Source organism: Talpa europaea (genome assembly GCF_964194135.1).
Source record: "Talpa europaea genome assembly, chromosome: 3".
NCBI classification, from domain to species: Eukaryota; Metazoa; Chordata; class Mammalia; order Eulipotyphla; family Talpidae; genus Talpa; species Talpa europaea.
In genome coordinates this window covers 60,578,545-60,650,633 of record NC_140069.1, presented here as the reverse complement: position 1 = coordinate 60,650,633, position 72,089 = coordinate 60,578,545, and the positions used below count along the sequence as shown (strand labels likewise).

Here is a 72,089-nt window from a genome sequence, read left to right as displayed (position 1 = left end):
GCGCCCAGGAAGAGTGAAGATTCACCGGGGCCTCAGGGGCCCTGCCAGCCTCCTGGTCCCCCCGGACCCTGCCTGACGTGTACCTGGTCAAATGACAATAAAATCCTGAAAAGCCACTGAGGGCTCCAGGATTCTCCTTTACCCATCTGCTCAGGTCATAGAGATCCTGCTCTGTGCCTTTACTGCCGCTACGGAGGTTTTTGAAAGGCTTATTTTATTTGTTTTCAAGCTTCACATAGTGTAGGGGCAGGAATGACCACTGAGCAGGTTTTCTTTGATCCCATGCAGACCGGGTAAAGGAGGAGTCAGAGTCCTCAGTGGCTTTTTGCAGGCTTTTATTGGGATTTAGCAGGTACATGGCAGCAGGGGTGCTGGGGGGCCCGTAGGCTGGCAGGCCTCCCAGCCCCCAGCAGGTCTTCACTCTGGACTCTCCGGCCTTCTCTCGGCTTCTTTCTGCTTCTCCTCGGCTTCTACTGGTGTCCCCGTGATGCTGCCCTTAGAAAGCACAGTCTCAGCCCAGGTGAATCCCATCTACCTATGCCCACACCCTATTCCAGGTGCCCGCCATCAGGCATGCATTCAGGACCACAGGGTTCCGTCATCTAGCCTGATGGCGGGAGGGCAGAAAAGCCTGACATTTTTCCTTACCCTACACATAGACTTAAGTGTTCTGATAGAACATGGGGGAGCAGTTCATGGTGGGGGTTGCCATATGGGGTAGCGGACCTCAAAGAAATCTCTGGAGGACCCTGAGTGGAGTGTACAATTTACAGGATCTACCTGAGCAGGTTGCTGCTTCCTCAGAGGCTAAGGAAGCAAAGGAAATGGAAGCAGAAGGTCATGCTTTTGAAGACATTGCTTTGGAAGCTAAGGAAATGGATTCTTTTCAGCTTCTATTTTCTTGGTAAGGGAGGTGAGGGCATTACCCCTGGGAAAGAGTAGGTGTTGGGATTGTGATGGACTTGAGAACAGCTGAAAGACCACCATGGGGAAGAAGGAAAAAGGTCTGCAGTTCTATTTGGCGTCATACGGAGGGCTCGGGTGATTTCAATGCTTGCCTTTGTAAAATACAATGATAAAGATGAATATGAGGCAAACTATTGATGTACTAGACCTTGACGCAGTAACTAATGACCTTCAGCTGAGTTTTATTACCTGCTCATCAGTTTTTGAACTGCTCCACACTCAGGACTCAAGCTGCATGTGTTCCGCATGGACTCATAGAACATTTGTCATTATGTCCCCCAAGCACACTGCCCCCCGCCCCTGCCCCCGCCCACCCAACAGATGAGTATCACCAGCTGATGCACGTGTTACTGGTGTGTTACTGGTTTGTTTGCAATTTGAAATCTCAGAGCAAGCTTATGTATAAAGAAAATCGAATCCAGGTCACAGGCTCACCTCAGTGACCCAGCTGTGGCCTGTTCACTGACAGAAAGGGGAACCGTTAGGCAGCTCAGAAGCACAGCAAGCTGGGGCTGCTTGGATGAACCAAAACAGAACGTGAGTCTGGAAATGATGGTGCTTATGCGTCCATGGCTGTCTTCACAGAACTCTTCTGCATGGGATGTCTTGCCTCACATCAGTTTTTATTTAGTGGCCCAAATTCTTGATCATATTTCTCTCAAGTGCTGATTCTCACAGTTTTTGAAGAGGTTGGTTTTATTTCAAGCAACTCCAATCCACTGTCTCCAAGATTCTAAATGATTTAATTTGATAAACTATGGCTACCTCAGCATTAGGACGCTGAGGAGTATAAAGATCTGTGGTTTGGATTTTCTTGTTTATTTTGGCATCTCGTAGAGGCAGGAAGGCACAGCGCAGCTTCTTTATGATCTGAGCAGACGGGTAAAGGAGAGTGTAGGGCGGGAAGACCACAGTGCAGGTTTTCTAGGATCCCATGCAGACCGGGTGAAGGAGGAGTCAGAGTCCTCAGTGGTTTTATGCAGGTCTTTTATTGGGGTTCACCAGGCATATGACAGGCAGGGATTCTGGGGGGCCAGGAGGCTGGCAGGCCTCCCGGCCCCCAGCAAGTCTTCACTCTATCTGGGTTCTTCGGCGTTCTCTGTTTCTCTTTTGGCTTCTGTTCGTTCTTGGCTTCTACTGGCATCCCTGTGACACCGCCCTTAAAAGCACAGTCTTAGCTCAGGTGAATCCCATCTACCTATGCCCACACCCTACTCCAGGTGTCCGCCATCAGGCATGCACTCAGGACCGCAAGGATCCATCATCTATCCTGATGGCGGGAGGGCAGAAAAGCCTGACATTTTTCCTTACCCTACAGAGAGTCCTGGAGCCCTCGGTGGCTTTTTTAGGCCTTTATTGAGCTTTTTCCAGGTACACGCAGGCAAAGGTGCTGGGGTGCTGGGTGGCTGGCAGTCCTCCCAGCCTCCAGCAAGTCTTCACTTTATCTGGGCTCTCTGACCTTCTCTCTGCTTCTCTGCTCTTTCGTTCATTCTGCTGCTTCTCTGCTTCTGCTGGCATCCCCGTGACAGTACCCTTAAAAGCCCTGTCTTAGACCAGGTGAATCCCATCTACCTATGCCCACACCCTACTCCAGGTGCCCGCCATCAGGCATGCATTCAGGACCGCAAGGATCCATCATCTATCCTGATGGCGGGAGGGCAGAAAAGCCTGACATTTTTCCTTACCCTACAGTTCCCAAGGCCATAAGTGGCTGGCTACCTTACCCCAGTTAGTGTCCACAGTGTCCAAAAGTCCTAAACAAAAGCAGTTCACTCAAGATGGTGCTCTCCTGTCATTTACACTGTGGAGCTCGTGGCACCAGCAAGCAGTGGGACAGGGTCCAACTCCCTGGACCTGGAGGCGCTCACAGGCAGGGGCACTGACATGACGTCGCAGCAGCCACTGCCACAGTCTGAAGGTTGGAATGGATAGCACCAGACACTGGGCTAGATATCAGTGGAGGCAGCATCACCTAGAGGTGGTGCTCGATGATCAATAACTCTCAAAAGGTAACTGGACACAGAGTGCCAGTCACCCATCGACAGTGCTGGACAGCACTGTCCGGTATTGCCAGTCTCTACCTGACACTAATGTTATGGCTCTTTGTGAGTTGTTGGCCCACCCCAACAACAAACAGCTCTTTGAGGCACCAGGCCCAGGGCCTTTACCATCTGTAGGGTAAGGTAAAAAGCATCAGGCTTTTCTGCCCTCCCACCATTAGGATAGATGACCGAACCCTGTGGTCCCGAATGCATGCCTGATGGTGGGCACCTGGAGTAGGGTGTGGGCATATGTAGATGGGATTCACCTGGGCCAAGACTGGGCTTTTTAAGGGCGGTGTCATGGGGATGCCAGGAGGAGCAGAGAAGTCGAAAGAGAAGCAGAGCCATGAGAAGAGCAGAGAGAATGTGAGAAAGGGCTGGAGAGCCCCGAGTGAATACTTGCTGGGGGCTGGGAGGCCTGCCAGCCTCCCGGCCCCCCGCACCACTGCCTGCCATGTACCTGGTAAATCCCAATAAAATCCTGCAAAAGCCACTGAGGGCTCCAGGACTCCTCCTTTACCACAGTCTGCTGGATCATAAAACCTGCTCCATGGCCATTCCTGCCTCTACATTTGGCGTAAGTCAGCAAGATGATCCAATCAGACAGGTATGGAGCCCTCCAAAGACCTGGAGGACTGAGGAGTAGGAGATCAAAAGCCTATGACAACACTGGAGGCGCCATGGAGGCACAGGAGATGGACAAGTTCCGGGAGCTACAGGACGAGATCTCCTGTGAAGGAGGCGGCCCGAGAGGAACAGCCAAGGACCCCAGAGGCAGCAGAATCATTGGGGAAAGAAAGGACCATGATTGGGAGCTCGCCAGTGCTGATGCAGGGAGAGGCCTGATGGACTTGGACTAATGGAGTTGGATTGACAATCCCGCCAGAAGGCGGAGGAACTTGCAGGCTGATATGTTTTGGGACCCTGGGGGTGGAACAGTTTCGTTTGTACACCCCGGGAGATGGGAATCTGGGGGTGGCCAGTGGGCCTCGGTGGCCAAAAGCAGCCTGTGTATGCCCAGCAGCTAGGCAGAGGAGAAAAGCCAACTGAAAAGGCGAAAGCTGTTGCTGATGCTAAGTTTGGGAAGCCCTGAGTAACTGTTAAGCACTAAGTAAGCTGAGGAAGGCCAGTGAGTCTCGTAAAATCACCTGTGGGTGATGCCCTGCTCATTCTTGAGTGAGGGTGAGGATCTGAGGAACCCATCCTTGGGGGACAGATGGGGAACGTGACTTGGGGTGGAGTCCAAGCCCAAGAGGGGACCCAAGAGAGGCCACATGTGGAGTTTGGATCTCTGACCCATGTGCTTGTGCAGGGGTCTGGGTGTCGCATTGGTGGCTATGAAGGCCGAGTGTTGGAGTGACCACAGACAGAAACCCTGAGGGTTGGCGATTACCCCCAACAGTATAGAATCACCAATCCCAGAGTGAGTGCATCCTAGGGGTGGATGCTGTGTGTGGTTTGTAGCCGAGACTACAGCCAGAGAAGGGCAGGAAGCCTGGCGGCTCCTGATGTGTTATGACAGATGCTGTGAGTGGTTCCCCTCCCCCGAATGAGCAGTGCCTGCGGCAGCAGATTTGGTGGCTCATCTGCTGGTGCCAATAATTGTCTTTTGCCACTAGTTTGGGGCCCTGCCTGAACTTATTTGTGTTCTGTTGTATTTTGTTGTTATATTGTGATGTATTTGCTTTTGTGGGCCATGGCTGCATTGTTTGTTTGCTAAGAAAATTGTATATATGAAGACTATATGGCAGAAAACCCTGAGGGGGTGGACTGTGGGGTAAGGTAAAAAGTATCATATGGAACCCTGTGGTCCCGAATGCATGCCTGATGGCAGGCACCTGGAGTAGGGTGTTGGCATATGTAGATGGGATTCACCTGGGCCAAGACTGGGCTTTTAAGGGCGGTTTCACGGGGATGCCAGGAGGAGCAGAGAAGACGAAAGAGAAGCAGAGCCGTGAAAAGAGCAGAGAGAACGTGAGAGGGCTGGAGAGCCCCGAGTGAATACTTGCTGGGGGCTGGGAGGTCTGCTAGCCTCCCGGCCCCCCAGGACCCCTGACTGCTGTGTGCCTGGTAAATCCCAATAAAAGCCTGCAAAAGCCCCTGAGGGCTCCAGGACTCCTCCTTTACCCGATCTGCTGGATCATAGAAAACTTGCTCTGTGGCCATTCCTGCCCCTACACCATCCAAACCTCTGCAAAGCTCTTTGGCTTCTCTGAAGCTTTTCATCTTCTCCCTTTGGAGGTCAGCTGCTGGAAGTGTTTGAGAATATCCAGTCTCAGTGAGCAAGTGTCCAGTCCAAGTGAGTGAGTCCAGTGAGCCCGAGTGAGCAAGTGTAGGGGCAGGACTGGACACGGGGCAGGTTTTCTGATCCCATGCAGACCGGGTAAAGGAGGAGTCAGAGTCCTCAGTGGTTTTTTGCAGGTCTTTTATTGGGGTTCACCAGACATATGGCAGGCAGGGGTGCTGGGAGGCTGGCAGTCCTCCCAGCCCCCAGCAAATCTTCACTCTATCTGGGCTCTCTGACGTTCTCTGCTTCTGCTTCGGGCTTCTTCTCTTTTGGCTTCTACTGCTTCTGCTGGCGTCCCCATGACGCCGCCCTTAAAAGGCACAGTCTTAGCGCAGGTGTACCCACTTCAGGGGCCCGCCATCAGGCATGCATTCAGGACCACAGGGTTCCTTCATCTATCCTGATGGCGGGAGGGCAGAAAAGCCTGATTTTTTACCTTACCCTACAGCAAGTCAGAGCAAGTCCAGAGCATCCCAGTGTCTAAGCTGGCCCTGTCCAAGCAATTCTCAGAACGTGCAGGAGACCAGGTGTCTCACTCTGGCTGCTGCCCCACTTTATCTTCTCCATCAGGGTCCTCTACCTACTAGTCTGATTGGACCATTTACCAACCAGTTCATAGCTCACACCTGATGGTCCATTCTACGATCCAGGCACCAAATCCATGGGCCTGCAGCTGGAGGGAGCCACAGCGCTGGAGCTGGTCCTGTGGGGCCCCATGTTCCTCCCTGAAGCCCCGAACCAGGGGCTGCATGGCCTGCATCACGTGGTAGGGGCAGCACTGTCATCTGCCATCACTGCTGGCCTCTGCCTACAGCCAGGGGCCACTGGTGCCTGGCAGTAAAATGCCCACCACCCACTGATGCTTGCAGTGCCCACAAGCAGCACTCTGGGGCCAAGTTCCAGAGCCCCAAGGGTGTCTCCACCCTCCCTTGGGATTTGGAGATGGAGTTTTGGAGGTAGTGAAGGTTATATTAGGTCAGGAGGTAGGCTCTTTATGTGGAATTAATAGATTTATAGAAGAAAAAGATCTCTCAATGGCCATATGCTGAGGAAAGGTCATGTGAGGATAAAGAGAGAAGGTTGTCATTGGCAAGGCAGGGAGAAAGCCCTCACCAAAATTTGAATCTTCTGACACTTTTTTAGGACTCCAGAACTATGAGAAATGCATTTCTGTTGTTTAAGCTATGCAGTATTTACTGACTAATACAACATCAAAATATGAAAATTAAAAAGAAAAACCCAACAAACAAAAAGAATGGTCACACATTTTTACCCAGTCACACTTCTTTTCATGTAATTCTCGATTTTTGAGCAACACAATGAGTCCAGGGTGCCAGGTGATCACATCCTGGAAGGCAGAGTGCCTAATCCTGGGGGAACAGTGGCTGTCCATTAGTTTTCATCTCTTAAAGCTGCCTGGGTGTTGGGCTCTTGATCATCATTTCATTAGAATTTAATTTCAGATGGATACTGGTATGAAACACATGCCGAGAACACTTGCTCCCCAGTGGTATTAAATCAATCACCTTATTTATTACCCTCTAGAATCCTCTCATTTACATGTGGTCTCTTCTCATAAGAGCACTTCCAAGTAAATCTAAATTTGTTTAGACAATTTTATGGGTATTGTAAAACCACAATTGAATTTCAGGTTTTTGTAGCGGCCCAGCCAAGATTCACTCCAATTAGAAATAATTGCTGTTAATGCTGTTATGATGTGGTGGACGCCCACTATGCGTTGGACCTTTGTTCTACTAAATCCCCTAAGAGACTCTTCTTTATTCTTCAACTAAATAGACAGGCCCCTCGAATATATGCTTTTGGATTTGTAATATAGGAGCAATATTGTGCCTCTCTCTTAATTAACCTTGTTAACCAAGGATTTGGAACATCAGTTGGTTAGTCTAAGTGGGTCTTTTGATCCTCTGAGTACACATCTACTGTTGAGTAAGATGTCACTCTTGTGAAATAAATTGCCTTTTATTCTTTGGCATGTACTCAATACTTTTATTGTTCTTTGAGTAATGGTGTGATATTTTGATTTGATGAAATAATGTGTGTGAAGTGCTTAGCTTCATGCCAGGAACAATAACTACTAGCTATCATATTTATTATCAGAAAACAAACTTTTTTTTAATTAAAGATTTTCTGAATGGAAAGGAGATATAGAGCAGAGTGGTCAGCATCAGGCAGTGCAAGACAAATCAGTCCATTGTGGATTCTAGAGTCCACATTCCCAAGACTTTTGCCCCTAAAAGCCCCTTACCCCCAAGATGTTCAAACTCTCATTTCTTTTGACTCTTACAGGGCTTTCCAAAGTAACTGTCATATTGTTTTGCTCCTCACACAAAAGAGGGTAAGAAACAAAGGCTGCCGTTTTTCTTGCAAGTGAGGTGCCCCCACCAGCCTGGGAAGGAGTTCCAGGGATATGGTAATTAACATATTTTTCTTAATCTTGCTTTTATAGTGAATCTCCAAAGCATGAAAGAAGTTGGCTAGTTGATTAAACTGTAAGAATTCAATAGATCTAAAATGAAGGCAGCACTGATGAATGCAAAAGCATAAAATTGTGCATTCTGTGGAAAAATAGCTGAACATGAACCTCAACTGGAAATACTAAATTCAACACTTGAAATGAACCACATAAATATATTTTTTGGATTAACAGGTAACGGTGCACCTAACTCAATAGAAAGTCATTTTCAGAGAAAAGAACAAGGAGAGATCATCTTTAATCTCTTCTAGGAAAAAAATGTGATCCTAATTAGAATTTGATCTTGGATCACTTGCTTGCTATGGTCATTTAGGCAATAAGGTACCATGTGTGCAGTAAGGCACCACGGCAATGGTACCTAATGTAATTCCAGCACTGGCATGTAGATATTAGTGTTTGTGTAGTGCTTTGGAAAGAAGGACATAAGGGGATGACATTTTGTAGAGCAGGTGGCACAATTTAAAAAAGCCAAGGTTGAGAGGAAGGTGATGGGAAAAACAGCTCTGTGTCCCCTAGAGGGGGCATTTCAGCTAGATCCTTGCCCATGCTCTTCATCCCTCACTCCTGTTCCCAATGTAGGCTCAGGTACAGTCACCATTTGATCCATTTTCCCAATGACCAAGTGAAGAACAGTTCACAAGAGGTTTATTTCGCTCTGTTATCCATTGCAAACAGAAATGACAGAAATGGGCCATTTTTAAAATTGAAAACCAATACTCAACAAAAAATCAGATTGGTGACATTATTTATAAAAACATAGGTTGAAAGTACTGGTCTAGATAATAGAATAAGAATGGTACTTGTATAAAAATACTTTTCTTCATTGAAATAAACATTTTGTGACATTAGGTATCAGATGACATCAGCCACAATGTTGGCCTTCATTGTTTTTTCTTTTTGCCGTGGAAGCCATCCATTGCATTGAGGACGCCAAAAATTTTAGCTAGAAGTGTTGCCAACTTGATGGGCAAGAAACTAGAGAAAACACAAGAGTAAATATTCCTGGTTATTATTTATGAAAGTATCTTTACCAGCTCAGCTGAAAAGATGACTGACTTATCACAGATGAAGCCATTTGTACTGGCGTATATTTAGTGTGCATACCTCAGGGTTATCTGGGTGGAAGGACACTGGTCTAGGGTCTCTGGATCTTTCCTTTCTTCATCTATGTTATTCAACTCACTTATCATGTCAGTTTCCAAAGCTTCACTGCACTATGCAATGTTTGATAGGAAGCAGTGAAACCTTGAGGAGTTGAGAGAAACTGGCTGGAATTTTAGATATATCATTTCCAATGATAGTTCAGGAAAATTACTAGTTCTCAAGTCTCAGTTCTTCCATGATAAATGAGAACATCAGTCTTTCTCTTTTGGGATATCTGTGAAAATGAGATGCAATAACTTTTCAGACCTTTGGCAAGATCCAGCTAAGATTATTCGTCTTCTCAATTCCCCACTGGTATCCTCTCAGGGGACCTTGATTCTGGTGACCTGATGTTCCTACTAGACCCTGAAAAGCACAATAAAGAGAGCAGGTAACCCTCTCCTAAGTATGAGATAAAGAAAGGGACTCTGGACTTGCTGTCCCTCCAGAAGCTCCCCAAAATATCCAGGTGGTTCCTGTCTTCCTCAGCTTTGGGCCTCTGGTGAAATGTTCCTCTTTGTTAGACCCTATCTCAGCACCAGACTAAAAATTAAATCTCAACTTGTACCCCTCTATCCTCTACACTGGGATTTCCCTTTCTTGTTTTCTATTTATTCAGTGCATTTGTGACCTCCCACCAAATCTTATTTTTTATATAATAACTTTATTGCTTGTTTGAATCTCAGCATTGCAATCTGATGAAGCACAGAGAAAGATGGAAAAAGATGATTTCTTGTGCTTTAAGAGGTGGAAATCTTTTCAGTCCAATCCCCTGCCCCAAGTTTTTTTAAACCATTTTACAGCTCAAATTTATGTACTTATTGCCAGTTTTACCATTGTCACAAATTCCTGAAGCATCTGGCTTACTGTCAGACCTTAACTTTGTGACCCTGTACTTGAGTAAGCATGGACCCAATATCTACTCAACATGATTATTCTATAATGAGTACAACAAAAGCATCTCTCCTGAAAGAAAAAAATCAAACTATCCACAGATCATTCAGTAAATCTATTTTTTTTTTTTTTTTATAAGAAAGCAGCACCAAGTTGACGGGAAAGTTCCAACTCCATTTCCGAGACTCATGGAGGTACAGCAACTATGCAAATTTGAGATTGTGGCAACAAATGGGCACAATGAAGGGATCAAAATCCATTCACTTAACAGGTTTGTTTTAAGTGGCTCCTCTTGGTGGGACTGGGAATAAATTTGTAATTAGCATATTTGAGATGCAATAGAAACTAGTAATTGTTACCTTTTTAAAAACATCAAGAAGTATAACACCTTTGGGACATATAAGTAGGTTCTTTCTTGCAGGATTGCATCTACTATCATCCTGACTGTATATTCTGGTTCCAGAATAGGTAACAGTAAAGGACACCTGGGAGGGTAAGAAAAAAAAAACAAACACACCAAATTAATAATGAATACCGACAATTCTTACAAATTAGACATAAAAGGTTATAGATTGTATCATTATTTTATCTATTTCTGTATCTACTTCCTTATTATCAACATGGTGAATAATAACACAAGCAAAAATTGAAATGGAAAATGATGATTCTTATTAATATACTGTTGTTTTGTGCATATAGGGGACCATATTAAAAATGGTTTAAATATTATAAAGTGAGTCTGTGGAAATCAGCTGCTTGTCATCTCCATTAAATGGCGGTTTGGATATTTGTGCTCGTTCAATGATTTCCAGCCCTTCTGTCAGTTTAGGGCAAAAGGTAGAATGGAGTTGGATGGTAGAAAGGGGATTTGCCCAGAAGTGTGGAGGGGAGTGATAAGCATATCCAGGCTCATGGGTGGCTACAAGTTGGAGGCAATCTTGAGAGCACATTTATATTAAACTCAACATTTTAAACACAAACACACTTCATGAAAGACAGAAATTCTGAGACTATTTATAAATCAGGTTGAACACTAAAAAAAAAGTCTTTTTAAACAAAGTTAGAAAACCAAAACAAAATAAGATAGATGGCAACACATTTTTAAAAATGTAGTTTCTTTGCAATAAAGGGACACACTTACCCAGTCGTACAACCATCAAACATTCCAGTTTTTATAAAAAATGGGCACACTATAGTGGTTTTGATCCCTTTTTGTTTCTTGGCAAATGTTTCCAAGAATACAGATTCAGCAAATCCAAAAGCTGCAAATTTACTTGCACAATAATCTGAAAAGACAAATATAGCTACTGTGTATTCTAACGTTTTTAAAGGGCATTGCAGTCAGGTTTCCTTGCAACAGTAACACCGGTAGAAAAGGGGCTAACAATTTCAGAGTTCTAATTTTGTATGATCTTGGCTAACTCCGGCTGGAAGAAATGAGGAGTGTATGGGAAGGTTTGCAGTCACAAAGAGTGGATTCCAGGAGAAGCCGGAGAGCAGGAGCAACCTGTGAATCCAACCGGAACCACCCACTAATGAATGGTCAAGCACTGTCCTCATTTTAGTTTTTATTGATTTATTGATTTTTATTTTATATGTATATATATATATACACATTACATCATTCTTCCTTTTTTGTACAATGTACGCTTTCTCCTCTCAGGTGTAGTCCACGTAAAATTCCCACCACCAATTCACCTGAACACCATCACCATAGTCCCTTGTGCTCTTTCCTCCCCTGTTTTGATTCCTCCCCCTCTCCTGCAGAATGTCTCTGATTTATAGTTGTCTGTTAATTTTGTTTCGTTTTTATTGTTATTATTTTTTCCCCTGATCCCTGATTTGCTTCCCCTATATTCCTCTTATGAGTGAAACCATCCGGTATTTTTCTTTTTATTTCTAGCTTATTTCACTGAGCATAATCCCTACCAGCTTCATCTATGTTGCTGCAAATGGCATGCATTTATCTTTTTTGATTGCTGAGTAATATTCCATTGTGTATATATACCACATCTTCTTGATCCAGTCATGTATTTTGGGGCATTTAAGTTGTTTCCTATTGCAAAAAGTGCTGCAATAAACACAGGGGTACAGGTATCCTTTTGAATTAATGTTTTTGTAACCTTTGGATAGATTCCTAGGAGTGGGATTGCTGGGTCATATGGAAGCTCCACTTTTAGTAGTTTGAGGAAACTCCAGGCAGCTTTCCATAGTGGTTGGACCAGTTTGTATTCCCAAGAGCAGTGTAGGAGAGTTCCTTTCTCACCACATCCTTGCCAATATTTCTTGTTGCTAGTTTTTTTTTTTTAATATGTGCCATTCTCACTGGTGTAAAGTGATATCTCATTGTGGTTTTGATTTGCATTTACCTGATTACTAGTGATCTTGAACATTTTTTCATATACCTGTTGGCCATTTGCATTTCCTCTTTGGGAAAGTGTCTTTTTAGCTCTTCTGCCCATTTTTTGACTGGGTTATTTACTTTGTTTTTGTTGAGTCCGCATCAGCTCTTTGTAGATCTTTGTGATCAGCCCTTTATCAGTAATATTGTGTGCAAAAATTTTCTCCTAATCAGTAGAGTGTCTCTTTGTTTTGGTTTATGTCTCTTTTGCTGTACAGGAGACTTTTAATTTGATAAAGTCCCAGGTGTTCATCTTTTCTTTTACTTTCTTTGCTTTGGGGGATGTGTTTTTAAAGACATTACTGAGATGCATGTCATGTAGTGTTTTGCCTATATTTTCTTCTAAATATTTTATACTTTCAGGTCTTATGTTCAATTCTTTTATCCATTTTGATTTGATTTTCATGCATGGTGTGAGGTAGTGGTCTAGCTTCATTATTTTGCATGTAGCAGTCCAGTTTCCCAGCACCATTTATTGAACAAACTGTCCTTGTTCTATTGCGTATTCTTTGCTCCTGCTCCTTACTCAAAGATTAGTTGTCCATAAATATGTGGGTTTATTTCTGGTTTTTCTATTTGATTCCATTGGTCTGTGTGTCTGTTTTTGGTCCAGTACCAGGCAGTTTTGATTATTATGGCTCTGTAGTATAGTTTGAAGTCTGGGCTTGTGATACCTCCATTCTCCTTTTTAGTCAGGAGAACTTTGACTATTTGAGGTTTTTTGTGGTTTCATATGGATTTCATCAGTATTTGTTTTATTTCTTTGAAAAATGTCATTGAAATTTTTATTGGAATAGTGTTGAATCTGTAAATTGCTTTTGGTGGGATGGCCATTTTGATAATGTTAATTCTTCTAATACATGAGCAGGAGATGTCTTTCCATTTCTTTGTGTCTTCTATTTCTTTTAACAATGTGTTCTTTGTATAGGTCCTTCATCTCTTTTGTTAGGTTTATTGCCAAGTATTTGATTTTTTTTTTGTTTCAGTTGTAAAAGGGATGGTTTTCATGATTTCTTCCTCATATTTATTGTTTACATATAGGAAGGCTACTGATTTTTGTGTGTTGACTTTGTATCCTGCTACTTTACTAAACTGGTTAATTATTTTGATTAGTTTTTCTGTGGAGTTTTTAGGGTTCTCCATGTATATTATCATATTGTCTGAAAATAGTGATAGTTTTACTTCTTTCCCTATTGAAATTCCTTGCATGTCTTTCTCTTGTCTTACTGCTCTTGCTAGGACTTCCAATATTATACTGAAAAGCAGTGGTGAGAGTGGAAATCCTTGTCTTTTCTAGACTTTAAGGGAAAGGCTTTCAGCTTTTCACCATTGAGAATGATATTAGCTATGTGTTTGTTGTATATGGCCTTTATTATATTAAGGCATGTTCCTTGTATCCCGGGAATTTTGAGGGTCTTCATCATAAAAAGATGTTGAACATTGTTAAATGTTTTCTGAGATCTATTGATATGATCATATGGTTTTTATTTTTCTTTTTGTTGATGTGTTGGATTACATTAATTGATTTTTGAATGTTGAACCATCCTTGTGCTCCTGGAATAAATCCCACTTGGTCATGGTGAATTATCTTATTGATGGTTGTTGGATCCATTGGCTACAATTTTGTTAAGGATTTTTGCATTGGTGTTTATTAGAGAGATTGGCCTGTAGTTTTCTTTTTTTGTGTTGTCCTTGTTCAGTTTTGGTATTTGTGTAATGTTGGCTTCATAAAATATATTTGGTAGTATTCCCTCCTCAATTTTTTGAGAGAGTTTGTGTAGGATAGGAATTAGTTCATTTCTGAACATTTGGTAAAATTCATTTGTGAAGCCATCTGGTTCTGGGCTTTTGTTTTTGGGGAGGGTTTTTTTTCATTTTTAATCATTGTTTTTAATTACATATATATGTATTTACATCATTCTTACTTTTTGTACAATGCATGATTTCTCCTCTCACATATAGTCCCTGTAAAATTCCCACCACCAATTCACCCATGCACCATCACCAAAGTCCTTTGTGCTCTTCCCTCCCCTGTTTTGTTCTTTTTTATTTTATTTTAACATTTATCATTTTAAAAATTTTTTTAGACAATATTTGCTTCCCCCCACCCCCTTAGGTTGAATCCCCATAGAATTTCCTTTTGGGGAGGGTTTTGATTACTATTCTAATTTCACTGCTTGCAATTGATCTATTTAGGTGTTCTATTTCTTATTTATCTAGTTTTGGATGATTGTATAGTTCTAGGAATTTGCCCATTTCTTCTAGATTTTTGAATCATTTAATGTAACTGCATGTCACTGAACTCAACCTCTCAGATTCTGATGATCTCAGGGAATCTTCATTCTAAGTAGTATCCCTTGTGATTGTGATGCAAAGGAGTTACATTAAATGATTCAGATGACTCTAGAAGCTTTCCAGGACTGCTCCTTCCCCCTTCTTGTTTTCTGTTGTCCCATCCACCAACTTGGGCAGCAAGGGGTCTAAAAACCCCACACTTGGCACTAGTAATTTGATTCCTGCTAGTAGTTGCAGCTGTCTGTCAAATGATGCAAGGGAGCCAAGACTCATACTGTGAGAATAACAAAAGACCGTTGTTTCTAAAGTGGGTTGGGGGGGGGGTTGTTCACATCTGAAGATAGAGGTATTATGTAAAAAACATGATTAGTAGCTGTAATGGACCTATGGGACCTGTGTTGTTTCAAAGACTGGGAATCTATTAGACATAAAAGAGAGGTAGCAATAAGACCTGATGAATTCTACAAAGAGTAGAGGAAGGGAAGCCATTGGTAATATTTTGGGTAAGCAGTGGTTTTGGAAAACCTATTCATGTAACTGAGATGAACCATACAAACATACATTGTATATTTTAAACTATGTTGCTTAGCTCCAAAGCTTTAGAAAGGGCCCAGTCGGCAATCTGTTATCCAAGTGTTATAACTAGGGCTCCTTATGGCTAAGTTACAGGAGTCTTTGTAAGCCAGTACTTAGGGCTTTGCTTACCCTGTTTGGTAAGAACAAGATTTGTGCTTTTCTTAGAGCCAGCTTCCTAGGTGAGCTCCTGAGTTGGCTCACCTTCACCCAAGATGAGGGTGAATCTCTTTGCCTCCTCCACAAGTCAGTTGCAAGGGAGAAGGAATAGCAACCATTTCTTGCAAGCCTTCAACCAGTGGAAAAACAAAGAGGCTATTTAGTTTTCTTGGGGAGGAGAAACTTCCTCCAAACTCACAACAAGGAGAAAACATTTAATGGAAACTTCAGAAGGTAGAGTATTCTCCTTATTATCCTGGTAACAGTGCAAGGTGAATTTTGGGGGAAGGTGACTATGTAATCACTAGGTTAGAAAATATATCAGTGAGACCATTTCTCTCTCTCTTTTTTTTTAAATAAGAGGATGGTATATGACCTAATGGTTCCAAAGTTTATAGTTCAACTTTATGTAAATATATGTATCATGGGAAGTTTTGCTATACATTAATTTCACAACCACTTACCTTATACCTCTTAATTTATTAGCACATCAAGGGAAGTTCAAGTTCTAAATAGTTTCGCAATTGTGAAATATTACATTTTTTCTTACCTGCCAGTCCATTTATGCCAACTAATCCAGCTGCACTTGAAATACAAACCAAATGCCCATGGTCATTAGCGATCATAGCAGGTAGAAAGGCTTTATAAGTCTAGGAGGGGTAAAAAAATACTATCAACATTTTATACTATATTTTATACCTTTTTCAGATGTTTATATAATCATTGAGATTAGGCTGATAAAAATACTTGAAAGACATAACATCTTAAATGTGGGAGTGGAAAGTAACTATCTTAAATTACTTAACCTGTTAAATCAGTATTTTCCTGATGGCAATTTCAAGGTTATTAAACATGACTTATTCAGACTTATTTTTTGCCCACATTAACTTTCATAAACATGATATTAAGACGATAATTGAAGTAGAATCGGAAAATCTTATTTGTGTCAGTCTCAAACCAAATGAATAAGAGTTGGATATAATTATTAAAATTTATATTGTCTTTCTGTCCCGTTGGTTTGTATCTTCCAAATTTTCCTCACTCTTAGTCACAGAATGTGACTACTGTTGACTTTGGTTTAAAGATAGTGCTTTGTTTTGAACTCATTTTTACTTCTCTGAATAATAGTTTCTGATTTTTTCCCCCATGACATAAAAGAGAATGTCTGTTCGGGAGAGAAGAACATATGCTGTGATTTGGCCCCTTCGGAGTTCCCACTTTTGATGTGGGACCTGGAAAAAGCAGGGAGGAATGAGCTTTGGGAGATATATTTTGCAACACAGAAATAGCTAATCAAACATGACAACTGAATATTTACATGAAATAAATTTATATTTCCCATTTATATTTTAAAATGAGTGATATAAATGTGACAAAAAGGACATCTTATAAAAGTAAAACAACCGGGCCTCCCCTGGTGGCGCAGCGGTTGAGCGCTGGGCTGTGAAGCTGCCTGCAGCCTCTGCAGCACTGGTTCGATCCCCGGCTGCCGGCAAGGGTCCCACATGGCACGACAGACCTCTCCTGCTGTGCCCACCACTCCCCTCAGCAGTGTATTTCATCAGTCTGCCTGTTCTGCTCCCCAGTCTGGCTCTGGTGAATTCTCTCACCATGCCGCGCTTCTGACTATACCTAGTACTTGTATAAATAAATAAATCTTTAAAAAAAAAAGGTAAAACAGCCTTTTTTGTGCATATCACATTAAGTTTCAAAGAAACTACACATAGAATTAGGGAAATCGAAACAAGTAAAGGGAAAGGAAACAGCAGAGAATTAGAAAAAAACCCTGAGTTCAGATGGTCTGCACAGAGTTGTTTCACTTGTCTGTGCAGACAACTTCTGTCAGGAGCATAGGAACTACAAATTCTGACTCTCTAGCCATTGAGTATCTATTCTGTGCAGGAGCTCAGCATATGTCTGTAAATGTGCCCAGAATGGGTGTATGTAGGGAGAGCATGTGAGTGTGATAGAAGCAAGGGAAATGCCAGCTTTTGGGGGAACAACTCGAAGAAGAGAGAGAAAGAAGAGAAAAATGAGACCATGAAGGAGGGGAACTCTGGGGGAAATGAGTGATGGTAAAACATTACAAAGAGCACAGGAGTGGTCATTTCATGGTTGATTATGGTCTTCACCTTCATTTTGAACCTATATTCTCACTTCATAGTAATGAAGGAGAAGAAAAAATTTTGGATAAGAAAACATAAGTCACTTGGAGTAGTTCCTGAAGGAACATGGTAGTCACTTAATTCTGAATTTTTCCATCTTTCTCTGGAAAACTATACAAAACACCAAGAATACCACCAGAACCATTACGTTTTTGGTGAGAACTAAGGGACAGAAAACATACAAACTTTCAAAAGCTGCCAAAGGAGGTAGGCAAGGGGTCCAAGTGGAAAGGTATGAGGAAATTGGAGGGGGATTTCAGACATTCCAGCAAATACCTCACCCACAAGGAGAGAATTATGGCAAGAGAGACAAAGTATGAGCAGGGATGGGTATGTGTGTGTTGTAGGGAGGTCTGAGATGACTGGTTTTAGCAAAAACCAGGAAAATGCAACTTCTGAAAGCTCACATATATATCACCTTGAAAGTCAGGGTCTGTGTCTTTTACTGTTCCTGGGAAGCAATCACCACATTTATTTTTTTTTCAGATTTATTTTTACTTATTTATGCAAACAAGAACATGGGTCTAGGCCAGACGTGGGGGTGGGGTGGGTGACAGGATTCACCAGAGACAGAGTGGGGAGCAGAACAGGCAGATTTACTGAAATACACTGCTGAGGGGAGCAGCGGGCGAGACAGGAGAAGTCTGCTGCACCATGTGGGTTAGCTCCTTGGCTTGGGATAGAACTCATGCCATAGTGGCTGGAGATAGCTTGATAGTGCTGAGACTTTAACCCATGTGCCACCAGGGAAACCCCACCACGGTTATTAATAAAAACTCTCTTTCCTTGGTTAGGTACTGAGTAAGGAGATCAAGTATCTTGGTTTTGAAAAAATTCTATCTTAGGTAAACACTAACGACATGTCTAGGTGCTGTCACCTGGTGTGCAGTCTTTTTTTTTTTTTTTTGCATAATTTTATTTTATTTTATTTATATATTTTTTACACCATTTTTCATTTTTGTACAATGCATGCATTTTCATCTTGGTTATTGTTCCCGTAAAATTTCCACCACCCTTGTTTTGATCCTACTCCCTTCTCCCCTGCTGTGGTGTGTCTCTGGTTTATAGTCGCCTGTTAATTTTGATTTTTATGTTATTATAATTAGCTTTTTCCTGATCCCTTATTTGGGTTTTCTAAATTCCTGCTGTGAGTGAGACCATCTGGTATTTTTCTTTTTCTTTCTGGTGTATTTCACTGAGCATGATCCCTTCCAGCTCCATTCATGTTGCTGCAAATGGCATGAGTTTATCTTTTTTGATTATTGAATAATATTCCATTGTGTATATGTACCACATCTTCTTGATCCTGTCATGTTTTTGGGCATTTGGGTTGTTTCTGTAGTTTACCTATTGTCAATAGTGTTGCAATAAACATAGGGGTGAAGGTGTCCTTTTGAATTAATGGTTTTGTGTCCCTTGGGTAGATACATAGGAGTGGAATTGCTGGATCATATGGTAGCTCCATTTTCAGCAGATTGAGGAACCTTCACACAGCTTTCCATAGTGGTTGGACCAGTTTGCACTCCCACCAGCAGTGTAGGAGAGTTCCTTTTTCTCCACATCCTCGCCAACAATTTGTTGTTGCTAGTTTTTTTAATATGCGCCATTCTTACTGGTGTAAGACGGTGTCTCATTGTAGTTTTGATTTGAATATCCATGGTCCTTTATCTCACTGAATTGTTTGAAGGATTATATATGATATGCCTAGTATGGTATTCAACATAGGTTAGCAATCAATAAATGATAGCATAACCAGGACATCCTGTTCTGACTTTGCAGGATTCCCTGTGCAGAGGCTCAGGGAAGTATGTTAAATTGTACCAAAAAATGAAGGCTGTGTAAGAAAGGATAAGCCTAAAATTTGGAAGTCTGTGATATATTTAGAGGCTAATTATAATGTAAGGTTGATGTAGTTCCATTTGTTTACACTTTTTTGTTCCTCTTGTGATTGAAAATGAATTCACAAAGACATCACTAAAGCCACTTTTGCATATATTTTCTCCTATGGTTTCAGGTCTTATATCTAAGTGTTTTATCCATTTTGTTAATTTTTCTATGTGGTATGAGGTAGTGGTCTAGTTTCATTCACTTGTAAGTGGCTGTCCAATTTTCTATATCACTTGTTGAAGAAACTTTCCTTCCTTCAATGTATACTCTTGGTTCCTATGTCATAGATAAACTGTCCATATAGTTGTGGGTTTATTTCTGGGCTTTCAATTGTATTCTATGAGTTTGGGTCTATTTTTAATTCCAGTGCAATACTGTTTTGAGTACATTAACTTATTAGTATCGTTTGAAGCCTATGAGCGTGATATCACTGTTTTTCCTCTTTCTTTGTCAGGATTGCTTTGGCTATGCAGGGTCTTTCATGTTTTCATATAAATTTCAGCAATATATGTTCTATTTAATTGAAAGAAACCTCTGAAGTTTTGATAGGGATTGTATTGAATCTATATATTGCTGTCTGTCATACAAATGGCAATTTTAACAAGGTTAATTCTTCTAATTCATGAACAGGGAATGTATTTCCACTTCTTAAAGTCTTCTGTTATTTTGACAATGTTTATTATTTTCATCGTATATGTTCTTTACTTCCTTTGTTAAATTTACTCCTAGGTATTTAAATATTTTTGATGTTATTATAAATGGATTGTCTTCTTGATTTCTTTCTTTTTCTTCTTTTTTTTTGCCTATAGTAATGCAACAAATTTTTATAAATTGATTTTGCAACCTGCCACTTTACTGTAATGATTTATTATTTCTAGTAATTTTTGAGTGGAGCCTTTTGACTATGCATGTTATTAGGCCATATAAAGACAGTGATAGTTTTACTTCTTTCCAATTTGAATACCTTTTATATATTTCTCTTGTCTAATTGATTTAGCTAGTCCCACCATTACTATGTTGAATTGTATGGTGAAATTGGACATCCTTATCTTGTACTCGACCTTAGTGAAAAGGTTTTAAGTTTTTCACCATTGAGTATGATGTTAGAGATGGGTTTGCCATATGTGGCCTTTTGTGTTGAGACATGTTCTACCTATCCCCGTTTTTTGGAGTGTATTGTTTGTTTCATCATAAATGAATATTAAAACTTATCAAATGCTTTCCCTGTACCTATTGACATGATCACTTTTTTTAAAGATTTATTTATTTATTTATACAAGCACTGGGTACTGTCAAAAGTGCGGGAGGGTGAGAGAATTCACCAGAGTCAAAGTGAAGAGCAGAACAGGCAGACTGACAAAGTACACTGCTGAGGGGAGCAGCGGGCGGCAGGAGAGGTCTGCGCGCTGTGTGGGACCCTCACCCGGTGGCTGGGGATCGAACCGGCGCTGCGGAGGCTGCAGGCAGCTTCGCAACCCAGCACTCAACCACTGCACCACTGGGGAGGCCCGACATGATCACTTTTTGCCTTTCCTTTTGTTGATGTAGTGAAATATGTTGGTTGATTTTCAGATGTTGCATCATTCTTGCATCTCTGGAATAAATCCCACTTGGTCATGATGTATGATCTTTTTAATGAATTGCTAAATGTGGTTTGCTAAGAATTTGTTGAGGATTTTTGCATCTATGTTTATCAGGAATATTTATCTATAGCTTTATTACTTATCAATCTTGTCTGCTTTTGGTATCAGAGCAACATTGGTCTCATAGAATGTGTCTGGAAACATTCCATTTTTCTCAATGTCTTGTAAGAGTTTGAGGATAGGTATTAGTTTGTTTTTGAAGGTTTGGTAGAACTCACAGGTAAATCATCTGGTCCTGGGCTTTTTTGTTTTGGGAATTACATTGAACTAAAAAGCTTCTGATAATGAGAGAAACTACCATTAAAACAAAAATATACCTACACAATGGGAGAAAATATTTGTACCCTATCACCTGCCAATAGGCTGATATTCCAGAAATATAAGGAGCTCATACAACTGAGCAAAAAGAAAGCAAATAACCCAATTAAAAAATGGGGAGGAGCTCTAACTAGATACTTCTTGAAAGAAGACAGGAAAATGGCCAACAGACATTTGAAGAAATGCCATCATTTCTCATCAAACTATAGTGAGATACCATGTCACATCTGTTAGAATAGCTCATATCAAAAAGATCAGAAACAACAAGAATTGGCAAAGATGTGGAGGAAGAGGATCCCTTGTGCAATGTTGGTGGTAGTATTGTCCCAGGCCATATGAAAATAGAATGGAGATTTTTCAAAATATTAAAAATAGATTTATCATGCGATTCAGAAATTCTATTCTTTGATATCTACCTGAAGAATGTGAAAACACTTATTTGAAGAAATATATACATTTCTCTGTTCACTGCAGCACTAGTATAATAGCCAACTTATGGAAACAATCTAAGCACCCAAAGAAAGATGAGTGGAGTAGGAAGATGGGGTTCATAGACACAATGGAGAACTACTAAGCTATAAAAAAGGGTGAACTCCTGCCGTTTGTGACATGATGGCATGGTAGAGGCAAAATAATTCAGAAAGCAAAATAAGTCAGAAAGAAAGGATAAATACTAGGTAGTTTCACTTATATGTAGAATAGAGAGCAGTGCAACAAAGGGTCAGACAGAATCAAACCAATAACAAACCTTACAAGTCCTGCTGTAGAACTGAAGCTACTTGAGGGAAAAGGGGAGATTTGAAAGCAGAGAGGCCCAATGGGCTATGGGAAGGACTATGGGTGCCTGTGGGTTGGTGGTGTGTGGTACATAAATCTGAAGGTTGTGATCCTATACATTGTAAAACAATGTTACTACAATAAAAAGGAAAAATAATAATGTAAGAGAACAAGCAAAAGGTACATCTAAATATCAGAGTAACTTTATATTTACCATAAGAAGAAAAAAATAATTACCCATATATGTGCTTTGAAATTCACATCAAAAGACTTTTCTATAAGCTCATCTGGGCAGTCAAGGAAACTTTTGCCTGTCACGATTCCAGCATTGTTGATTAGGATGGAAACATCTCCAACTTCTTTTTTAACCTAAAACAAGTAATAAAAGCAAGACCACCAATGTGGTAATTTCTCATATCAGCTAAGTTTAATTTCCCCAGAATTTTATATGCTCCTTAGTCTTGTTAACTCAGACTGAGTTTATGCATTGTAAAAACAAAGTATGTTTTACTTCTTTGACTAAATTTATAATGCATCAGAAATCCAAGTCTGAGGTTTTTCTTCTCATTTCTTCCCATTTGGACTTATGATGATCCAAAGCTGCATGGCTATTTCCTTCCATAGTTAGAGCTGTTTTTGTGTTCAAATTAGTAACTCTGTTTTATGTTCTGTATATATCAGTAGCATATCATTTTAATCAAATGATGACAGTATAGCCACATGTCATAAAATCAAGACCCAGGACACCTAGAGATGGGGTGGATTAGGGAGTGAATGGAGGAAGTATGATACTCATTGTCATGTTTTAAAAACCTGGCACCACTCAGAACCTGTCTGTCCTGTTTTCAACTGGCTGGTTTTCTTCTCCCTATCATAAACTTTTCAGCTTAAGGCATTCCTCCCTGTGGAGGGAGGATCATAGCAGGCCCTGCTTATTGCTGTAACACTGGCCAGAGTGGGTGATCAGTAAATTTTATGTAAAAAAAAAATAATAATGCTGAGTGCGACAATGGTGTCTTTCCTTTATCACAAGTCTTCAGGGTGTCACTATGGTTTTTATGTCAGAAAAGAGCACAAGATTTTCCAGAACTGATATGATTAGATTTGTCCTCTTTGTGTTTGAATTTTATTACTGTAACTTATATCATAAAACAGGGTCCCTACCCCCAAATCAGAGTAGCCATGCACTGCACACGAGGCTCACAGTAGTGCCACTTTATGTCTCTAGATGTATGTCTGTGTGTGTGTGTACATCTGCCTATATGGATTGCTCCCAGTGTTGTGATTTGGTATAGGGGAAGATGTATTGCTAAAGACCTGGGGAAGATGCTATTTTTTTCATATACTGTTGTGGAGGACTTGAGTCCCAGGAATGAGGACAGCAGGCCTGTGTCTAACTGTAACCTGTGTATCAGTGGTAGTGGACAACGGGGGAAGGTCTGCTTTGCCAATGACCATGTAGTTTAAAAGATAAAAAGATCCTGAAATTTGACCTTGAACATTAGCAGTCATTAATAAATTTAAGAAATTTTCAAAGATGTTACAAATAAAGTATTTTTTCTCTGTTGACCTAGAATAATAAATTAGAGCTATGCCATGCTTGACCATTTCTGACAGAATTAAATCACAGATATGGGGAAAAGGTAGTTAATTATTTATGGAGTATCTTATACTAGCTTGTGTAGCATCTGAAGATCTTTAGTGCTTGAATATGAACCAGTTATTAGTGACCGGAGAAATTATTTGTACTCAGCCAGGTGACTGGTGCTTCCAGTGCAAAAAGCTGCAACTGTACTTTGAGGGTGGACTCAGTAGATGCTAGATTGTCAGGTTTGGCTCTCTAGAGTCTACAGGGCAATGTTAGACTGGAGATGGTAGTAGTAGATGTGGAAAATGTGCAGACAGACTTAAAAGTTACAAAATCACTTGCAAATTTTTCCACTAGTCAGTGAGATAAAGTTTATCAAGAGGACAGATTCTAGATGCTATGAAAGAACCTTCCAACATGGTTGGGCTGCTCATTGTAAGTTAGTTCCCTTCTCACCAAACTGGGGAATTCTGGGAGCCACAAAGAACGTGGCACAGGAGAGTGAAGTGTAGAACATCTATGCCAATGTGAGGATAGAGAAATCCTTATGAGGGAAGGAATGGAGTCTGCTATCAGTCTGAGCTTATGTGAACTAAGAAAATCCTTAGCCTTCTCGAGATTTGTTTTCTTGAGAGTGCTCTTTATATGTGCATCTGTGCCATCACCAAAAGAGCAAGTGCGGGTAAGAGTGTTTAGGATGGATAAAATATTCAGATGTTTGTGATTACTTAAGAGAAGTACACATTTAAATAAAAGGTGTTTTGATGCAGTGGGTGTAGCTGGATTTCAAATCAGCCTAAATATTGTTTCAAAATCTTAGTCATGTGCTTGCTCTGTGACCCTGAGTGGTCTTAAGACTTCTCTGTGTTTCAGTTTCTTTCTCCTCAAAGGATACTACCACCTCCGTCTTTTATGTAATTGAACCAGCCCAATCAGTGTAGTGTGGTGGTTGGAGCTCTGATGCAAGTCCAAGTTGGAGCTTAGCTACTTTTATTAGTTGTGTTTCTTAGGTAAGTCCTAAGCCTCTCACTTCTTTACTTGTGAAATGGAGCTAATAATGGGCCTTGGGTTATATGACTATGATATAATACATACCTAGCACGCTGTATTGCACACAGTAGAACTCCAAATTTGTAACTCCCACTTCCCAATAGTTTTAAATTAAGGGGATGTTGGAATGGACCAGTAAGCATTGAGAAAAGCAAAGGGACAAAGAAACTGATGGATGTCCAGGCATTTATGCACAGTTCTTACTATCCATTTAAAACAATAAGCAGTCAAGGTTTACCTTATCAGCCACTCTGTATATTTCTTCCCTTTGACTGCAATCACAGGTATAGGCATAAACTCTTGTGGCTCCAGCTTCTTGGACCATCTTGAGTGTCTCCTCATTCCCTTCCTTGTTGATATCCCAGAGAACAAGCACAGATGCTAGACTGGCAAATTTCAAGGCTAAGAGCCTTCCGAGTCCACTCCCACTGCCTGTAATAAGCACAATTTCACCAGCAACGTTCTTAGGTTGTTTTGGAATTACAGCAAAAATTGTTGTCTCCAGAACATAAAACAAGGTTTTTCCCAAATAAAAAAGCACTTTCTTTGCTGGTTTCAGGTTGAGGGCCATATTCTCTGACACCTGTAAAGAAAAGTAAAATCATATAAACATTAAAATTTTCACTTCTTCTCAGTTTGATTACTAGATGGAGTTCATATTACCTGATGATAGTGAAAGAAATGATGTCTAGAAAGGGGAAAGAAACCACAGGGACTATATCTTGGCTAACTTTTATACACAGCACCAACCTTGGTATATATCTGCCAAGGCTGCTAAGCACTGTACATGACTGAAATGTTCATTAGCCAGTAACTGTAATGACGTACAAATCAAACTCAAAGGGATGTCCATTTTCTTTTATATTTATCTTTTACTCATAATAATCATAAGTCTTGTTGGCTGATTTTATGTTGTAATCTTGACTATATTACCATGTTTATGACACAACTGCTGGTTTTATCTTTTTTATCCTCATTTGCGCTGTTGCTTTATAATTTTGCATCACCATTTAAAATCTGAAGTTCAAGAGGAAATGTAAGACTCTATTTGTATAATATATTTGAAGAGGAATAGGCATTGTAAATCTTTATCAATGGGTGTGTCCTCAAGACCAGGTGGTCCCCACCCCCCCAACCTCTGAGAGCCAGTGCCACATCAATTACCACTAGACCCAGAGTAGGATATTGATGAGGTAGACCTGCAGGTGGTTTAGTAGATGAAATAAGAGGGTAGGTTATATGCTTGACCACAAAGATGACTCACAATAACTACTTTTATGAATGTCATCATGTCTCTCAGATGCGTAGTACTACTCAAAAAGAAGATACGTAATAGATTTGCTGAATGAATAAAAGACCTCCCCTTTACAAACTCATACAGGGCTCAATGCTTCCATACTGTTATCAGTCATTCACACTGTAGTGAGAATGAGTTTATAAGCTTCTTTAGTAATAGCTGAGAAAGAAGGAAAGATCTTATTTCTTCCAGAGTGAGAAGACATGTTTAGCAGGGACACACTCTGCAGGGCATGGGGGGCTTCCCTGAAAAGAGTATGTAAATGAGAGGCACAGATGAGGAAAGGAGATAGGAGGGGAGCATGACATCATGTCTTCACTTACTCTGCAGTTTGGTTGAGGGCAGACTATTTACTATGAATAACTCTGGGTGGATTGATTCATCTACAGAAGACCTTGGAGTTTTTTCAGAACCTTAGGTAATTTTGACTAAAACTTGTTTCTTCTGGCTCATTCTAAATATGAGCACACAAGTGTGCTTTATCTAAAGTCCCTGCACTAGTAGGGCAGGATCAGCTTTGTTCACTTATTTGTTTATTGAGCAGGTTTGTTGCTGGGCTCTGGTGGTGAGGGCATGGACAGCCTCCCATGACCTCTGTATTAGTGAACTAAGGATATAGTTGAAAATAAGACATTAAATTAGTAAATAGAATAAATGACTATAATACAAGTCATAGTATTACAAAGAAAAGTGCAGGATGTTATTGACAGCCAACAGGAGAGCTCTTTTAGACTTGGGTCAAAGGAAGAAGCAACAGGAGAGATTTGCTGGGAAAAAATGTAGGGCAGGTAACCAAATGGTGAATTGGGGGAGCAGGGAAATAGGGGGTAGCTTAAGAGCTTGCTCTCTGAGGTAGGTTTGTCTTGTGTATCCAGCACTGTCTAGGGAATAAGAATGCTGGTGGTAGTGGGCATTGGAGGGGGAAGTGGCATGGACATTTTATTCAAACAAAAAGTGTTTTCTGTTAAGTTCCACTAAGCTTTGGATTAAATGCCCCTCAAATTTTCTGCTATCATTTTAGGATTTATTTTCATAGAATAGTATTGAGATGGACCTGTTTGGGCCTCCCAGGCCTTGCAGAACTTGGAAAGAAGGTGCCCTGAACAGTGATACTGAGGTTCCTTTTAAACACAGAGTAAAATAAAATCATGGGCCATTTATCAGGTGCAAGGATGAGGATTAGACTTTACACAGTAATGTGACACCCTGGGTGCCCACCCGGGCAGTAGCCTGGATACTGCCAACACCATCTCTTTCCATGAGAAAACCCACACTAGACCATCTATGCCCTATAAAATACCTCTCTTTGGCAGTCTTTTCCAGAAGAATAGAGATTTACTCTCTCTTCAGTGGCCTTCCATACTATGCCATCGGCTAGAAATCTTACCACTGATCCACATGATATGACGTTTTTAATACAGTGGATCTAAACTTCAGGACAGCATTGTCTCAATGTAGGCTTCATGCAAGAACTAGAACAAGTTCATTGCCTTGGCAAATGCTTACTTATTTGTGATTTAGGGTAGCAGTTGGGTAACTGCGTCTGTAGTGAGATTTACAGATTAAAAATTGGGTTGAGCAATCAAAAAAGATAAACTCATGCCATTCTCAGCAATGGAGCTAGAAGGAATTATGCTCAGTGAAATAAGCCAGAAGGAAAAAGAAAAATATCGATGGTTTCACTTATAACAGGAATATAGGGGAACCAAATAAGACATCAGTGTAAAGAAAATAATAGTAGTACAAAACACAACAAAGCAAAAAAAGACAATTATGAATTAGAGACAGACTGCAGGGGAGGAGGAGGGAGAGGGATCAGAGGGAGGGAGGGAGGAGCACAGGGGACTGTGGTGATGGTGCACGGGAGCCTTGGGGAAGGAAATCCTATGGGGACTCAATCTGAGGGGACTCAATTAATTAATTAATTAATTAATAATTGGATTGAAATTTGGACCACTCACTATTTGTTTCATCTCTTGTGCCTCAATTTCCTCCTCTAAATGGGGAGATTCTACTTGTACTAATAATATTTATGGAATAAGGGATCTGTGGAAGTTAAATGAGTTAATATAGGTAAAATACTAAGGAGGAGAGATGTATGTACGGTTCCTACCAGGCTATATGAAGCTTTTGAGCTAAATGTGTGTGTGTGTGGGGGGGGGGCGGCAAGGCCATCACTGCCCAGCACATAGCCCTCTCCAGGATACTGGGAAGTAGTGGGAGGGACCATGAGGAGTTGGGCTGGATTTGTGCCCTCCAGGTTACACATCATCACGCTCTGCTCCTGGAAGCCTTGCCAGAAGAATTCCAGGCACATAGCAGTTGAATAATAAATATTCATTAGAGCTATGATTGCTATTCCTGCTACTACATGAATTATTCGTCCTTGGTTATACCAATTAAAGATTTTTTATGTTATGGTAGGTATACAGTTGACCTTTGAACAATATTGGTTTCAACCGATAGGGTCACATATAGGAGGATTTTATTCAATCTATACAGTTGACTCTCCATTTCCCATTATCTGTGGGGTTCTGAATTCAGGAATTTGACTATCTATGTGGGTTGGTTGACATGCAAATGCAGGAATCTCCAATTATAAGGGACTTAAACATGCTCAGATTTTGGTATGGGAGGAGGTGGGCCTAAAACCATTTCCCTGTGGATAACAAGGGATGCCTTTCTTCAGATTTGGGGAGTCAAAAGATAGATGCATATTTCCCACTGAGCTGGAGCTGTATTGGGTGGGGTAATCCCAGGTTGTTCAAAAGTCAACTGTACTTACAAAGACAAGCAAAGTTTAAGTTTCTTTTTATTGAAAGACCCTTCCTTAGGAAATCACAAGGCATATTAAATTTAATAAGTCTGAAGACTTCTCTGTGGTGTCTTCATCCCACAATCACTTAGTCCACAAGCTGCCCTATCTCTATGCAGGTAAAGAAGTGATGTCTGCTTCCCAGGTCAGGGCACAGCAGTAAGGTCCCCCTTTAGGGTGAATTGGGAAGGGCTGGGAGGTGCCAAAGACATAGGCACACTGAACAGCAGAGAGAAGTATAGCTGGGCAGAATGGTCCAAAGAACCGGGTATCAGGAAGGTATCCTGCCCTCTGCTCCAGAATGGGGAAGGGGCCAGCATCTCAGCCCTCCACATAGGGGCTTGGAGGTCCCTTTGGTGGGCTGGGGCTTGGGAACTGGTAATCTGGCGCTCGGCAGAGGTGCAGAGCTCGCTTGGGCTTATCAGGATGAGCTCCCTTCCTGCTTCCACCCAGTGTCCACACAGGTAGGCAGACTGATCTTGGCCACATCGCCCCTTGCAGCTGGTGGCTCACTGCATTACAGGCACCACGGAGCCAGCCAGCACCCCATCCTGTCTGAGGTCTGCCCAGTCCCAGGGCCCAGAACCCAACAACTCACCCAGTAGTATGATGCCCTCGCTGCTTGCAGAGAAACCACCACTCTCCTTCACCACACGTACTAGGTAACTGGTGTGCAGCTCCTTAAGTTTCAAGGGTGTATTCTGGAGTCCGCCCAAAATCAAAACCAAAGGTGGATTGGCAGTGCTAATCCCAGGGGTGGGGCCCTCCTTGCTTTTTTTTCCATCAGGTGGCCATATTTGGAAGCCAGAGATTTGGTAAGGAAGACTGGGCATTCCTGAGCAGCAATTTAAAACAAAATAATCACCCAGGAACTTTTAGAAATTCCAATACGGACCAATGCAATAGAATTGAGACCCAAGAAATAAAAACCGCACCTATATGGACAGTTAATCTACTACAAAGAAGCCAAAAACATATGCTGGGACAAGGGTAGCCTTTTAAATTAATGGTGTTGGGAAAACTGAACAGTTGCATGCAAACAAATCAAAGGGGACCAGGATCCCATGCCATACTCCAAAATCAACTCAAAGTGGATAAGACATAGATACAAGACTTGAGACCATAAAATACATGGAAAAAAACATAGGTAAAACATTTCTTGACATAAGCTTTAGTGATGCCTTAAGGGTTTGCCCCCAACAGCAAGGAAAACAAAAGGGAATAAATACCGGACTATACCAAACTAAAAAGCTTCTGCACAGTAAAATAAATCATAACTAAAAAAAAAAAAAAGACACCCTGCTGAATGGGAGAAAGTATTTGTACACCATACATCTTACAAGGGACTGATATCAAATTTACAGAAAGAACTCATAAAACTATGAAAACAAAACAAATAACCCAATCAAAAAACATACAGAAGAAGTAAACAAACACCTCTCCAAAGAAACCATACAGATTGTAGACAGGCACATGAAAAAATGCTCACCATCACTTATCATTAGGGAAATGTAAATCAACACTACAATGAGATACTATCTCATACTTGTGAAAACGGCCCTATCGAAAAAACCAGAAACAAGCAGTGCTGGTGAGGATGTAGAGAAAAGGGAACCTTCCTGCACTGCTGGTCCAGCCCTTATGGAAAGCAGTATGGAGGTGTCTCAAAACATTAAAAATGGATCTGCCATTCAACCCTATAGAACCACTCCTAGGCACTTATACAAAAAAAAGTCAAAAATACTAATTTGAAAGGAAACATGCACTTTCATGTTTACTGCAGCACTATTTACTATAGCTAAATTATGGAAACAACTTCAGTGCCCCCAAACAGATGAGTGGATCAAGAAGATGTGGTATATATACACAACGGAATACTACTCAGTGATGAGAAAAGATAAACTCATGCCATTTGCAACAATGTGGATGGAGCTTGAAGGCATAATGCTAAGTGAAGTAAGTCAGAAAGAGAAAGATAAATGCCAGATGGTGTCAATAATATGTGGAATATGGAGTAACTAAACTAAGAGTCAGATAAAGATAAGCTTAAAAACTAACTGTTGAAAAACTGACCATAGACGTGAAACAGCCAGAGGGGAGAGAGGGTGGAAGACGGGCAAGAACAAAGGGGGAAGGAGGCACAGTGGGCCCCGGTGGTGGGCTATGGGTGATTTTGTGATGGGTGCACTATGGTAGCAATACCTGGTGAGGGTAACCTAATATTAACTCAATTAAAAAGAAATAAATGAATGGATTAAAAGCAATTCAGACACCCAGGCTGCATCCTGGATTATTAATCAGACTTTCTGGGTTGGAAGTTGTTCAGGCATTTAACAGGTTCCCCCTCTATTGCCAAAGCACATTCTCAAGGTTGTTTACCCTTTTGTTGGAGAATAGAGAGGCGGCAGATGCCGTTTTCTCTCTCTGTGTGTGTGTGTGTGTGTGTGTGTGTGTGGTGTGTATGTGTCTGGGGAATGGGGTGAAGTGGCTGGGGAGGGGAGGGGTGACCAGATCTTGTTTTGGCAGCCTGAAGTACAGGATACAGATATGCAGTTTTCCAGCTGCTCTGATTCCTCCACATGAAGTCAAGGTCAACAGTTTCCCTGGCTGTTTGGCAGTAAAGAATGTGGGTGTGGGAGAACTGCTGGGAGGTGGGTGGGGAGCTGGTAAGAAGCCAGGGGATTTGGGTGTAGGAAACATCTACTCTAACAAGATGAGGTTGTGCAAAAAGAGAGAAAAGGGTAATAGTGCACTCTGATCCAGCAAGTATCTTTGTATAGATATCCAGAGGATCAGCAATGCCAGATCTTAAAAAGATAGAAGTCATTTCATAGCATTAGCCAATCATCTCATAAAAGCATGTCACCATTGCAATGCTTGTAATAAAGGGTGGAGTTTTATGTGTGCAGAAATGACAAAAATTATGGAATGTTGAAATAAAAGAGGGAGTTAGGGCAAGATTCCCTTTGGAATTCATGTGGAAGAATCAGGGTAGAGGAAGTCAGGTGTAAGTGGAGAGGCAGAGGAGAGTCAGGTTAATCAACCTGTATTTGGGACAGACCTGAGCATGTGAGGAAGAGCACACTTGTTCTTTACTTGACTGTGAGAAGGAACAAGTAAGTTGTATATGCCTGGAAATGTAGGTGCAGTGGACAGCCTTGAATTCATTTCAGTGCTTGGGAGGTTCCCTATGTGCGGCAGGCAGTGGTGAGCTGTGGAAAGGGTTTGAGTAGGTGTCCTGTCAGAAGGGGAATGGTGCAGGTGTGTGCACTTTGCTTTCACATGTGCTTGCTGCACAGGGCCCTGTGCATGACTCTGGGGAACCTCAGAGTTCTTGGAGGGATAGGGAGACACTTTCATGAGTGTCACATATGTAGGGACAGGCATGCTCCCCAGGTGCCCTGAGGTGCATAGAAGAGGGGCATCTAACCAGCCTGGATGAGAAAAAGCAGATTGGCTGGAAGGGATTTCAGAGACAGGCTGGAGGTGAACAATACCTGGGAGAGTCCTGGGCGGACTAAGGAACAGAGAAGGTGGTGATGGTTCTAGGACATACAGCTGCTTGCAAGAGTTCAGATGGCTGGGTGTTGGAAAATACCTTATGTTTTTGAAAACTTAGGTAACCATCATGGTTTCTCTGAGCAGAATCTGGGCTGTTACTCTTCTTTCTGAGCAGAAATTCTGAGTGGTCCTCAAGTAAGATATCTTAAGCATTATTAGAAATCTTACTATATACAAGATATTAAAAACAGTGGGTCTTCATAGATAATGTAATTAAAGGAGCTAGAGACCATGCAGTTTGAAGCAAGCCTCACTTTGACTTGATGTGAAAGAAATTCAGTGGATTGAACATAATTCAGAAAGTTAAGAATGTACTTCTGAAGGGGCCTTTTTGGCAAACTCTAGGAATAGACAGTTTATGATGGAAGATGTAGAAAGGGACAAATGAACATATGAAAAATTGGGTTAACATCATTATTAGGCAGAGAAATACACATTAAAACATTTATTGTCTTCCAAGTATGTATTAGGAGTTAGAAAGGTATATATGCCCTCATCCATTGCACATATAGGACTTTATCTACAGAACAATCAGGTATTGTTTAAGGACTCCAGCAAAACAACTAGGCCAGTGGGAATCACGGATTAGAGAAGACACTTTTTATTGTATCTAATCACAGGAGTCTATTACCTTCTGGAAATGAGTATGTTAATAAAAAATGAATTGATCTGTAGATAAATAAATATGGGCAGATGGAGGACTCTTCAGAAATTTTTTCATGAGATCACATTTTTCAAGGGTATAGGAAAATGCACTTCATTCACATGAGTTTCAAAGCCATACAAGACTGAATACGATATGATCCTGATTTTCTATAAAATTTTATTTCTTTGCATTAGAAACATTGGAGTGAATTTACAAACTTTTTTTTATTATTGAATAGTGGAATTTTGGCTCACTTTTCCCAGCACACATATACATAGACATTTCCATTCAAGAGTGCAGACTGAATTTATGCACTTTTATTTCCTTTTGAACTTTGAAATGAAAGGGAAGATATAAAAATGTGAATAAAAACGTAACAGTGCTATCAATAGAAAAAAAAAAAAAAGAGACTGCCAAAGAAGACTGAGTAGAATTTGTTAAGTAGATGGATCCCATTTCCAGAAACTGGAGCAAGAGACACCTTGAGCTAAAACACACCCAAAGGAAAACAACTACAGACATGAGTCATTCTTCTCAAGAGAAACCCTGAGTAACTCCAATTCAGTAAGCAAACACAGAGTGGCAACAGGAATTGGGACATCCAGATGGGTATATTGATATGAAAACAAAACTATAAAAGTATTAAAAAATAAAATAGGGCCTCCCTGGTGGCGCAGGCAGTTGAGCGCTGCACTGTGAAGCTGTCTGCAGCCTCTGCAGCGCAGTTTCGATGCCAGCCTGCCAGCGAGAATCCCACATGGCGAAGCAGATCTCTCCTGTCTCGCCCGCTGCTCCCCTCAGCAGTGTATTTCGTCAGTCTGTCTGTTCTGTTCCCTGCTCTGTCTCCAATGAATCCTCTCACCCTCCCAGGCATCTGGCCTGTGACCCGGTTCTTGTATAAAAATAAATATATCTTAAAAAAAATAAATTAAAATATAAGAAAATTATTTTGTGATTTGTGACTTGGTAAGTGAGGCCCTTCCTACCCCAGAAACTATCAGTTAGTCACCTGACTACATAAAAAAATGTAAACTTCTCTACAGAAAAAAGCATAAGTAAAGTGATGAGCAATAGGCAAGGAGAAAATATTTTCACTTGAAGAACTGATAATTAGACATAACTGAGAGTATTTCTATAACCAATTTGATTCAGGGCAATAGAAAAAATGGGTAAAGACCCAAAGGACACAGAAACATCAATTCCAAAGAGCACCTGCACCCCTATGTTTATAGCAGCACTGTTTACAATAGCTAAGCTTTGGAAACAACCCAAATGCCCAAAAATAGATGACTGGATCAAGAAGATGTGGTACATATACACCATGGAATATCACTCAGCATTCAAAAAAGATAAACACATGCAATTTGCAGCAACATGGATGGCACTGGAAGGGATCATGTTCAGCGAAATAAGCCAGAAAGAAAAAGAAAATACCGGATGGTCTCACTCATAGCAGGAATCTAGAAAACTTAAATAAGGGACCAGGAAAATGAATAACTATAAGAAAGAGAAAATCAAAATCAACAAAAAACTATGAACCAAAGACACTCTATGGAGGGTGGGGGGAGGGGAGGGGAGGAATTGGGGTCAAAATAAGGGTGTTGCAATTGTATGGGGAATATAAAAATAAAATTTATTTTAAAAAATGGGTGAAGAAACGCAACGGTAACTCATAGGCGAATAAATTCAAATAATGACACCATCTGAAAAGATGATAAATTTCACTGGTATTTAGGGAAATGCAAATTGAAAAGGAAATATTTTTAATCCATCCATATGGGCATATTAAAAAGTTAGATAAAAATCCAGTATTGGTGAGTGCATGGGATCACAGACTTTCTCATGCATTGTGTATGGGAGTATGAGTTGGTGTATCTTAGATGGAAGTTAATTGGGCAGTAGCTATCATGCCTTTCCTGTTTATTCACATATCACACATTCCTGTAGCTCCTAGATGTGAAAGTCAATCACATAGCAATATGTGATCTACCTATGCAGAAAGAATTCTCATGAAGCTTATTTACTATGGCAAAAAACTTAGAAACTACTTGTACACATCTATTCCATTAATCATGGTGTGGTCATAGAACAGACAGAATTCTACGAGTCTGACAAAAAAAATGAAGGTGTTAAGTTAAAGCCCCCCCAAAACAACAATGAAGAATTATTCCATTGAAGTTAAACCAAGATTACATTGTTTGTGAGTGTGTGCATGTTTGCATGTAATATAGATGGAAACACATAGAAGAATGGATGTGACAAACACACATCAAACTGTTCACAGTGATTCCCTCTAGAGGCAAAGAGGAATGACTGAGAGCCCTGAACAAATGCTTCCTGTGTTCATATATGTTTCTGTATGATTAGACTTTCTACAAATTTCACATACTATAATAATTTATAATATTAAAAACAAAAAAGTGATTAAAATATACATGCTTTATGTTTAGTAAAGATGCAATCTAAGAACATACTGGGATTACTTGCAAAATAGCAGAAGTATAGTCATTGGATGACCCATTCAAAATATCTCAGTATTACCAAAATGCATTATTTTGGGATACCATCTTGGTTTTAGTAGAAAGAGATTATAAAATCCTCAGAGAAGAGCTGGATTGCTTGAGAGGTAGATTTGTTAGTTCCATGACAAGAGGAAAGCAGTGTTAGCATGGCAGAAGTAGGAAACACCATATGACTCACGAGGAATACATATGAATAATTAATCCAAGAGTTGAAGGAGGCAGGGGCGTTTGTGTTAACACCTCACTGGGGAAGGTAACCACATGCCAAAGAAACACAAAAGTTTTCAGAAAGCTGAGTCAGAGAGACCATGTTAGGATAGGGCGCATGAGTGGAAATCCTCAGCATGACTCAGAAGTTTCTCACAGAGTCAGTTACACAGACTTTCACTGAAAAAAGACAAAAGGATTTATTATTTCAGTTAGTTTTTGCTCCTTTGGTTACTCCAAGACCATTATCACGCCCAACAAACATTCCCCAACCTTGCCCCTAAGAGTAATAGTCTGAGTGGCTTGGCAATGGATTTATGTGGATTTGACCTGGTTTGTTATGCCAAGGTTGCTTAAGTAACATTAGAAAACAATTTAGACACAGCCAATGCCTCATGACCCAGATAAGCTTTCTTCTTTTTTTGCTTTAGCTTTATAATCTTTGATTTCTCTTTGAATCAATCTACCTCCTGTCAGTAGAATTAATACTAGTGAGGGGCATTAACTTCCTGTATTACCTATAGAAAAAGTGGAAAGTGGCTATGTGGTCAGGATGAGGAGCAAGACAGGCAATATCTCCACTCTCTCTCTCCGACAGTTTTATTGAAATATAATTTACATGTTATACTCTTTACCCATATTAAGTTTACAGTTTGGGTTTAGTAAGTTTACATAGTTGTGCAGTAGTGCATTACCACATTTCAGTTTTAGAACATTTCCATCATCCCAATAAGTTCAGCTGTGAGCATTTTTAACCAACTATTTGGCTTAGATTTATTGGGGAGTGGAGGTAACACAGATGGTATAAATTCTCCCAAACACACTGTCTCTCTCTGCTCGATGCCTCCCTCCCCAGTTCAGTCCTCTGGCAATGTAACATTTCTGGGATTTTGGCTGCATATGAATGTTTCCAAGTTCACCATCTTTGCCTTTACAAGCCTCATGCTTTTGTCTATCCTCCAAAGCATATGAACTCCTAGGATAGCCAGATACCCGCCTCCCACAATACATGTACCTCCTGATAAACACCAGCACAAGATAAGCTTAACTCTTAGGATTTTTATTTTCTTATTTTCTATGATCAGGATCTTTTTCCTTTTCCCAGCAGTTTTGCCAATTATTTTAATTTTTTCTTTCTTTTTAATTCTAGTATTTTTAGGTCCATTCTGGAAGACTTTTTCTGGATTAGTCATTCATATAACCAGAAAAAGAAGAAGTCATCATATTCAACTTACAAGCTTGCTTTCTTTTTTCTTTTTTGCTTTTTTAAAATAATTAAAATATTCCTGGAGTCTTCAAGGTGGATGTATGTGAAAACTTTCAATGAGGCATGAAGAAGGGGATGATTTTAGGGGAATTCATTTCTAAATCTTAAATAAAAAAAAAATTAGAAATGACATCAGAGGCATTGGATCACAACTCCTCAGAGGCATGTCTCCACATCAGACCCACCATCAACACATCCATATTCCTCCACCATAGTCATTTGGGTTCCTTTCCCAATTTTCTCTCCCTACTCCCACTCCCCTTTTAGTAGCCTCAATTAAAGAGTCAGATTTCTAGGATTTTTTATTGGTTTGGTTTTGTCTGACTCCTTGTTTTGTTTCTCTGTATGCCACATATATGTGACACCACCCAGTATTTATCTTTCTTTTTCTGGCTTAATTTGCTTAGCATAATCCCTTCCAGCAACATCCTTATTGCTGTCAGTGGCACGAGTTTATTTATTTATTTTTGATTGAGAAGTAGTATTCCATTGTGTATATATACCGCAAATTGATGCATTCATCTGTTTTAGGTCCACAGTTTAGATATTGCAAATAGTGCTGCAATGAATACAGAAATGTATACATCCCTTAGAATTAATGCCTAATGAATGGATTTGCTGGATCATATGGTAGATCTATTTTTAATATTTTGAGAAACCGCCATACTGTTTTTAATAGGGCCTGGGTCAGTCTACCTTCCTACCAACAATGTAGGAGGATTCTTTTTTCTCCACGCCCTCGTCAGCATTTGTTGTTTCTGGTCATTTTGATATGGACCATTCTCATTGTGGCTTTGACTGGCATTTCCCTGACCATAAGTGATGGTAAACATTTTTTTTATGTGCCTGTCAGCCATCTGTCTGTCTTCTTTGGAGGAGTGTTTCTCTGTTTTCCCATTTTTTGATTAGGTCATTTGTTTTCTTTTGTTTAGTTGTATGAATTCTTTGTAGATCTTGGATCTATGCATGTACACTTTTTTGAAAGAGAGAGTTTATATTACATTCAAATATATCACTGTTAGTGTCATTTTATTAATTAGATATAAAAGTAAGTTTCTTTCTCAAACCACTGAGTTTAGAAGTCTTTATGGAGTAAAGAAGTTAGGTATTGCTCAACATATGAAGCTGTAAACAAACATGGTTAATTACATTTTTAGTTTTTGGAATAAGCAGATTCATTCTCACTAAGGTCATCCAACTTCAGCAGAAAATAGAAACACAAATATGCCTTCATTTTGTCAGATATACATTAATTTTCTTAATTAAAAAACTAACATGCATCTTTAAATTTGATGTTGAAAATAATCAGCCTAAAACACTGACATGCATTGTTTGTAATTAGCCTTTTTCTAAAAGTATCATAAACTATCTACTTAGAAATTAGAGTCATTTTCATCAATTAGTTCTTATAGATACATTGCATTTGCAGATTTCACTGGAAATGCTGTGATCTCCTTATTTACCAAACTAGAAAATGATAGGAAAAATTGTTCACAAAATTTGAATTCCTAGAAAAATAATCAGTTTTCAAACCATATTCTGGAAATGAGGTCAACATTTTTGAAAACCCGGTAATCCTTGGTAGACCAGAACACTGTAAGCAACAGGACTTCCAAAGAGTTTATCCTTATAACATTTTATTATTACATTTGGCTTCAGTTATAGGTGTTTCCTCTCAGATTCAGTTTGATCTTCTTTTGCTTTCTAGATTTCTCCCTTTGAAATTAGTCATAAAAATGTCCATTCCAAGGTATTTACCAAAGGCAAGACACATTTTTGGAGTCAGCATTCTAGAGAAAAGCAGAGAAAACAGTCATAAATTTTTAAGAGGGGTCAAAGATATCTTTTCATAGATTACTTTTGAATTACCCATAGTGAGAGATGTTGTAATTCATGCCATGCACCTGTCACTAAATGAGTTTTGATCAAATAAACAATACTGTCACATTTGCTGTGCACTGTGCATATGCAGGAAACTTTGAAATTCCTACTGACCAGTTTATTTATGTACTATCCTCACTCACTTCTATGGAATGGCTATGCTCCTTTAGACTGACAAATGGTAGCAAAAACTAGAAAGAAAATTGGAATAATTAAAGCAGAATTTCTTGAGGGTAAGTCCCGGGCATCATAGTTTTAAATGTTCCTCAGGTGATCCCAATGTATACCTAGGATAAGAACCATTGTTTTCATTTCTTGGAGGTAAAGGAACTGGACTTTCCTTCATCTTAATTCTGTGTAGATCAGATCAATTCAGCTCAATCAACACAACCCAGCAAATATTTCTCACATGCTTCTTCTGTGTTTGTACTGTACTAAACTCTGAACATGGAGCAGGAAACAATTAAAAAAATGTGTCTTTTTCTCACGAGGGGTGACTAATCTATTGTTTTTAAGCCTCAGATTCTGTAAATGTGAAAAAAAGCTGTCACACAGAGCCTGGTAAGCCTGGTAACATTCACTTAGTAAATGTTAAATGTTGTTCTGTAGAAGACAGGAGGCTTGGGCTACAGACACCTGCAAATACTCTGGAACTCATACTATGACCTCTTGTGAAGTTGTAGGTGCTCTTTCACAAAAAGAAATGAGGAACTTTTCAAATATCCTCCACGTATTTTCTGGCAACACACTCAGGTTTTGTGTCTCCTATTTTCAAAATAAAATTCTACATTAGTTGAACTCAGAGAATTCACCAAAAAAGTGGGGGAGAAGAGTACTATTTGCTTCTGTTGAAGCAAATTTTACTCTGTAAGCCCTAAGTCGGGGGCCTCCCTGGTGGCGCAAGGGGTTAGGCGTCAGCACTGTGAAGCTATCTGCAGCCACTGCAGCATGAGTTCGATCCCCGGCCAGGGCTGTGACCCATATGGCACAGCAGACCTCTCCTGACTCACCCGCTGCTCCCCTCAAGCAGGGTATTTCAGTCAATCTGCTTACTCTGTTCTTCACTCTGTCTCTGGTGAATCCTCTCACCCCTGCATCTCTGGCCTGCTCCCCAGCTCGTGTATGCATAAATAAATAAATCTTAAAAAAAGACCTAAATTGTTTCTAGATTTTCTCAGCGTCTGGAGTAACCAAGACACAACCAGCAAAAATGCAATAAATGGTACTTGCATGATTAAAGTTCTTCCTTTTGTCATTAAAACATATGAAGGTGTTTTATAGGCAAGAGGTAGCAGTTATGGGACACATAGCCAAAATGATGGAGAACTTATTAACTTACTCTTTAATGATCAATAGAAAAATAATAAATTTTGGCATTACTAAGAAAACTTCATCCTTCAAAATGGCATTTACAATAGATTGGGCCACGTAGTTCTGATCCAGTAGAGGCAACAGAAATGAATACCTGGAATAAAAATAATAAAAATTATATTCACAGGGTAGTATTTTTTGTTTTTATGAACACTAATTATTAAATTTTAGACAAGGAGTCATAACATACAGATGTAAATATTCAAACAAAATGTAAATATGCAGAAACACCTCATGTATTTCTTTCATGATCAATATTGGGGCCAGAGTTAATACATTTAATTTCCTAGAATAAACTCCCTGCCTATATGCATTTATTGATATGTGATGATCTAGACACATGGGAGGAATTACTTTTAGATTTCTTTGTATTTCTTTTTTTCTTTTTCACTCCAAACATCAAATAATTATATACTATTAAGAAACAAAAATGCATAAATTATTTTAACAACAACAAAAAAATCTCTTGAGCACGTGTAATGGGTCTTTATTTTAGCCAGATCATTTTTACAACATTAAACAGAATTAGGTGCTTGTGAAATTAATAGGAATTGAAACAGTATGAACTCACTAGTTCATAAAAGCATTATTTTGACAACTTAAATTTTTGTATCACATTTCACTGTTACTTGAACTATACTCCCTCAAAGCATTCTGTTTATCTCAGTTTATTCTAGGAATCTGATCAATTTTCTACAATTGAATGTTGATAATTAGTCTTTAGATTCTATTCTTCTAGAAGTTTCTTAGAACTATAGCTTAAATGATTCTGGCATTTATTAAAAGACAATTTTCCAAAGAAGATATACAAATGGTGCAATGGTTACATGAAAAGGTGTTAAACATCACTAATAATCAGGGAAATGCAAAATAAAACCACCTGTTAGAATGACGAACAAAAAGACAAGCGATAACAAATGCTGAGGAAGGCATGGTCCACCATTGACAGGAAGGTAATTTGTTATACCCAGTATGGAAGACCGTACAGTGGTTTCTTAGAAAATAAAAATGGAACTACCACATGATCCAGTAATCCCACTTGTGGGTATATATTAAAAAAAATTGAAATCACGATCTCACAGTACACTCCCTTGTCCATTGTAGTATTCATAACAGTCAAGATATGGAAACAGCCTAAGTGTTTTGTTAATTGATGAATGAAGAAAATGTGAAATATATTTCAAATAAGTAATATGTTAGATAAATTTCATATATTTAATCTATATTTACATATATAAATATAGATGCACATACAGAAACTGGAATACTAGTCAGTCATGAGAAAGAAGAAAATCTTGCCATTTGCAACAACTGTATGAACCTTGAAGGCATTATGTTAAATGAAATGTCTGAGAAAGAAAAGGCATCACTTATATGTGAAATATAAAAAGTGGACTCAGAGAAACAGAGAGCAGAGTGGTAGTTACCAGCGGACTAGGGTGAGGGGAAAATGGGAGCTATTGGTAAAAGGATACAAATTTCCAGTTCTACAGCTAACAAGTTCAGGGAATCTAATGTAACACCCTGGTGACTGTAGCCAGTAATATTGGATCATCCAGTTGAATGTTAAGAGACTAGATCTTAAATGTTAGTACCACAGAAATGGTAATTTTATGATGGGATGGAGATGTTAGTTAATGATATGGTGGGAATCATTTTGCAATATATAAACATCAAATCAACTTGTTGGCACATCTTAAATTTATACAATATGCACATTATCAATAGAACTGGACAAAATGCAGTCTTTGTATTGTATCATTGTTTCTTTCATACCCCGTTATTTTAGGATTACTAACCTTTCTTTTTCTGGACTTTATTTTTAGCTTTTGTGTATGCTGTGACTCCAGGTTTAAGGAAACCATATGTAATATCATTGCTTTCCTCAGCTATTGTGCCATCTCCTCTCATCTGGTCACATTCATTCTATGACCATGACAATATTGCTTTTATCCTTACCGTTCTGGAGAGGCTAGTTCCTTTGCAAAAACGAATGTATCATTTCTGTTTCTATCATTTAAGCATTTTCCTGCTATAACTGTTCCCTCCAACCAGATATACTAATTTTACTGCTTAACTTCAGATCTTTCTCACTCTCCTGTTAGAGATCTGAAATTCTTTCAAATTTTCTAAGTTAATTCCTAATAATGCCACATTATTCTTTATGATCATTTCTTCAGATCATATGATATTTATTTATCATTTATGTATTTATTTAAATATACTTTTAGTGAAGAATTAAAAAAAAACAAAAGTTGAGAATTATAATGAAACAGAATACAGGTAAATGGTTAGCAATGGTTTCTCCTGAAGAAAAATTGCTTCATAGTTTCTAACCTCATGTGGCTTACACTCTGTTTTGCTCATTGTACTCTAGACACAGAGATCTTTTTTCAGGTTCTTAGTATGCCTAGTTCCTTCTAATATCCATTCCTGCGATATTAGATATTCTTCTCATTTTCTTTTTGTTAATTTGCATCTATCCTTTGAGTCAGTTTCAATATACTTCCTCTGACAGCTGTCATTAACCACCCCATCCTGTTTTAAATCATATGCATTTTATTCTCTCATAGCACCTTTTTTAAAAAAACTAACAAGCACATATTATCATTGATTCTTATGAATATTGTTATTTTAATAATATTGTTAGAAATAAAGAAGAAAATAAGTCTTGGAGGAAACATACCTCACCATAATAAAGGCTATATATGGCAATCCCACAGCTAATATCATTTTCATTGTCAAGAGGTTAGAAGAGCTCACCAATGCATGTACAAATCAGCAAACAACAGTACCCAAAATTCATTACATCTTCACAGGAAATGATGTTGCTCTTACAACCCCATGGAAAAATGCCCTCCAGATGCTACATAAGGTTTTGTGGACCTTTGATTCAGGAAAGTGCATGTGGCTCTCCCATGAGAAATGTTCTTTCCAATCTATGCCTTTTTGCTGTCTTTTTCTAAGCAAACCATGTTTTAATCAGAATAATTGATTGCTTTGGTTTGAGACTCACATATTTGGTGTCTCACGTGGAGATCCAGAGATAGATTTTCCTAATAACTTCTGAGGTGGGTGTAAAATCAGGTGTGGTGCTCATGGGTCTGCTTGCGTTTATCACTTTTTCACTGACTTGGGTCTCAGGGTCAGTCTGCTCCTGGATTTGAGATCCCCAGGCTGGTGTGATTTCTCCAGTGCTTATTTGGAAATTTTGCTGCTTTTCCATCTGGGACTATCAACCCTGCTTTATAACTGTTCTTTCAAGGGTCTGGGTTATCACAGTGGACTTATGTCAACAATGGGCAGATTCTTTGAAATTAGGGAGCTCTTATTAGAGTGGAGCTGCCTTTCAATTCAATTCATTAGGGACAGATTCTCCAATCTGTGTTGTGCTGTGTGCATGTGTGCTTGAAAATTACACTTAGTCCGTTTGTTCTGAGAAAGCTCTTTCTGGGGAATTATACTGGTTTTCATTTGGAAACAGGCTATTTCATTAGAAATTATTGCATTTGGATGAATACTCAGATTAGCACTAACCTGATAGAGACAGGTTGTTTCTTTATTGGAAATTACACATTTTTTGTAAGAACACGAGTTGACTCAACGTCTGATTTCCTTTTGGGAACAGGGTCAACTATGAAGATGCAAGCCATGCAGGGAATTTCTGGGAGCAGCAGCAGCAGCAGCAATAACAATAACAATAATAATAAAATGGGACTTCAGTCATCGAAGTTCTTTGAGGGTGTTTCTCCTTTAGAAATTGAAACCAGCTTATTGTTTTAGTACCACTGTCCTTCTACATGCAGTTCCAAGTGGACTGAATCTACTGAAAGTAATTCAGGACTCCAGTGGTCACTAGATGGAACTTTTGAACACCCCAAACTTGGTTTTCTTTTTTTTTTTTTAAAGATTTGTTTATTTATTTATACAAGCACTGGGTACAGTCAGAAGTGCGGGAGGGTGAGAGAATTCACCAGAGTCAGAGCAGAGAGCAGAGCAGGCAGACTGACGAAGTACACTGCTGAGGGGAGCAGCAGGTGGCAGGAGAGGTCCATGTGCCATGTGGGACCATCGCCCGGCGGCTGGGGATGGAACCGGTGCTGCAGAGGCTGTGGGCAGCTTCACAAGCCAGTGCTCAACCGCTGTGCCACCGGGGAGGCCCCCAAACTTGGTTTTCTTAAAAATGTATTGGACAGCTATGGATCTCTAAGTACTACAACTGAATGGAAAACCTATTTCAGTTGGCATCTGGAGGCCTCAAAATGTTATCAAAAGTCAGTCTTTTGGTGAAGGAAAATTTTCAAATTACAGAGGCAAACAAAAAAGATTTAAAAGACTTCCTCAAGTCTTTTAGTCTCTCTCTCCTCCCCTATTCATCCTTCTCTGGACTTGCAGCAACAACAGACAGGTTTGCAGTCCCTGCTTCTCACACCAGCTTTGTCCTCCTTTGCTAGGACACCTACCTCCTTTCCAGAACCTCAGTCTACCCAGTCCACTTCTTTTTCTGAACTATCCCCTTTTACAGAGCTTTCTTTTGAGTCTCCCTCTCAGAATTCATTCTAATCTATCCATTTAAACTTAAGCTTTCTGATGATTAGACAAATCTCAGATCTTGTAAGTTCCTTGGACTGAAGAGCCAGTTTCCTAAGGAAACTGAAGACCCTCATAGGTTTGCTGAAGGATTTAACATAGCTAGGCTTTTCTGACTATACTCATCAGCTCAAACACCTGATCTCTCATGAGGACCTGAAAGAAACTTCTTTGGTTAATGATGAAATCTTATGGTACACTGATGATTAATATTTGAAAGGCAAAAAGGGCAAATATTGTACTGGGTATGCAATATCAATGCCCTTTGAGTTAATGGGAGGGGCATCTTTGCTTATGTTGTCTACAGTCTAGCAAGTCAAATTATGTGTGCATATGCATACAACACATAGGCCTGTCTCTAGCCAAAGACAAAACTAGTTTTGAATACATATATATGCTTCAATCATCTGCTTGCAAGAAGGTACTCATATTTTAGCAAATATCCTGTTAGACCTGGATAAATTTTACCTCTATAAAAGTAGAAATTTAGTTATGTGAAAATTGACAAATTGTGCATTAGTTAACAGCAAGTCACACCAAATGACTCTTGGTATTTTTCTCTATTTAACCAACTGTTTGATTTTGGTGTCTGGTTTACCACCATCATACAAATTGGACTGTTTTAATTATGCTTTGTTTAGTTATTGTTTACTTGTATACCTGTTGCTTATAAAAATTTTGTATAAACAATGTGCCCAATGAGAAAGATATAAAAGGAATCCAAATAGGGAAAGAAAAAGTTAAACTATCACTATTTGCAGGTGACATAATGATATACATAGAAAACTCTGAAGGCACCACTACAAAACTATTAAAAACAGTAGACCAGCATAGTTAAGTAATAGGCCATAAAATCAATATACAAAAATTCTGTTGCAATGACATATGAAAAATGCTTATCATCAGGAAAATGAAAATAAAGACCACAGTGAGATACCACCTCACACCTGGGAGAATGGCTCATATCAAAAATACCAGAACAAGGGTTGGAGAGGATATGTTGGTGAAACATGTACTGGTCCAGATCCTGTGGAAAATAGCATGGAAGTTTCTCAAAGATTAAAAATATCTACCATATGACCCAACAATTCTACTCCTAGGTGTCTGTCTGAAGAATGCCAAAAAATTAATTCAAAGGGATACATGCAACTCCCATGTTAACTGCAGTATTTTTGTTCTGATGTCTCCACACCCTGTTTTTTTTCTCTTTCCTTTATCTCTTTTCCTTTGGATGCTCATTTCTTTTTTTTTAAATTTAAATTTTTTTAAAAAGATTTATTTACTTATTTATACAAGAATTGGGGTACAGACCAGATGTGTGGGAGGGTGAGAGGATTCACCAGAGACAGAGCAGAGAATAGAACAGGCAGACTGACAAAATACATTGCTGAGTGGAGCAGCGGGTGTGACAGGAGAGGTCTGCCAGGCCATGTGGGACCCTTACTGGCAACCGGGGATCGAACCGGCACTGCAGAGGCTGCAGACAGCTTCACAGAGTGGTGCTCAACCGCCTGCGCCACTAGGAGAGGCCCTGGATGCTCATTTCTATGGTCAGCTTTCAAGGATTGGTTCTAAAGTTGGTCTTTGACCCTTTGTTTTGTTTCTCTAAATTCTTCATATAAATGGCATCATCCAGTATTTATCTTTCTCCTTCCAGCATATTTTGCTTGGCATAATCCCTTCCAGCTCCAAGTATATTGCCTCAAATGGCATGAAGTTGTCTTTTTTTTTTGATTGCTGAGCAGTATTCCATGTGTGTGTGTGTGTGTGTGTATAACACATCTTTCTGATTTGCTCATCTGTTTTGGGAACTAGGTTGTTTCCATTTCTTGGTTATTGAAAATAGTGCTGCTGTAAACATGAACATGCAAGTTTTCTTTCAAATTAGGAATTGTGTTATTTGGATAGATACCTGGAAGTGGAAATGTTGGGTCATATGACAGATTCAATTTTGAGAAACCTCATTGTTCATGTGTATTGATGTATTTTTTTTTTCTTTTTCTTTTCTTTTTTTTTTAAGATTTATTTTTTTTTTTATACACATACTGGGTACAATCAGAAGCGCGAGAGGGTGAGAGAATTCACCAGAGCCAGAGTGGGGAACAGAACAGGCAGACTAACGAAATACACTACTGAGGGGAGCAGTGGGTGCGGCAAGAGAGGTCTGTCGCACCATGTGGGACCCTCGCTTGCAGCTGGGGATCGAACCGGTGCTGCAGAGGCTGCGGGCAGCTTTGCAGCCTAGTGCTCAACTGCTGTGCCACCAGGGAAGGACCTGATGTATTTTTTTCATTTCTTTTTTGATTTCCTTGTTAAACCAGTAGTATTTTGGTAGTGTATTATTCAGTCTCAGTCTATTAGAGGACTTCTTTCTTTTTAAGTGTATTTCAAGTTTGATACCATTATGGGTCAGAAAAGACACCTGGTATGATTTCAGTCTTCATGAATTTGTTGATACTTGTTTCGTGGCTCAATACGTGGTCAGTCTTGGAGAACTATCCCATTGTAACCAGTGGCTGAAGCCATAGACTGTTAAAGGTGGTGCCCCCTGGAGGGGGTTGCTGGTGAGGATAGATAGTCTCAGGAAAAAAGCTAAAAATTATCGCATTGGGGTGGGGTGACCAATAAGAAATATAAATGACTGCAGAACGGGGTGTGAGATTTCTTCAGTTTTGGGGATTCATCGTTTTTGGATCTTCAGTATTTGGGGTCAGTGGATTCCGGCTACCGCTATGCCAAACTTCTAGACAGCTGTTGCAGGCCTCTGAAGGTGGAAGGCTCCAGCAGCCAAACTCGGAGAGGTAAAGTTCAGAATTTCCTTGGAGAGGAAAAGTGCAATTCACCGAGCAACTGAAACTGTTCCTTGTTTTGCTGCTGTTACAGCCTGGCAGAGAAGGTGAAGACCGGGGCTGGGCACCTCACTGAGCTGCATGAGTGTGGCCCTTTGTTGGGTCCTTCAGCTGCTGCAGTTGAGGTCTTGAGAGTTACTTGTCCTGTGCTGTGCTGCGGTATCCTGGAAGCTCTGGGAGCATCTCCTATTGCATCTTCTGCTGTCTTTGTGAGTTGGAACCTGGCTTATAGTCTGGCTGTCATGTGCTCCAGGTCAGCAGAGGCAGGAAGACGCCATCTTGGACATGTGGCCTATTGTTTGGGAAAGGAGCTCTGTGTTCTCCGTGGCGGGAAGACGCGATCTTAGTTGCTTTTGTTTCAGATGGAAACACTGGACAGTGCTTCGGGTGAGGTAAATCTTTTTTTACCTCAGTTCGGCCTCAGTAAATCTTTGTTTTTCCCTGGTTTGTTAAATAAATCCCATTGTTCCCTGAGCCTGAGTAGTCTTGTAATTGTGCACATGGGTGAAGAACTCAGACAGTGACATGTAAACTATTTGGACAGTGGCCTTGGCCAGTTTTAGTGATCCCTGCTGCCCTGTATCACTATGCGCCTTTGAGAAAAATATGTATTCCACTTTTTTGGGTGCAGGATCTTAAAGATTTTCTTAGGTTCATGTGGTCTAATTCTTTTTTAAAAACTATTATGTTCATATTCACTTTTTGTCTTATTGATCTGTCCATTGTTGAGAGTAGGGTGTTGAACCCTATGACATATGTGTTTTTACCAATGTTTATTTTCTGAGTTGATAGTAGTTGCCTGATATATTTTGGTGCTCCTTCATTTGGTGAGTGTACATTGATAAGTGTTATGTCCTCTTGATGTATTGTTCCCTTAATTGTTTTATAGTGTCCATCTCTGTCTTTTACCTGGAAAACTATTTTGTCTGATATAAGTATGGTTGTCCCTGCCTTCCTTTGGTTTCCATTCACATGTAATATTGTTTTCAAACATTTTATCATGAGTCTGTGTATAAGTTTGGAGTTTAGGTACATCTCTTGGAGACAGCAGAAGGCTAGTTTTTTTCTCCTAATCCAGTCAGATACTTTGAGTCTTTTAATTGGTAATTTTAGCCCATTAATGTTTAGAGTGATTATTGATATATGAAAGTCTATTTTTTCCATTTTGCCATATGTTGTGGTTGTATCTATTTTCTTTTTCAAATCTCTGTGTATGCTCCTCAATTTGACTTAGACACTGGAGTTCCTTTCAACGTTTTTGGAGGGGGGTGTTTAGTTTTTGCAAATTCCTTCAATTTCTGTTTATCTGAGAAGACCTTGATTTTTCCTTCATATCCAAAGGGTGACATTGCAGGATTAAGTATTCTTTTTTTAAAAAAGTATTTTATTTATTTATGCATGTAAGAACTGGGCTACAGGCCAGAGGTGTGGGGGGTTAGAGGATTCACCAGAGACAGAGTGGGGAACAGAACAGGCAGATTGACCAAAATACACTGCTGGGGGAACAGTGGGCGAGTCAGGAGAGGTCTGCTGTGTCATGTGGGTTGCTCCCTGGCCGGGGATCAAACTTGTGCCGCAGTGGCTGCAGATAGCTTTATAGGTTGCATCTTAACCCCTTGCACCACCAGGGAGGCCCAGGATTGAGGTTTCTTTGTCTGGCAGTTTTTATCTTTAATTTTTTTGATCACATCAATCCATTCTTTCCTGAGACATTTCTTAAGAGGAACCTGATGTTAGTCTGATGGGGCTTCCTATATAGGCTATCTGCTTCTTTTCCCTTGCCAACTTCAATATTCTTCCTTTGTGTTGGACTTTTGGGTGTTTCAATAACATATATCTGGGTGTAGGTCTCCTTTTTGTTTAGCCAAGTGTTCTTCTAGCTTCCTGGATTTGTGTATTTCCTTCTATAGGTTTGGGAAATTTTTCTCTGTTATTTTTTTAAATATGTTCTCCGTTCCTTTCTCTCTTTTTCTTACCCTTTCATGATACCTATAATTTCTATATTACATTTCCTCATGGAGTCAGAAAATTCTTGAAGTGTTTCTTCACTTTTTACATTGTTTCCTTTTTCTTCTATCTTGCTTCTTTGTGTACTTGCATCTTTATGTTCACAGATTTGTTCTCCCATTTTATTCTAGTTTCATAGATTTTTACACTATGTTTCATGCTATTAATCTTTTTCCATTCTGAAACTCCATTTTTCTTATTTAGTTTATCATTTTTGATCTTCTGTTTGTTGATTTTGTTTTTTAGAACACTTGTTTATGAATTTTATTGTCTTTGATATACTTTTGTCTTCTCTGTGTTATTGAATTTCTTTTTGATGGCAAACTTGGATTCTGTATCTGATAGGAGAAATACCTATTTCTTGGGATTGGGTTCTGGAGATTTGTTCTCTTTTATTGTCTAATAATATCCTAAGGACTCATGTGACTGCGTGTTTTCCTGTTTCCCTATTCTTTGCTTTCAGGATCATGCTTCTGTGAATGGAACTTCTGCTGGGTGTGGCTCCACCACCCATGCTGCCCCTGTGTGCTCACAGGTAGAGCCTAGGGGTCTCTGGTGCTGTTTGGGTCTTTTGGTAGCCTTGTCTAGGGTAGGCACTGCCTCTCATGGTGCTGATTCTGGTTGTGGGGCCAAGGGTGCTCATCAGAGTTTGGCTGGGTGTTGCTGGCTTTACAATCCAGCCTTGTTTAGGGTGGTCATTGCCTTCTCACTGCAACACTATTTACAACAGCTGAGCTATGGAAACAACCCAAGTGCCCAAATACAGATGAGTGGATCAGGAAGACGTGGTATGTAAATACAATGGAATACTACTCAGCTATCAAAAAAGATAACTCACCATTTGCAGCAATGTCAATGGAATTTGAGGAGATTCTGCTACACAAAATAAATCAGATAGAGAAAGACAAATACTGGAGGGTTTCACTTATATGTGGAATATAGGGGAAAAAAGCAAAGGGTCAGATAGCAGCAAACTAACAACAACCCTCAAAAATTTACTCTAGAACTGAGGCTACTCTAGAGTGGGAGGAAGAAGAGCAAGAACACAGTGGGGAGGAGCACAATGGACTATGATGGTGGATATGAGAGTTTTGGTGGTAGGTGTGGTGAATTAACAATACCTGAAGGGGGAAATCATAAAAATAATGTTGTAAGTAATGTTACTTCAGTAACAAACAAATGAACACAACCCAGAGAAATCTGTTGTGTCCTTTGTACAAATGACAAAGTAGAAAGGAAAGAAATCAATAAAACAGTCTCATTTATAATCATATCAAAATAATCCAATTTTCTAGAAATAACAGAGGAGGAAAGAATATATACAATGAAAACTATAAAACATTATTAAAAGAAGTAGATGAAGACACACACACAAATGGAAAGATATTTCCTGCTAATACATTGGAGGAATTACTTTGTTAAAATGGCCATTTTACCTAAACTAATATACAGGCTCAATGAAATCTGTGTGAACTTATACACCTACATCATATACAGTATTTAAACCTGTGTTACCTCAGTGAGAGTAATATACAGAGAATATATATAATATATATTATCTAGAGTATATAGATATACTCTAGATAATATATATACTACAGAGTATATATATACTACGAGAGTATACATTTATATATATATGTATATATATATATATATAAAATATACAGAGAGTGTAGTTTGGTGCTATCTGACCCTTTGCTTTTTTCCCTTATATTCCATATATATATAAGTGAAACCCTCCAGTATTTGCCTTTCTCTATCTATATATAATATACAGAGTATATATATGTATACGTGTGTGTGTATATATATATATATATATACATATATATATATATATATATATATATATATATATATAGTCAACTAATCTATGACAAAGGAGCAAAGACTATTCAAGGGAACCGGGAAATTCTCTTTGATAAATGATGTTGGGAAAACTGGATTACTGCATACAAAAGAATTAATCTAGACTCTAACTCATACCAGACACAAAATCAACTCAAAATGGATGAAAGGCTTGATTGTAAGACTGAAGCCATAAACTATACAGGCAAAAGACTCCATGACATACACCTCAGAGACATCTTTGAGGACTCATCCCCAGAAGCAAGGTAAACAAAGGAAAAAAGAAATAGCTGGAGTACATCAAAAGAGACAATGACCAAAAAGAAGAGAAACCAGCTAATGTCTTATATCTATGATATGCCACATCACTCCTGTGAAAGGGAGAAGGTCTTCCAGAGGCTGTGTAAGTTTTTGGATATATACCTTTGATTCACGGAAGGACCTGTGGATCTCACCATGCACTTCTTTCTGTAACACACACTTTCCAATCTGTCTTTTCTGTCTGTTTGTTTCTGAATGAATCTATTTAATTGTTTGAATAACTGAGTGTGTTAGTTTGAGGTCAAAACTGTACATATTTTAAAACTTCAAAATCAAAAGAGGATAACTGACATATATTGAAAGATTATTATAAGAGCAAAGGCTACTGTTCACTTACTTGGTTGAACAGCCCTCAAACATTCCAGTTTTAATGATGAATGGGCATACAATGGTGGTTTTAATGTTAGTTTTCTTTGTCAATGTTAATTCATAGTAGAGAGACTCTGCCAATCCGTAAGCTGCAAATTTGCTTGCAGAATAATCTGAAACAAAATGAGTAGCTGTTAGAAATAAAATTTGAAAAGTTAATTCTAGAAATTATTTAAAATTGTGAAATTTCTTTTCCTTGCTCTGGCTTGTCCTTGGGGACAAAGCATCACTGCTAAAATCATTCATATGCTCAAACATTCTACTCTTACATTTCCTTACTAAATACCCAACAAGATTAAAATAATTCCACTTCTATTAACCCAAGAAGACTAAGGAACTAGTAGGGACATTCGTCTCTTTATTTTATTTAAAAAAGAGAATATCTTCTCTACCATTTTCACTTAAAATTAGGAAAGGGAGAGGAATGTCAACATTTTACATATAGTGAAATGTACTGTAGAGTTTTCTTTGGTGTAGGAAGAGTTCTATGTACCTTGGAAGAGCCATAATTTTTTTGGGCTATGGGATGTGAAATACAAGGGCACAGGGTGAAGTACTCACCTACTAGACCACTGGTACCAAATTTCCCTGCTGCACTTGAAATACAGACCAAATGACCATGGTTAGCTTTTAGCATGGCAGGAAGGAAGGCCTTGTAAGTCTAGAAGATATAAAAACATTGTGTCAATATTTAATTCATTTTTTTATTTCATTTGCTCAGAGTGATGAATTTAAAAATTAATTTAATAAATATTTAATATTTAAAATGTATTAAATTCTGAGACAGTATAAAATAGTCACTAATATTGTATAGTCACTCTTAAGGATTTTAAATTTACATTGTTTTTAAGATTTATTTATTTATGCATACAAGAGCTGGGGGGTGTAGGCCAGAGGTGCAGGGGGGTGAGAGGATTCACCAGAGACAGAGTGGGGAGTAGAACAGGTGGATCTACTGAAATACACTGCTGAGGGGAGACAGGAGAGGTCTACTGTGCCACATGGGTTAGCTCCCTGGCCAGGGATCAAACTCATGCTGCAGTGGTTGCCCATAGCTTCAGAGTGCTGAGACTTAACCCTTTGTGCCACCAGGGAGACCCCCTAAAGTTACATTTTTAATTGAGGCAACATTGATGTATAACACTGCATGTAATTAGGGGTATAGATGTATGTCACCATATCACACCTACCACCAAGGCACCCATAGTTCATCTCATCCTTTGCTCTCCACCCTCCCTTCTCCCTCTGGGAGCCTGAATTTTACAGTCAGATTTCTAAGGTTTGTTTTTGTCTGACCCTTATGAAGTTAAAGTAGTTAATTCATAAAAAATACTATTTGACTTGTTCACCTTTTAAGTAAACTATACCAATTAAATTATATCAATATTTTACATTTATAATTTGTTAACAGTGCAAAGGCTAGTTTTTCTAAGATGCTGAGTTCCTCTATGTAGTTTTAACCTAACTTTTTAAATTTTTCACAATAGTTATGGGTCACGTAAGTTATAGTTTCCAAAAAAAAAAAAATCAGGTCATAAGGAATACAAATATGTATTCACTTAAATTGGATTTTAACAAATGATGACTTCATTGTAAAATACAGGTTTGATGCTTTGAACTTCATGCGATTTTGACAATTGTTTGGACTTACTCTAATGACACTTTCTTTGAAAACCACTTTTCTTTTTTTTTTTTAAGATTATTTATTTATATAAGCACTGGGTACAGTCAGAGGTGCTGGAGGGTGAGAGAATTCCCCAGAGCCAGAGCAGAGAGTAGAACAGGCAGAAGGACCAAAGTACACTGCTGAGGGGAGCAGCTGGTGGCAGAAGAGGTCTGTCGCGCCATGTCACCCGGTGGCTGGGGATCGAACTGGCGCTGCAGAGGCTGCGGGCAGCTTCACAACCCTGCGCTCAACCACTGCGCCACCGGGGAAGCCCGAAAACCATTTTTCAATGTCATCTTTTTTTGACATTTTAATGTCACCGGTGAATGTGTTTCTTTATAGCACCAACTTAAATGCTATGAAGACTTTTGGATAATGAAAGTTAGATAAGTTTATGGGAAATCTTTGGTTACCCATAAATAAGATTTTTAGGTAATCAAAAGTTGGGTTAGTTTATGGAAATCTTTGGGTACTCATAAAATTTCAAAAGAAATTAAATTCATAGAGCAAAGGTATGGCATCACCCAACATAGTTTTGACTTTTTTCCCAGTAAAGCTTGAACTGAAAAGGTAAGTTTAATGTGGCATATACCTTATCTTGTAGCACAGGGATAAAGTTAACTACATTTTATTTTATTTTATTTTTTTTTATTTTATTTTTTAGAGGCATGTTTTATTTATTTGTTTGTTTGTTTTTTTTGTTTATACATGCACTGGGTACAGTCAGAAGTGCGGGAGGGTGAGAGAATTCACCAGAGCCAGAGCGGGGAGCAGAGCAGGCAGAAGGACCGAAGTACACTGCTGAGGGGAGCAGCGGGCGGCAGGAGAGGTCTGCGCGCCATGTGGGACCCTCCTCCGGTGGCCGGGGAGCAGCGGGGGATCGAACCGGCGCCGCAGAGGCTGCGGGCAGCTTCGCAACCCAGCGCTCAACCGCTGCGCCACTGGGGAGGCCCAAAGTTAACTACATTTTAAAGTTGTGGCTGGAAAATAATTTTTGGCATACAGGCCTATGAATATTTTTATGTTTACAGTCATATACATATTAATGCTTGTTAAAATAGGCAAAATATTTATCCAAGAGAAAGTGAAAGACTTGAGAGCTTAGAATTGGCCTTGGAATATTCAGTCTGATTTCAGCAAAGAGCTTAAAAGCTATATATTTTTCTCTTTTTTTAAGAAACTGTATTATTTTTTATTGAGGTAATGTTGAATTACAACACCATATATGTTTTAGAGGTGTAGAGTCACATCTCTTCAGATGTATGTTATCACACCACACCCACCACCCAGGCATCCACAGTCCTTTAGCATCACCCACTGGGTCCCTCCACACTTTCTCCTTGGCACCCTGTCATCTGGTAGGTAGTTAGAAGACTATTTTTTCCCTTTGTGGAATTGCCCAGAGAGCAGAAGTTCTTATCAGAATACTTTGAGCCCTTGTGTTATTTTTGTCATACTGTTGAGTTGTGGAGACAAATGACAAAAACTTATCACATTTGAAAGCTCTATTTTAACCTCTTTTAGGTTTATTTAAAATAAGCAAACAAACTTGTATTATCACTTTAGCAATTAACTTAGCCAATATAACCAATCATGTCAGTTTTTGTTTAGAAAAATAAAGTGATGAAGGTGTTATTGTATTCATAGTCATTGTGAGACAGTTTCTGGCTAGGTAGAGGTCCATGAAGAAACTGGCCAAAGGAAGATTATAGAAAAATGGAAATTTAAAGGCCCTGTGTCTGTGAGCAGACCTACCTGTCAGCAAGCGACCACAAAAAAGTGGTTGATAAGAGGAGCATCAACCAGGGGTGATGACTCTGGTTTTAGGCTGTGAGTATTAATCTTCAGCAAGCTTCCACACTTCTAGCTGCCTGTTTGCTAATCTTCACAAGCTACCTCCCACACGTGTATTCAGCAGATAGCAGCCCCTTAGTGAGCTGCAAAAGACCCTAGAAATGAGCATCTTAGTGGTACCGTGCTTTCAGGTGCCCCCTCCCTGTCTCTGCAGGGAGCTTTCTGCTTCCCTATTACAAAATAAACTCTCTAAAAGTCACTCCTAGAAGTCCATGTTCTCAATTTTGTGGCAGAAGACAAGAACTCACCGACACCCTGAAAAATTGTTGGCCCTTTTTCAGAGACTGAAGCCCCTACATTATGTTCCCATAGTTGAAATGGGAATCAGCAGCAATAGGGATACTGGACACTATTCTATGGGGTATACTTAGTATTTGTCACATTTCTTAATTAACTTGGTCCTATTTTAGGACCTGGGAAATACTGTCAAATCAAAAGAAGAAACTTAAACTTTCTCAGTACAATTTATCAATATAAACATGTTTTAGTAGAGATTTTACACTTGCTGGGATGAACAGAAGGATTCTGAGGATTTGTACAGCTCTCACTGTAATATTAACCAAATTTACATGAATTTGTTATATATTATGTCCTAATAGAGATTTTTATTTTCTCTGATTGATACTTTTGACTTCTGAAACAAATAACCAGATTCATTATGGTTTGTCATCAATTGGTTTCTGGGTACCCTTTAGCTTGTCTGAAGACTCTGGTGCTATAAGCCAGAAATTGTGAAGGCACAGTACAGCAAGACATACTCAAAGTCACACTAGAAAGAACAATGTCAAGGAATCAACTCATTGGTACAGGATCCCTAGTGTGAGCTGGCATTGGCATGGTGAGGGGACCCTCAGAAGACCACATCAGGAATGAGACTGGTCCCTAGGACCTTATTAGCCCAGAAGCATTTGACAGTGTGAAAGCAGACTGACTAGGATTCAGCAAACAGAGTTCATTAATATAGGACTGGATTATGGAATCAGTGGGGAAATTTAAATGTGACCAATGTTGTATTTTCTTTTCTTTATTAAATTTTTTTAAAGATTTATTTATTTATACAAGCACTGGGTACAGCCAGGAGCGCGGGAGGGTGAGAGAATTCCCTAGAGCCAGAGCGGGGAACAGAACAGGCAGACTGACGAAATATACTGCTGAGGGGAGCAGCGGGCGCGGCAGGAGAGGTCTACGCGCCATGTGGGACCCTCCCCCCAGTGGCCGGGGATCGAACCGGCACTGCAGAGGCTGCAGATGGCTTCCCAGCCCAGCGCTCAACCGCTGTGCCACCAGGGGAGGCCCTGTTGTATTTTCTGATGGGCATATAAAGAAGATTTTTCTTCTTGATCTATTTTAAAGCATCCTCAATTAAGAAAGCTATACTTATCTAAACTGCAATGAAACTCTTTTTGAAGGGTATTTCATCCCAAGGGAACCCTTAAAATCAGGGATAATCTCTTTTGGGAAATCTTAGTGTAGTTCATAATCTAACAAATCCTCAGAGGAAGGTAAGGGTGATGTAATTCTAGTTCTGAATTTTGGAGTTCAGATAAATGTCTGCACAATGGGTTAAGCTGAGATACTTAAAGCAAACCGATAATAAGGCCCTATCCTCAGAGTCACAGAAGACTGAGTTTCTGCCTCGTGCTCCCTCCTCCGTGTCTCCCCACTCCATGTCTCCCCAGGTTCCAGTTCCGGTCACTTGTGCCTCCTGCATAACCCACCACTGCTATTCTTCATTCCACCTGAGCTTTACCTCCCCAAGTAACTCAGTCTCCTTCAGGCCTCTATTTATTGTCTACAGTTGCACTGTGCTATGTGGCTCTTTATGTATACATTTAAATAAATTGAATTACATAAAATTAAAAATTCAGTGCCTCAGTTCTACCAACCATATTCCAAATTCTCAACAGCCACAGTCACAGCAGCTGCCATATTGCACAGAATTACAGAAGAAGAATACTTCCATCATCATAGTTACACTGGACAGTGACGGTTATATGAGACACTTCAGGCCTCAAAGAAGATAGTCTGAGCTGTAAATTTGCACATTCTCCTTCTTTAAATAGTTTCTTCTTTCTCTTTGCTTCTTCCTTTTCTGAGCTTTAGAACCATTATCACTCAACAGTTCTAGTGTAACAGAGTAATCCCCAGGGAAAAGAGTTCTAGGTTCCCTGCTCCATGTGTGGATGTGTGGGGCTGAGCAGGGAGGGAGAAGAAAGACAGGGAGAAGGAAGGAAGGAGGCAAGAAGAAGAGCTGGAGGAGGCACGTGGAGCAGAGAGACATGTAAAGAAGGTGCTTGCTTCTTGGCCTTGGACTTGTACCAGGGACTTAAGACAGACATGGGTGAGAGACCCATGGGAAGGCTGACAATGGCAGCCTTTATCTTAACTTGGGTTTTGATTTGCTCCTTTTGTCCCAAACTTGTCTGGCCCCTTATTCCCTTTCCTGTGGTTCCCCACCAGAAGGTGACTTAGATTTGTAGCCCAGAAGCATTTGACCCTGTTTTGGGTCACCCTGGTTTGGCTGGGCATTTACCAGTGATGGGATGGGTAACTTTGGGTGCCTGATTTGGTAACTATATTCTTTCTCTTTTTCTTCTTTTCTCTTTATTGCACAGTGATTGCATTAAATTTCTTTTCTATTGAAGGTGTAGCACACTAGAGTATGTTTTGTCTTGATATGGCAGTTGGCAGAACCCATTTATAACAGGTAGGTTTGGGGTCCCTGGGGTGCCTCTCACCCTGCCCTATAACATTAAGACCTTGGATAAATCACTTAAAATCTTTGAGCCTTAGTTTCTCTCTTTGTAAAAGAAGAACAAACATGGCAGCATGGTTACTATGTACAGGAAAAGAATTTAGAACAGTGTCTGGTCAGAACACTATAAATGCTGCTGATAATAATAACAATAATAATTATTATTGTTATTATTATTATAAAATGCTCTTGTTGTTCTTTCCTTTGTTGTGATGCCCAGTCATGCATCATATAAACCACCACTCAAAAAATAGCCCTCTCCTTGTGCACAAACTCCTCTTTTACTCCTGAACAAATTAAATCTCCCTTGTATATTAGCTGTCACATTTTGTTTATGTTTTGGTAGGAAGATATCAGAATAGTCTAGAAAACCTTGGAACCAAACTGGAGTGGGCAGAGGGGAAGGTCCTACCCTGAAAATTTGGAATAGGGCAAAACCATGAAAAACTAAGTTGACAGATTGGCAAGCAGATACCTGGACAGGAGGCGAGCCCATTAGTTTACCTTTGTAAACTTTGTTCATAGAAATACAGGGAATTTTCATGTTCAGCAGCAGAAAAACAAAAAAGAAAGACTTACCCAGACATGAGACAAGGCATTGACAAGAAATGACTTTTCTACCATGTAGTCTGGAATATCAAGGAACTCCTTTCCTGTCACCATGCCAGCATTGTTAATGAGGATGGTCACATCACCGACTTCTCTTTTTACCTGCATACAAGTGAGAAAAATGTGATTTCACTTGAGGTGTTATAGTTTGATATTTCCAGGTCATTATTCCCACCACCCTCATTTTATTCAGGTACTTTCTTTAAAACTAGAAATTTTATTTTTATCCTGCAAAGAGAAATTCATAATTTTTTTGAAGATTTATTTATTCACACAAGAACTGAGGTGTAGGCCAGAGGTGAGGGGTGGGGGTGTGAGGGAATTCACCAGAGACAGAGTAGGGAACAGAACAGGCAGATTGACTGAATTACACTGTTGAGGGGAGCAGCGGGTCAGTCAGGAGAGGTCTGCTGGACCATGTGGGTAGCTCCCTGGCCGGGGATTGAACTTGTGCTGCAGAGGCTGCAGATAGCTTCACAGTGCTGTGCTTAACCCCTTGCGCCACCAGGGAGGCCCGAAATTCGTCATTTTTAAAGTAACTTTATAACAAATTATATTTAAAAGACACATTGATTTGCAAAAAACACTGAAAGAACCTTGATTTTGTGTGTTGTGTCAAAATGACTTAATATTGCAACATATTTTCTTGACCCTCTGTTTCCCTTTAGCAAGTGCCCTTTCCCGCTGGTCACAAGGGCCAGGGATGTTGTCTTGTGATGTTCAATTCTGTCTCCCTTCACACCTCTGAACACCTCCCTTTAGGTGGCAGGTATGTCCCCAATCAGCGTGGTGACTTCTGTAGGTGTCTTCTTGGCTCCCTGTCAGTCAGGTAGTGGTAGGAACACATCTCATGCTTCTAAGACCTGGCTGTGGCTTGACACGAAGACATCCCAAACACAAATGATTTGCTCGCATTGCCCATAGATCTCTGTGACTCTGTTACTTCTGTCCAAAAGAGCTTCTACAATCCAATTACGGTCTATGGCTGATGTTTCCCTGAGTTTTACAGCTGAGCTGCGACCCCTGAGCCTCTTTTGTCCTCAACATCTTGCTTCACCCTCCCTTCTTTTTTTTCTTTTAAAGATTTATTTATTTATTTATTTATTTATTTATTTATTTATTTATTTATTTATTTTAAGATTTATTTATTTTAAGATTTATTTATTTATTTATACAATCACTGGGTACAGGCAGAAGTGCGGGAGGGTGAGAGAATTCACCAGAGTCAGAGTGGAGAGCAGAACAGGCAGACTGACAAAGTACACTGCTGAGGGGAGCAGCGGGTGGCAGGAGAGGTTTGCGCGCCATGTGGGACCATTGCCTGGCGGCCGGGTATCAAACCGGCGCTTCAGAGGCTGCAGGCAGCTTTGCAGCCCAGCGCTCAACTGCTGTGCCACCAGGGGAAGCCCTAAAGATTCACTTATTTATTTATGCAGAGAGAGCTGGGGTGTAGGTCAGAGGTGCAGGGGCTGAGAGGAGTCACCTAAGACAGAGTGGGGAACTGGGGAACTGAATGGGCAGATTACTGAAATACACTGCTGAGGGGAGCAGGGTGAGACTGGAGAGGTCTGCTGAGCTGTGTGGGTCACCTCCCTGGCCAGGGATCAAACTCAGGCCTTAGAGGTGATAGTGCTGAGACTTAACCCTTAGGCCACAGGGAGGTCCTCCCCCTCCCTTCGGAACTGTCTCCCTTGCAGGCTGGCACCGTCCACACAAGATCACTAGCCTCATTAGAAAAATGTGTTCGAGGAAATAATGTGGGGCCTGCTTTTCTCTTTTTTACTATTTTGTCTCAGATTATAACTTTGTATGTAGCTAACTAAGGGCAAAGTATGATGATCTTTAAACAATAATTTGAAGGTTTTTTTTTTTTTTTTCTTGAACTGGGTCTGAGGTCCTGATACTATAATCTGTTTTTTAAAAATTTGTTTCAGATAGAAACAATACCCGCTTTGTCTTGATTTTCTAATCTAGTCCATGCTTCGTAAATATTGTTTCTGATGTAGTTGAACAAGCCGTGAAAGGCAAGTAATGCTTCTGAGCTGATGTGGGCCTGAGAGGGTGGATTCCTTTACTTAAGAGTGAGAAATACAGAGGAAAAAATCCTTGAGAGATTAACTTTTAAAGAACATTCCCATTGGCTTGTTAAGGGAATTTTATCTAGGTAATTAGATTTAATTTTCATTGCAATTATGAGAGCTTAGGATAGCATTATTATCTTAGTTTATAGATGAGGAGACAGGTTCTGAGAAATCAAGGTTTTGCCAAAATACCCATAGATTTTGAAAGACTAACTGATACACACCCAATTTGAGTACATTCATGAAAAAAATGAAAGCTCTTTTCACCCAAACTTACCATTCTATAGCCAAAATGATTATTTACAGCAAATCTCACAGGTATGCTTACGCGTGCGCACGCATGGACGCACACACACACACACACACACACACAGAAATTTAAGAACTAATTGACCTGCACATTTGGAAATAATGTATGAATCTTTTCTCAAACTTTATAAAATAATTTGTGTATTACTTTTTTAAGGTGGAGATACTAATATTACTTCAATCTAATTTGGGACATTAGTTACTGTGTTCCTTTTGAATGCTGCTATTCATCTCTCCCACAAATTTCACGGATTCGGGTAACATTCATAGTTTGTTGAAATTTTTGCATGTAAAGTCCAAATGAAATTATTTTGGTTTCTTGAGAGTTGAAAGCAATTAAAATTAAATAGAAAAGCAGGTAAAGTAGTTGGCTTAAAAGAGGTCTATTTATAGGGTTATGAGAAAAGAAGACAATTTTAAAATACAATTCAAATGGTGAAAAGATAATTTTGGTTAATGATTTTGGTTTGGTGTTTTATTAGGAAGCAAGAAAATTTTTAAAAAGTAGAACTGATTTTTTGGAGCTCTGCAGGAGATTACAATACTTTTGATCTAGGGAAGAGTATTATAAAGGGGTCTTTTAAAAATTAATATATTTTTGAGTGAAATAATACTGGGGTACTCCCAGGTATTGCCACTCTAGCAAGCCCATCACCTACTCACCCATGTTCTATCACCGTAGACCACCTGCTTCCTTCCCTCCTCCAGCTCCTTCACCCCTTCGTGCCTAAGTTCTGTCATCTGCTATCAAGGCTATTTTTCATTGTCTTTATCTGACTATTAATTTAGTGACTTTATATTCCACACATTAGTAAAGACCATTTGATATTTCTCTCTCCTTCTGACTTATTTTGCTTAGCACTGTCCTTTCATGCTCCATCCATGTTGCTGCAAATGACATGAATTTATCTTTTTTGATCCTTGAATAATATCCCATTGTGTATATTTATCATGTCTTCTTTTTTTTTGCCTGAATATCTCATTTTATTATTTTGTTAATTCATACATTTTAAAAAATATTGTTATTGAAGTGCCATTATTTTATGTCCTGGCTAGCGTTTTAACAGAAAAGGATTCCCCTCCCTGCAGGTGTGGTCACTAATAGCACCACTATCCTCAAAGTACCCATAGTCCTCTGTTATGGGTCTTCTATACTTAAACAGCCTGCTCAGCTAGCATTTTGATTATGAGTAGTTCTGCATCCCAGCACAAGGTCAGCACAGCCAGGTCAATCAGTTATCTGACCTAAAAGAATGTGATATACCAGACCCTACAAGGCTCCTTTCAAATTAAAACAAGAGCAGGACACTTGATCACCCTGGGACTATGGACATACATCACAAGATATGATCGGGGACACTGGAAGGGCTGTTGACTGATGTATGACTTTGCACACCAGAGTCTGATCAGTGGGATACCTTGTCGATTAGGTTGGAATGTAAATGGACAGTTATTGCATCATGTCTTCTTGATCCACTCATTTGTTACTGGGATACTTTGGTTGTTCCCATAGTTTAGCTATAGTGAATAGTGCTGTAATAAACATGGCAGTGCAAGTTTCCTTTCAAATTAGTGTTTTTGTGAATTTTGGGGGGTAGATGCCTAGAGTGGAATTGCTGGGTTAAATATCAGATCCATTTTTAATATTTTGAGACACTTTCATAGTGCTTTCCATAAGGGATGTATCAGTTTTAATTCCTACCTACAAAAGGGTCTTTTCAATCCTTATATATTCCTTGATGCAACCTGGACTCAAGATATCAGGAAGATGAAGTTTAGCTCATCTGTATCACTTCTCTGCTCTATGATCTGGGCAAGTTTATCAACTTCTCTCTACCTCTGTTTCATTATCAGTAAAATGGACAAAGTTATAGTACCTACTTTACTATGAAGATTATATATGATAAAACTTCAGACTTCCTCGAGTACTAATCTCCCTACTTGGTGGCAGCACTGGCACTGTAGTTCCTTTGAGTTCACCACACAGACACTTATCTGTACACATTTCCTGCCACATTTTCCCCCTTTTACAAATAAGAACTAACTTTGAGTCCACTTGTTCTGTTCTATATAATCTATAGGGATATATAATATACTTATTCTCATTAGCTTAGCTTAGGTAATGAATCACAATGAATGAATTCTGTGGGGTCCCAAAGAAAGGAGTAAGCAACCGAAAATGTAGAGTGAAGAGGATGGTTCAAAAGGTAAGTGTCACAGAGTAGGAATTCAGTAAATATTTTTAATGAATAAATTAATTTGTTTTATATTTGGAACTCAGATTGCCAAAGGGAAGGAAAATCTCTTTGGGAATTCTGTTATCCGGCTGAGTTGTAAGCACACTTTCTGAACATAGTGCAATGGATACGAGAGGAAACTTTGATTCTAGGATTCCAGGGTTGGAATTTTGGCTCTACCTATTACAAGTTTTATCAACTTGGACAAGTTGCATCTTCTCTGTTTCTCAGTTTTCTCAATTGTAAATGGAGCTAATAATGTTTATCCCAAGAGGGCTGAGTTGTGTTGATTAAATGAGTTTTTGCATCTATAAAGAGCTTAGAACAATAGCTTGTTGTGAAATTTTTGGTTTTGTTTTGTCTTGTTCTATATTTATACATTTTTGAGGTCCTGGCTAAAAGTAGGTCAGCTTTCCTTTTTGAACAGATGATTATTAAGTGCACTTGTCAGCCAATTTCTTTGTCATGTTCTCATATTCTAGGTTATGATACACTTACCCCAGGGTCAGGTTCCAGACAACCATATCAGGGAAAAACCCTATGCCCCAGAATACACTGACATGATTCAAATTAGCCAGTCCTAAGGCGTCCTTCTTGGACCTTCCTATTCCTTCCTATGAAAACTACAGAAATGTTCTTGCCCATGTTTTCTCCTTACTCCTTCTGTCTCTTGATGGACCTGACACTTCCTTACCTGCTTTGCTTGGTATATTGTGTTCTTCAAAGAAAATGTGAGCATTACAAAACTATAAAAACCTTTCTGATTTTTCTTTCTTGATCTGGGTCTGGCCTTGCTACAACTTACTCAAGTTAATATGGTCAAACACTGTTCAAAACCTTGACGATTGTTGGTGAGTACATGAAAACTACACAGTATATGCTCACTATTGTCACTGGAGAATTTATCAGGACTTAGTGTGATGTTAAACTGAATACCAGTAGGAGAAATCTAAGAGAAAATTTAGTCTAAAAATATACTAACTGCTTCCATTCTATACTCCACATTCTATCTTCAGTGTATGCTAATAATGGATATACATTGGAATCATAAAATATAAACAGTTATGTCAGATGTGATCTTGAATATCAGCTATTAAAATCCTTTAATTTTATGGGGAAAGAAACAGTGACCTAGAAAATGTAGGTAACTTGGTAAAAATTGCACAACCATTGAGTAGCAGGACTAGGATTTGGCCTACTTTCCACTGATTCCTGAGGGTAAATGAATCACCAAGACAAGTAGTTGGGCAACAATTCAGAAGGATTATCAAGTTCCCACTTGTATTTTTTCATTCTGTGCCTCTTTTTGGATGTTAGGAAATCAAAATTCTGATGTGCAGAATCAAGCAATAGACACATAGAGATGTTGGAGCATGTTTATATTTTCTTCTCCTCGTTTTGTAAGAACACATACTAAATGCATTTTTTGTGGGGGGTATAGAAGCTAAGAAGAACATTAATCACCTTACCTGGTCAGCAACTCTGTACACCTCTTGCTTGTTGCCACAGTCACAGGTATAGACAAATACTTGCCCATCACCCTTTTCTTTGGCAAGTCTGCATGTTTCCATATTGCCTTCTTCATTAATGTCCCATAGAACTAAAATGGCTCCAAGGCTGGCAAAATGTATGGCCATTAGTCTCCCTATTCCACTTCCAGCTCCTGTTATAAGTACAATTTCTCCAGCAACATCCTTTTTCTTCTTTGGAATTATTTTGTACATTGCAGACTCTAAGAAATAATATAGACATTTTCCTAAAAATGCGGAGGTGTCCACAATTGCATCCATGTTGATTCAGTGAAGAAAAGAATATTCTACAAAAGGAAAAGTTAGTGGATAAATGTATTACATGATATCAAAATTGCTACATACCCAAAACATTTAGTACCAAGGAATTTTTCTTTGAGAAATCAATTCTTCCAAATATTTATTTTGGCAACAACTGCTAAAATTACTTGAATTCTTTAGCTATATAAATCCTTCTGTCAACATGTGCACAACAGTTCCTTTAACTCTCACAAGGGTGGCCCTGCTTTACAGTTGAGAGAACAGTCAGAGGCTGATCAAACCCACCCCATAATCATAAATTAATAATAGTGGGGAGAACTTTGAACCTAATGTCAAGACTCTCAAATACTAAGTGATATCACAAGAAAAAAGGCTTAGTCTTGTAAAAAGAATTATCTTTTCATTATTGCCTTTAATTTATTTAAAGTCAGAATAAGGAATTAATTTTGAGATATTCCTGGGACCTAAGTGAGGATGCCAGAGGAGATAGTCTGTCTTCGTCTTGCTGCCATCTCCGACCTTCCAGAAATTCCCCCAAGATAAGATAGGAAAAGAGCATTATTGCCAGACTACCATTAAAAATATCTATGTGGATTTCAGAAGGGAAGAAAAAATCCCCAAGAAAGCATCTGGGCCCTTGTTGCATTCAATGAGGATTTATTGAACTTAAGTTAGGTTCAAAACTTTATACACCATGGATTATTACTCAGCATTCAAAAAAGATAAACACATGCAATTTGCAGCAACATGGATGGCGCTGGAAGGGATCATGCTCAGCGAAATAAGCCAAAAAGAAAAAGAAAAATACCGGATGGTCTCACTCATAGCAGGAATCTAGAAAACTTAAATAAGGGACCAGGGAAAAGAATAACTATAAGAAAGAAAATATCAAAATCAACAAATACCTATAAATAATAGACACTCTATGGGGGGTGGAGGGCAGGGAAAGGAGGGCTTGGGGTAAAAATAAGGGGGTTGTAATTGTATGGGGAATATAAAAATAAAATTTAAATTAAAAAAATAAAATATATGCTAAAATCTAAAAAAAAAAAAACCAAAAAAACAAAATGTTCAGTAAGTTTTAAAGATGCTAAGTTATAGTTTCTGGCTTTGAATAACCCTGAGCCTGCTTCTGGTTCTGGAGTTGCAAGGTGAAGGTGTTACAGGTGAAATCTGGAGAAAGGGCTTGGTCCTGGGGTAGGAGGACAGGGAGTTTGGTTCTCAGTAAAGGTGTCAAGAAAATGGGCAGGACAATTACATTTCAGTTTTATGTTGAAGTCTGCCATCAGGACATTACAGATCTTTCCCGTTAACTTACTTGATTTATTGCACTGACACACTTGGATTCACAATATTAACTCTATCCCTCAAGCTATTACCCTTAATGTTCACTAGTAAAGAAAGCCAAGAAGCAACAGGGGGAAATGTGCTTGTGGGCAGCGTTATGAAAGTACCTCACTCTTTTCCAAGTTTAATTAGACTTTTGGCACAAAAACAATCCTGCAATATAGAGTATATTCTAATTATGAAAGAAAATCATATCTTTTCACTTATTAAAAACAAATATAAGCGTAGAGAATGTACTCTGGGTCACAGGATTTTCATGTGGAGCACAAACCTTCCTCCTATCATTCTGGGAGGAAAGTTTGTTCCCAAAGCAGATGCTTTGATTTATCTTGAAAGAAAAGCAAGTAGCTTTCTGTAAAAAGTATTGCATTTCAGCAACATATTGTTATACTTTAGGGCCATTCTGAGAATAAGAGTCTTGACGCTTCTCCAAACATTCATTGTCTAAATGTTCCCTTAACTAAGAAATCACATCCCCAGCCTGCTAACAAGGTTCAATTTTGGAACAGAGGAAAAAGTGCATGTAAGCCTCAGATGTAGGGCTTTCTGGCCAGAAAAGATGTTTGTTCCTATTTAAGTCCTTGGCCAGTCCTTTCTGACTAAGACTAGGTAGTCTGAAAAAAAAAATTGTCATTGCATCTTAATGGGTAAACATTTACCAAGTACCAAGCTACACTATGTGCTTTCCTTGCCTTTTATGTAGTCCTCAAAATAGCACTGTGGGGTTAAGTGTGAGACACAAGGGGGTACATAACTTGCCAAGGGGTGTACAGTGGGACCTGAGTCAAGAATCTGATTCCAGAACTCCTGCTCCTAATATCCTATATACAGATATAACTAACATTCTAAATGTCATTCAATAAGATGGGTTTTGAATCACAGGAAACTTCTTTTCATTTTTTCAGCACATACATACTTGGGTTAGAGAATGGGAAAGAATGGATTTGAAACTGGAATATATCTGTACAGATATCTAACTCTCAGTAATGTTAAAAATACTGAAATAACAAATATAACAAGCATTATTGAAATTGCAAAATGCCATGCAAATGTAATTTTTAGCATTTGCTCAAGACTCTTTGATAATGACACTGAGTTTGGAGCCATTATCTATAAAGATACCTATCACCAAAGCATAAAGCTTTTCTTTACTTTTTTTAAGCATATACCTCAAGTATGTAGTTGTTGGAGAATGCTCAAGAGAAAGTTTGGCCAGCAGTGACAATCCCCTAATTTAGTTATTGGTAAATATAAAAAGACAAATAGAAACTCACACAGTGGTACCCACAAGTAAGTTTCCCTCTGCCTTGGTTTTCCCCCTGTCCTTTCACCACCTCTTCCTCTGACCCTGCCAAAAGTCAGCAAAGTGAGGAGAAACAGGAAAGAAGAAAAAAGACTCTGAAGATGATAATAAAGTGACCTCCTACCCTTATTTGGGCACTCTATTAGACTGTGCCCAGAGAAACTGACTCTCAACAGCAAACATCCCGATATGTCCTGAGCGGATTATCTTACCTTCAACAATGTTGCGCTCTGCCAGCATCTATCCTTACAAAGGCTGAAGTGATCAGGCAATTAGAAGCTATCTCTTAAATGATTTTAATACCAAATGCCCTCCCTCTCCTTTGCTGTCTCCATAGGTGCCAGATGAAGGAGTAAGTTGTGAGAATTTAGCTGGTTTGACAGGTTTGCGTTACTACTATGTGCGCCATACATTCTGAACTTCAGCCTCCACAATAACCTGGAGTAAAGGTAGGAAATAAAGGTAGTTGCACCTGCTCAAGGTAATTTACAATTAACAATGCCATTATTATCAGCCTTCCCTTAGGTATGCTGAGATCTTTATTGCAATGTGACACTGCAGAAACACTGACCCAGCTCTGTTAGGAAAAAGGAAGATCAGTTATGGAGGCTGTCAGGGAGTGTACAGTAAGAGAGTTAAGGAGATCAGGTTTTCCTGGCACAGTGAGGGAAAAGCCCTTACAGAGACAGATTTTCCTTTTCATATGTAAATGTCTCTTTCAAGACTCCTCTTATGCAGTAAACCTTTGCCAAAACAGATATGCTAGGGTGGCAGATTTTTGGTCCCCCAGTGCCTGATGAGCACATGATTTGTTTTAACTATACAGCCCAGGAGTGAGCAGCTATTCTAGAAATACCATCAATAATCTTGTGAGTGACTGCCGCCCCCCCACCTGAGAATAAAGAAATCACCCCACATTCCTTTCTTTCCTGTATACTTCTTTTCTTTTCTTTTCTTTTATTTTATTTTTTTTAAATAATAAATTTTATTTTTATATATTCCCCATACAATTGCAGCCCCCCCATTTCGTGCACCACTTGGAGAGATGGCTTTTTCTTGGAGTGCTCTTTCTGCTGTATTCTGATGTAGTTTCAGAGTCTGGCTTTTGAGTGTGGGCAATGCCCCAGTTAGGTCAGGAACCTCTCCCAGGCTCTGCACCTGCTGCTCAGAGGCCAGGTCATGCTTCTAACGTTTGCTTCCTGGGACTCTCAATGGTGTCCTAGATATCTCCTCTGAGTTTCCTGTAGCCCTTTCCCTCCAACGGCACTTGTCTAGCATGTCCTCGCCATGTAATGAATTTGCTATATCGTTTGTGCCACTTCCTTTCCTATATGGACTCCTCCAGGATCAACTTTGAAAAATTCAAAAACCATTTTGCCTTCCAAATATTAGTTAAAGTCAACCTTTAAAGGCCAATTTTGCAACTTAAAGCCCTGTACTCAACTCTCTGCTTTGTTTAAGCAATTTTTCAATCTGTCCTCCTTTTGCTTGGGCAACAAACACAGGAAACTAAAAAGCTATTTTGAACTGTGTTTGGATTCCTATAGGAATCACATGTCACATGGTTCTAGTACTGGTGATTGTGACCAGTAACCGGTCACCTGTAACTTGCAGGGTCTCTGATTTTAGATTTAAGTGTTAATTGGGAAGTGATATAACAGGTCATACTTGAGGAGAAAGGATTGCTTATGAGGAAAAACCCAGTGGCAACATTATCAAAGTCTCGTTATGAGACTCCTCATTCTAGTCCTGGGTAGGATATAGGGGATTAAATATCACAGGCAGAAATAAAATCAACAAAGGAGAAGCCTGAACCCAACCTCCTATTCAAAGAGAAACCAATGTAATGCAGTGCCACCTTTCCACCCTGTTGCATTAGGGGCCAGCATCCTTGATCAAGGGTTGGCGTTTGCATCTATGGCTATTTCAATTCAAGATATAATTAAAATCAAACCAAATACACATTAGAAGTTCAGTTCTTAGTTGCACCAGTCGTATTTGAAATGTTCAATCACTATGTGAGTCTCATAACTATCATATTGAATACTGGAGATTTAGATCGCTTCCTTCATCACAATGTCCTGTTGAACATGATCTTTTTAGGGTATTTTACAGCAGAGGAAGACCTGCTTAAGAGGAATAGGGCAGGCCATTGGAGAACACTTCCATTGCCTTTCACAGAAGTTTGTTTCTGAAGTAAAGCAACAACAACGTATCTTAGGAATTTTTCTTTGAATAACTTTTCTGCTTTTCTTGGGCTTCAATTCTTTTCTCTCCCCAGATATATTCTTTGGCCCAAACTAGGTTTAACTATGTTAGAGAAACATTTAGGAGCAAGCTCTAAGACAGTGAATGAAATCCTGAATGAACTCCACTGGGCTCCACCTTCCCCTGTCTCAATGAGGATGAAATCTAAGGCACCAAGGATAACAATTCCCAGCATTCCATGAACCCGACTTCCTAAATGGCCATGCTTAGCTTATAACTGAATACATTTGTGTTTATACTCTTGTTTTACTGATTTTGACTTGCACCCTGGCACTGCTGGGACACATAAGACGAGACACATGGAGGAGAGGTATGGAGACACACTTGAAGAGATACTTGAAAGAAACATGTAGGTGAGTGACAATGTGGGGAGGCTGCATCTGGTCCTTGGCCTAGAAAATGACTGCCATTATCTTGACTTCATGTTGGATTATGTGGAATATTTTGAACTCTGAATCTCTCTTGTCTCAGCTCTCTGGGACCTGCCTAGCCCCTTTCTTCTGGTTTAGACTTTTGGCAAACTTTTTGGCCTCACTAGCTCTGCTGGTTTGTGCATTTGCCCATGAAGAGTGAGTAAATTTTGAAAGTTTGGGGCAAACTATTACTTGGAGTACTTTCTTCACTCTCTCTATGAACACCAATTCTATTAAAAATGTATTACACTAAGAGTCTTCTTTTGCCTTAGTGCACAATGCATGGCCAAACCTCTTTAGAATTTGTGCCCCTTAACAGTTTGGGGTCCCTGAGTATCCCTCAGTTGTGTGCTAACAACTGGACCTCACCCCTGTCTGTAACTAATATAACTCCTCAATCTTTCCTGTAATTTTTTAATTAAAAATAACCTTTTAAAATAAAATGCTTTTTAAAAAGAAGTTACTTGTTCATTGTGGAGTAGCAAAAATAAGAAAATAAAATAACTGCATCCCTAACACCCAAAGTTTGCACTGTTAACACTTCCATGTGTTGTAAATATGGAGGGGTATATACTATATATTAACAGACAGTCACACATATACATTACACACATAAATAACTTGTTGTTTGATTACTTGCTTTTAACAACCTCCAACTTTGCATGGTACATTTTTTTTTTACCCTGTTGAATACCCACTCCATAGTTGAATTTCTCCATTAACTTCTGAATATCTCTTTCAGCAGTTTGTCCAGATTGAGATCCAGTCCAGGATCATGTAATGCATTTGTTGCTTATTGCTTGAGTTATTTTATATTTAGCTCTGGCATTGTACTGGTGAAGAATAATTAATGCTAGTTATTGCAGTTGAGAAAGTATGATATTTCACTTGCTTATTCAACAAAGGTTGGATGACCCAAATTTACCTTACATTTCACCATATGTATCTGGATGACAGCCTCCAAGAGAGCAACAGGGAAGGATCCATGACACTCAACTGCCTTGACCAAGAATTGACAAATGCTCACAGTCTTTTGTTGAGGTCTGATGCAATGATCCTTACCTAATAGCAAGATAAGTTGGGAAATGTAGAGGAATGTCTGGAATTGTAGCAAGCATGTCTCTGTTATAACCTTTCTGTTATAACCTTCTAACCATTTGAATTGAGTCCAAAACCTATCTAGTGCTCCAAAAACAATTGTTTTAAGAATCTTCAAGTAAG

At 39.4% G+C, this 72,089-nt stretch overlaps 2 protein-coding genes across 2 annotated transcripts; both read right to left on the bottom strand.

The window, feature by feature from the left end:
- Positions 1-8,670: 8,670 nt before the first annotated feature.
- LOC311168837 (epidermal retinol dehydrogenase 2-like) lies at positions 8,671-25,253 on the bottom strand (the record flags this gene model as incomplete). The annotated part of the gene is made up of 6 exons (XM_084230562.1): positions 8,671-8,764; positions 10,186-10,311; positions 10,968-11,112; positions 15,805-15,904; positions 22,282-22,413; positions 24,921-25,253. The coding sequence occupies 6 exons, from the start codon at positions 25,251-25,253 to the stop codon at positions 8,671-8,673; spliced, it is 930 nt and encodes a 309-aa protein (XP_084086688.1).
- Positions 25,254-40,213: 14,960 nt separating this feature from the next.
- On the bottom strand, positions 40,214-65,537 carry SDR16C5 (short chain dehydrogenase/reductase family 16C member 5; the record flags this gene model as incomplete). The annotated part of the gene is made up of 5 exons (XM_084230561.1): positions 40,214-40,343; positions 52,205-52,349; positions 52,798-52,897; positions 59,091-59,222; positions 65,217-65,537. 5 exons carry the CDS (start codon positions 65,535-65,537, stop codon positions 40,214-40,216), a joined length of 828 nt encoding a protein of 275 aa, XP_084086687.1.
- Between the last annotated feature and the right edge of the window lie 6,552 nt (positions 65,538-72,089).